At 50.2% G+C, this 53,909-nt stretch overlaps 5 protein-coding genes across 9 annotated transcripts; 3 read left to right on the top strand and 2 right to left on the bottom strand.

The window, feature by feature from the left end:
• Positions 1-1,356: 1,356 nt before the first annotated feature.
• LOC122379790 (mucin-5AC-like) lies at positions 1,357-9,824 on the top strand. Its single transcript, XM_043362272.1, has 7 exons — positions 1,357-1,689; positions 2,441-2,547; positions 3,568-3,759; positions 4,134-4,315; positions 4,853-4,991; positions 5,245-7,771; positions 8,036-9,824. The coding sequence occupies exons 1-7, from the start codon at positions 1,485-1,487 to the stop codon at positions 8,737-8,739; spliced, it is 4,056 nt and encodes a 1,351-aa protein (XP_043218207.1). The 5' UTR covers positions 1,357-1,484; the 3' UTR covers positions 8,740-9,824.
• An 8,423-nt stretch (positions 9,825-18,247) lies between these two features.
• Positions 18,248-41,617, top strand: LOC122379788 (tyrosine 3-monooxygenase-like). Its single transcript, XM_043362268.1, has 10 exons — positions 18,248-18,713; positions 30,124-30,235; positions 31,991-32,139; positions 32,814-33,000; positions 33,242-33,398; positions 33,713-33,909; positions 34,278-34,413; positions 39,651-39,777; positions 40,044-40,273; positions 40,517-41,617. Exons 1-10 carry the CDS (start codon positions 18,534-18,536, stop codon positions 40,680-40,682), a joined length of 1,641 nt encoding a protein of 546 aa, XP_043218203.1. The 5' UTR covers positions 18,248-18,533; the 3' UTR covers positions 40,683-41,617.
• On the bottom strand, positions 34,842-39,310 carry LOC122379787 (conserved oligomeric Golgi complex subunit 6-like). Of its 2 annotated transcripts, none has more exons than XM_043362267.1 (5): positions 39,257-39,310; positions 37,706-37,819; positions 37,058-37,552; positions 36,589-36,710; positions 34,842-36,296 (listed from the first exon to the last, which is right to left on the bottom strand). In XM_043362267.1, exons 2-5 carry the CDS (start codon positions 37,808-37,810, stop codon positions 35,132-35,134), a joined length of 1,887 nt encoding a protein of 628 aa, XP_043218202.1. In that variant the 5' UTR covers positions 37,811-37,819; positions 39,257-39,310; the 3' UTR covers positions 34,842-35,131. The 2 variants fall into 2 exon arrangements, with proteins under 2 accessions (XP_043218202.1, XP_043218200.1); XM_043362265.1 differs by lacking the exon at positions 39,257-39,310 and adding an exon at positions 39,091-39,173.
• On the bottom strand, positions 41,553-44,396 carry LOC122379789 (39S ribosomal protein L22, mitochondrial-like). Of its 3 annotated transcripts, XM_043362269.1 has the most exons (5): positions 44,304-44,396; positions 44,162-44,265; positions 43,214-43,416; positions 42,806-43,019; positions 41,553-42,094 (listed from the first exon to the last, which is right to left on the bottom strand). In XM_043362269.1, exons 2-5 carry the CDS (start codon positions 44,202-44,204, stop codon positions 41,874-41,876), a joined length of 681 nt encoding a protein of 226 aa, XP_043218204.1. In that variant the 5' UTR covers positions 44,205-44,265; positions 44,304-44,396; the 3' UTR covers positions 41,553-41,873. The 3 variants fall into 3 exon arrangements, with proteins under 3 accessions (XP_043218204.1, XP_043218205.1, XP_043218206.1); XM_043362270.1 differs by having other exon boundaries at positions 44,162-44,353; XM_043362271.1 differs by lacking the exons at positions 44,162-44,265; positions 44,304-44,396 and adding an exon at positions 43,753-43,812.
• A 210-nt stretch (positions 44,397-44,606) lies between these two features.
• On the top strand, positions 44,607-51,342 carry LOC122379786 (DNA-dependent metalloprotease SPRTN-like). Of its 2 annotated transcripts, none has more exons than XM_043362263.1 (5): positions 44,607-44,875; positions 47,963-48,323; positions 48,754-48,982; positions 49,333-49,564; positions 49,858-51,342. In XM_043362263.1, exons 2-5 carry the CDS (start codon positions 47,968-47,970, stop codon positions 51,213-51,215), a joined length of 2,175 nt encoding a protein of 724 aa, XP_043218198.1. In that variant the 5' UTR covers positions 44,607-44,875; positions 47,963-47,967; the 3' UTR covers positions 51,216-51,342. The 2 variants fall into 2 exon arrangements, with proteins under 2 accessions (XP_043218198.1, XP_043218199.1); XM_043362264.1 differs by lacking the exon at positions 44,607-44,875 and adding an exon at positions 47,666-47,744.
• Positions 51,343-53,909: the final 2,567 nt, after the last annotated feature.

Here is a 53,909-nt window from a genome sequence, read left to right as displayed (position 1 = left end):
TGGTGTTTTGGCGCGCGAGGGAAAGGGAAGAAGTCTTCTCCCCTATATGATGTATGACTAAAAATGGCGAAATTTAGCGTCATCCATTTTTTGCGCACTTGTAGCTCTGCCGTCAACAGTTTTGACTCCTGTCCGTCTGCTTTTGCGTACCTCGCCGAATCATCATGCAAGACATGCATGATGCTATCAAGCTAGCACGAACCAGGTCCCATGTCCAGTCAAGATCCAGCGTTTGTGTACCTCTTACACACCTGCCTGCCAGGTTTTGGCTCTTTTTAGCCCGACGATGTTCCCCATGACCCAAGGCAGTGGTGGCCCAAAGCCCTGGCCACCTGCCAGCAGTACCGACAGCCGCAGGTGGGCGGTTAACGGTCAGAGCGGAGGAGTGGGTGTGACAGCCACAGCACGTAAGTACATACTCGGCTGAACGCTCGGATGGCGCCCGGTTTGTGAATGGCTCGGTCAGCTCGCCGTCGACCGTCGCCGCCGACGGAGGAGGGGGGGGGGGGGGCGCCGGCCGCGCGCGCTCCAGTACCGTGACGTCAGCGACGTTCGATCGGTGACGGCGGCGGCGGCTGTACGTCCGCTACTGCGCGGACGACGCACGCCTCTGTGCAGCGACACCGGCCGCACGAACGGTAAGTAACCAAAACAGGGAACGCAATACCACTGGATATATCACAACTTGTCGGGGTATTCCATGTTTCAATTGCGAAAATATCGCTTTGTGGGCTCATTGTCATGTATAAATCGTCATTGCACAATGCACATGCATCGCTTACTTTTGTTATTTGCCTTCATTGATACTCGACAGGTCTGACATATCGTAAATTCTATTGGGAATAGTCATTGTCACTTATCTTGTACGTCATGCGTATGACGAATAACTTTGTAGATAGGGAAAACCATGAGGTATCAACAAAGAACAAAGTTGTGCCTGCGCCCACACGGCTTTCTTATGCGACTGTGCTACAACAAACAAAGGCCTTTAACGTCCACTTTATGTTCACTCACAAAAAAATACACTGGTGATTTGAGTACACTGAGATAAGATAATTTCTCGCTCTCAAAATGTCATAGCACTTCGAAAATGCCATGAGTTTCTATGAAGTCCTTAAACCTTTTTAATCCAGCCTGGATTTTTGACGATTTCCTCGGGGCAACCGACCTCCTAAAAACTATATTCCGTCGGATTGCACTCATTTTTGTAACCAATATTTCCATATTTTCCACAGGATGATGAGTCAGGTCAATGACCCCAGCATCCGATCTTTGTTATTGATTTTTAATTAACGCTGTTCCAATCATGGTCGCAATTTCACATCGGCGTTTCTCCTCTTAGGGTCATCTATCTAGATAAGCCGGCCAGCTGCCATCGAAGAGCTGACTCCAGTAACCGGACAACGGACACAGAGTCGCAGCATGTCCGCCCGTGTCCTCGCCAATGGTCCTGCGTCCGGACACTGAACGAACAGCGCGAAACCATGATCAGCGCGGCCGCCGGCGGCGCCATGCCCGCAGAGGAGGGCGGAGAGCGGGAGGCGCGCTCGGTAGCGCTGGAGCGCACCTATGTGCACGACGTGTACTGTCAGATGGCTCAGCAGCTGACCGACCTGCGGCATCGGCCCTGGCCACGGGTCCGACAGTTCCTCGCCGACCTGGAGCCCGGATCACTGGTCTGTGACGTCGGTAAGTCACTCTGTCTGCCACTGTTTGTCTGTCTGTCTGTCAGTCTGCCTGCCTGTCTGTCTGCCAGTAGGTATGTCTGACTGTCTGCCTTTCTTCCCCTTCCCTCTGTCTCTGTCTCTGTCTCTGTCTCTGTCTCTGTCTCTGTCTCTGTCTCTCTCTGTTTCTGTCTCTGTCTCTCTCTCTGTCTCTGTCTCTGTCTCTGTCTCTGTCTGTCTGTCTCTCTCTCTCTCTCTCTCTCTCTCTCTCTCTCTCTCTCTCTCTCTCTCTCTCTCTCTCTCTCTCTCACTCGCGCGCTCTTTCTTTCTCAAAATGTGTCCTGCAACATTGCATCGCTGACCCAACTCCCTCGTTTTGCCTTCTGCTTATTGCCTGATTTTCGTCATTGCCCCGTCGTTGTTATTGTCCCGTATAAATTATTGCACGCCCTGGTTGGATTATATTAATTAGGGGGGAAAAATTGAAAACGTTGACCCAGATGGCCCCTAGAGTCATCACGAGGTCGGTCGAACCCAATAGTCTGTGCCCATGACGCTCAATATTCCAATTTGGCCACGGAGGCACGTCCGTTGCCGCGGCCATCGATCTAGATCCTTCCACAAATGGGATAAATCCCAGTAAGTAATCTTACTGGACCTTAGTATGTGATAAATCAATCAGCGGCCACGGTAAATATACATAGGCACCCTCATTGAAAGCGTCTACTGAATAGATCAGCGATCGGCTGTCAATCTGGTTTTGACTTGCATTGCAGGCTGTGGCGATGGCAAGTACCTGAGTCTGAATGCGGACGCCTACTTTGTGGGCGGAGACCGGTGCAAGGGTCTTCTGGTGACCGCCGCCCGGCAGACCCGACAGCAGGTGAGATGACAGCTACAGAGACGCCGCAATTTTATCTACATACCCACTGGTAGACAGGGCCATACTTCGGCTGCCAATTGGGAAAACCAAATAGTCGACCTTTGCAAGGACAGACTCTTGGGTAAAATACTCAACGCAGTTCCCCCATTATAAGGTCATTTCTATGCTGCATGCTGATTGCTGAGCTCTGTTTTGTCGCTACTCTTGTATGGATGCTAAGCAGTGAAAACAGAACCCGTGCGGTGCTTCGTAGCGGTCGGGTGGGCCGCACTGGTGCGTGACTGAGTTGAGCATTGATCCAGCGGGGTGTAGCGTGCTCCCGACGCGGTCTGCTTCTGCTCCTCACCGAGCGCTGATAACTGTTCACCGACACCGACTGCTAGGCATTCCCTACCGACCGCTACACTGCTTACAAACCACTGATAACTCTTCGCCGACACCGACTGCTACACACTCCATAACAACGGTTATGCGCTCTCTGTCGACCGCTATACTCCTCACCGATCACTGCTAATTCTTCAAATCTTCACCGATGCTGACTGCTACACACTTCCACTGGCCGCTATACTACTTACAAACCTCTGATAACTCTTCACCGACGCTGACTGCTACACACTCCCTGATGACGGTTGCAAATCCAAACGACCGCAGCATGTACTAACACAGCACACAATCCCAGACGACCGTAACACATCCTCTACCAACTGTCTCTTACGTCCTACCAACCACTTACCGCTCCCACCAACCACAACGCACTCCCCACTGACTATTACACACAGTTCACTAGCGTTACAACGTGACGATGAGCGACGGTCATTTTGCACGCAAGGCTTTGCGACGTATCGTTACGGTATGTGACACTGTGTTACGTTATGTGACGGTACATCAGTGTGTGACACTGAGGATGTGATGCTTTCCCAGGTGGTGGTGTGTGACGCCGTGTGACGCACCTTCCCCCGGGTGATGGTGTATGACGCCTACCCACTGGTGTTATGTGACGCTGTAACACTGAACCCCCAGGTGGTGGTGTGTGACGCGCTCAGTTTACCATTCCGCGACGAGTCGGTGGACGCAGCCGTCTCTGTGGCCGTCATCCACCACCTGGCCACCACCGAGAGGCGGGTGCGCGCCCTGCGGGAGCTGGCCAGGGTGCTGCGTATCGGCGGCCGGCTCATCGTCACAGTCTGGGCCATGGAGCAGCGAGCCAGGAAGGTAATCGTGGCAGGTGGAAACGCATCGTGTACGTCTTATCCATAAGACATTCACAGGCCTCTTTAGTGCCCTCCGAGAGGAATGCAGGGATGTGAACGTCAGAGTAACGGAGGAGCTCCTGGGGGTAAAATAAAGCAGTTCTTGCAGGCCTACGAAACACATCAAAGCTTTGGGTTTAGGTTGGCGCAAATGGCAAATAACTGGACGTTTCAAGTCCGGGCTTTTCTATTACGTTAGCATTTTAAAAATCATAGAATTATTTCATTATGTCAATGGGGATTGATAGTATAGGAGCCGATGGTCCGCTGGAAATAGGACTCTGAGCAGATGACCTTCCAGGACTTCCCCCACTGAGTGGCGTTTCCTGTTTCCAGTTCGAGAGCCAGGACGTGCTGGTGCCGTGGAGCGCCGAGCCGGTGGGAGCCAGTGCCAGCGAGGAGCGCACCTCACTGGCCGAGCCGGAGGTGATCTCGACCACCTCGGACGACGAGCCGCTCAACTACAGCGCGTTCACGCACACGAGCGACAGCGACTCGTCCAGGTCACCGAGGTCCAGGTTAGTGGAACAGCGCCAGAAGGAGATGCAAAGGCAACGAGGGCATGTGCAACGGTTTGTCAATCTGAAAACCGGCCGATCCCCATCCAATGTTGTTGTCCCGAGGGTCCGAGCTGCCTCGATGCCATGGTATCGTACTGAAGTGAAGACATTCTTATGGAGACGGAGCAGAATTCTCTTCTCAAATCCGTCGGAGGCACAAGATGGTGTCGGTGTCTCTCGGATGGCGGTCGATCGTTCGATGATGGTTAACTCGTTAAACACTTTATACGACACTTGGTGGACTGCAATACTAAACTTAGAAAACCAACGAAATAATTTTAACTTTCGCACTCGAATTTAAGCTCGTAGGAAAAGTGTGGAGGAGTTGACAATATGCGAGGAATACCTAGGTCCTAGAAGCTGTTTCAAATTGCGCACGGACGAGGGGTAAATATCCACCCATTTGAGTTTTCCGTTAGCGTTCAAACAAGCCAGAATGAAAACGACCTTAGCCAGATAACCCAACCTGACGCCAACTGACCTCGTCTGTCGCAGGCTGCACGTGCGTCGTGCGGGTCGCCGCTCCCACCGGATCCCCTCCATCGACCCGACCATGCTTAGTTCGTCCCAGAGCTCGTCCGGACTGTCGTCCCCGAGCGAGTCGTGCTACAGCTTCGTGCGCCGAGCGCTCCAGGTGAGTGACGCGACGACCACCTGGCTACACCGTCCCAATGCCAGAACTTTCCGCAAGACGTGTTGCCACTTAAACGAAAACTGTGTTCCCTTAGTTCTGCACATGTTTAGTAAGCTATTTTGATAAGCCTTCCGCCTCCAAGAGCATCAGAGCTCCCATCATCATTCCTGATACATTTCTGCAAAAGCTATATCTGCTTAAGATCTATCAACACCATCTCATAAGCATTGATGTTGGTGGTGATGTTCCACAGAAATTGGCCCGGCGCGGCGAGGTGGACGGCTCGCGGCCATGGATCTTCTCGCCTTGGCCCAGCTACTCGGAGACCAAGCCGACCAAGGCGGGTGACGGCGCCACTGACGGCCAGCTGATCGAGATCCGGCTGGACGACGACGTCTCCGGTCTGGAGGAGGCACCTCGACGTCGCAACACGTTCGGGTGCGAGCAGTCGTCCAGCACCGGTGGAGGACCGCAGCTCACCGCGTTCAAGTCGCGCAGTGTCGGGGACATGTGGAGCCTTCTCTCGGCTTCCATTCTAGGACGTAAGGCTGACAGTGAGGGGGACCGGCCGCGTAGTTTCATGTTTGAAGATCCCGGAGAACAAGTCACCGTGAAGAAGGGTGGTGGAAAGACGGTAACGTTTTCCACACAGTCGCTTACACTGCCTCGTGAAAAACTCACCGTCGATGTTATTGGTAAGAAATCGAAAAGTGACAGTGTGCTGGATTCACGGGTTCGCGCATGTGAGCCGATGAAGGCCTCGCTCACCACGGTGCCCGAGAATGACGTTCGTGACGGTGTGGAAGGGGCTGAGGCTGGCGAGGAAACGGCAGAGCCCGGAGCAGAAACCACACAGGCCACATCCAAGCCTTCTCTGGTACGGCAGCGGCGCCTCGGTGACGAGCCAGCCGTGCCTCGCGTGTGCAGTGAAGAGCTGCCGCCAACAGCCAGACCTGTGCGCGGCATCCTGAAGCAGACCTCTCTAAACGAGAACCTGATGCGACGTGACTGGGCCGGCGAGAGACAGCAGATTCGCTCCAAGATCATCAAACAACAGAGCCTCAATGAGAACGTCATCTATGGTAAGCAGGCGAGCGCTCAAGAGGCTCCGAAGGCAGGCATTTTCGCCAACTACAGCCGGCTCAAGGCTCTGCGAGATAGCCTTGGTAAGCTAGGTGAGAGCTTGGAGAAGCTCACAGAGAGCGAACCACAGCCCTGTTCACTGAAGAACGGTCTTGTGAGAATGGTGCGCCAGTTGACGGACAGCTCCGCCATGCGTACCGACGCAGCCGAGCCGGAACAGAGCAGCGCAGCCGAGGCGGTACCTGAGCGACCATCGCCGGCGCCCGCTGCTGCCCCACAACCGTCAGTTGGTGCGCGATGTCCAGGCCCTCGCAGCTGCAGCTTGCCGGAGAGGGCGCAGCCGGAGCCGGTCACCAAGGGGTGCCTGATGTCAGGTCCAGGGTGTAACCGGCCGGACCGACGCGGTCTGTATCGGTACTGTCCCCGCGAGCGAAAGACGTCCCGGGAGGAGAGCTCGGATAGCTCCAAGGAGAATAGCTTCCAGAGTGACACGAGTCTAGACTCCGAGGATAGCTGCGTCTCAGTCATCTTTGTTCCCAAGGTGGAGGCAACAGAGACAGAGGCGAAAGAGCGGAGTAGATCTGCTTCCAGCGAGTCGTCAGACGGTTCCAATGGAAAGCTGTCGCCCAAGTCGCCACTAACTTCCGTTCAGCCCGTATCGCCCACCCGACTGACGGCTGTTCCCGGTCGGGGAGGTGGTTTTAAAGGTCCCCCAAATCTGGGTGCTCAGATACTACAAAGCAACCTTCACGGTCGCTTTCATCTGATGGAACCTCCAGCAGGAGCAGCGGGCTCAGCGGGCTCTGCGAGCTCAGTCACCGCACCTTCTTCGTCAGACGCCACCAAAACCTTCACAAAAGCGCCTCCTTCTCGAGCCACCTCTTTGCCTTCATCAGATCGGATAAGTGGGGGAACCGTCCTTACATCTTCTGCAGCGCCAACACCACCAGAGCCTTCAACGCACAACGCACCTCCATCTCATGCCAGCAGCAGCACCAGCAAGCATCCTGCGATGTCTGGCGAACCCCCTGTGGCGCCGCGTTCCCTACCAGACGTGGTAATGAGTAGTGGCGCAGGCGCCCTCCAACGACCGCCCTCCGGTCCAGCGGTACGGGATCGTGTCTCTGCGCTCATGGCTGGCTCTGTGCAACCGCCCTCACCATCACCCATGCAGCCACGTGCGGATTCTTCCAGCTTCAAGTTCCTCTCGGAGACCAGCAGCAGCGACAGTGGCAGTGGTGCCGTTGGTGGTAGCAGCGGTGGAGGGGCCAGCACACCCTATAGCAGTGGTAGCAGTGGTAGCAGTGGTGGCACCACTGGGAGCACCAGCGGCACCAGTGGCACCACCACCGGCGGGCTGAGGCCGTCTGGAGTCAGCAGCCAGGTCTCCTCCCTCATCATGGGTGAAAACATCGAGATCATCCGGCGCGCTGGCGTGCAGGGCTTCCGTAACGTGCAGGGCGTTCGGCGGGTCGCGCCTCACTACCTGACATTCGAGGTGTTTAACCCGGAGACGGACGATCTGGACTCGGAGAGCTCGTGCGCGAGCAGCACCAGCAGCAGCAGCGCCAGCAGTCCGAGCAGCGCGTGTAGCGTTATCAGCCTGGCCTCCGACTGGCCGTCGGCGCAGGAGATCCAGGAGCTGGACCGCCAGATCGAACAGCAGGAGCGGGAACGCACCGTGCACAGATCATCAGGTCAGTCGGGAGATAGCCTTTCTCGTGGAACTTGGACAGATGCATACACAGTTACACACAAACGGTAACTATATGCACACCTGCAATTATATTTCCTCGAACTAATTAAGTCTTCAATTAAGTTAGAAACTAAGCAGGAGTAGCTTTACAGTATCGTGTAGAGTGTAGACTCAAGACTGAACGGTATCAGTAAAATCCTTGAAAAGATAGTCACTTGAGACTACTTTGGACGGCCGTCTGACTCGTGATTTCTTCTCTCCTCAGCGGAACCATCTACATCAGGTGGTCTCTCTGAAACCGGAGGAACGTCCATACCTGGGAGCCACCTGTCGGCGCCGTGCGAAACTGACGACAGCCTGAGCAGCTCGCCAGAGCCACCAGTCCGCCTGAGCAGTCCGAGGGGTCGTCGAAAGGTAACTCTAGCTCGTCTGGACGCGCCGCCGCTCGAACAGGTGCTGGAGGAGGCCGAGCCGGAGGCGGCGCGTGTCGGCGCCTCAGCCCGTCGCCGTGCCACCGAGTCCGACGGCGCCGCTACCTCGCTTGCCTCCAGCGTCAGTTCAACGTCCAGTCTCTCGACGTCAGACGGCTACAGGTCGGCCGGGCCGCTCGAGTCGGCCCTGAAACTGGCTCAGACGCAGTGCGAGTCAGGCACTGCTGCCGCCTCGCCTCCCATCACCGCGAAGCAAATCTTCGACCGGGCGGAGGCTGCTGCGGCGGCAGCAGCAGCTGCGGGAGAGAATCCCGAAGGCGAAGAGGTTCCAGTGAGTCGCCAGGGCTCGTCGGAGGACTCTCTGCCGTCAGACCGCGGTGGTGAGCTCGGTCACCATCGCTACTACCACGTCTTCAGGGAGAAGGAGCTCGACCGACTCATCGAGAAGTACGTGGACAACCTGCACATCATCTCCTCCTACTACGACCACGCCAACTGGTGCGTGGTGGCCGAGAAGGTGCAGGTGTGGACCATCTAGCTGGAGACGCTGTGGACCATCGGGCCGGCGCCGACGGCCGGCACGTGGGGGCGCTAAGAGCGCGCCCAGCTCACACCCATCACTCCCGCTACCCCCGCGGCGGCGCCACCGTCGGCGGTGTGGAGCCATCTCTCTGTGATCCTCGCGCCTCTGCATGTCATGTGTGTATGTGTGTGTGTGTGTATACATGTACTAAATCGATCCTGTGGAACGCTCACCGTCAGGTCTTATTCCATCGATGCTCGCGTTTGAGTGAAGGTCTCTGTATTTGTGTGAGTGAGCGTGCAAAGATTTTAATCAGCCTCGTCTCCCGTCTCTCGTGGGTGATTCATAACGACATAGACACAGCTCGTTTATCTGTGTATTCCTTTACGAATACCTCAATTCCAAAGCAACGCTATTTCGACTAAGGTAGACATAACTAGAACATCGTCTCTCTTCCTTTTCTCATGTTTAAGATCAGCAGATGTAGAAGATACACCATCGGAGGATAGCCATTTTCACTTATTCTGTGCCACCAAGTGACAACAAACTACGAGCACGCTGTGATACTCGGATCGTGTGGTGTGGTTTGACAACAAGACCGATGGCCGCGTGTGAACTGACCATCTTTACTAGGTGCAATCTTAGCGACAGTCGTGCCTCAGAATCTGGCACACTTTCAAACACTTCATTCGATTTCGAGATGACGCATTCCTGAGCGAAAGACGCCTCCTATTACGGGACGCCATGACGGGGATCATTCTTATGCCCGACTCGCCTTTCAGAATTGATCCGTCATTACTGTTTAGTTGGCAACTACTGCGCATCAGATCTGTTCTGTTACCTATGCCAGACCAGCATTATACAGTGCTGGCAGATCCCAAAAAGCACGACTTTTGGGCTAAGATTGCACCTGGTGCATCAGCGTAGGACTGACACAATATACTCAGTGCTAACAATACTGCGGACTGCCAAGCGTGCTCCGTTGCGCAAAGAACAAGCCATAATGTCGCATTCTGAACATTAATCTGTTGTTTGTACCGCTCCCTACCGTCAGTCAATGTCGTTTGAATCTTCGAAGTACATATTTTATGTTTCACCTTATCACTGTGTTTATGGAAAAGAGCTCGTTGCACAAAATAAAGCATTACCGTTACCTCACTATTCAAAACAGTGGGGTGCAAGTGTTGTCAAGTCGCAAAGGCTGCTATTTGATCGCATTCCCGACATTGTCGAGATACATAAAATATGAGATTAATTGAAGCACTGCTAAAAAGGCGGCCCTTTCTCTTGACTAGCTTCAGTTAGAAAGGAAATAAGGGAGTGAGGAACAAGCTACAATATATTATCTTGCAACGAGGAACGCACACAGATACATGAAACATACATTTTATCGTCGTTTTCTCCTCTTACGCTTCTTTTTTCCCTTCCGCTTAGCCTTTCGCCTCTTCTTCTTCTTCCTTCTCTTGGGTTTCCTTCTATCGCGTCTGTCGCGCCGGGACGCGGCCGGCGCTGGCCGCTGGGCCTTTATCCTCTCCTCCGGCCTGGTGAGCTTGATGCCTCCCTCAGCCAGCTCGTCCTCCTCAGTGTAGATGGCGGCCACACTGTCGTCGGTGGCCTCAGGGGGCAGCACGGTGGCCTGGCCGAGCAGACAGCCATAGGCGGTCAGCCGCAGGTCGCCGTGACGAGCCGCCGACTCGTTGGCCGACTGCAGGTAGCGGGCCAGTACTGCCACCAGCAGCTGGAGCGTGGCCACGGCCAGCAGCAGGAACGGCAGCGGACCGAACACAGCCGCCGTCCGCGCACCGGCCGCCGCCAGACAGCCCGACTCGAAGAACGCGTCGGATGGATCCTGCTTCAGGCGACAGTAGAGTATATCATAGCGCATTTTCCACGGGTCGTCTACGCCATATTCCCTCATTATCTCAAACTCCTCTTTGACTTTGGCAATCTCACGCTTCAAACGCTGCTTCTTAAAATCGGTGAAGACAACAGCTTTGGTTCCGGTTCGTTCCATGTTGAGAAGCACCTCCATTTCGTTGTAGGTCGGTCGGAGTATTTCCGTCGTGTACTCATCATCGTCAAAGTTGGCCAGGTACCAGCCTGGCTCGGGTTCCCACGGTGGCGGACAGTCCCGCGATGGTCGCAGCGGAGGCCGAATGGTCTCTATGCACGGCTTGAAGTAGCGGATCACGCGCTCGGCAACCTCTTTTGGAGACGTGTTCTCGAAATCCTGACCCCTCCATCGATCGATGAGCCTCATAATATCTTTGGCGTAAGGCGTCGGATCCAGTGTGGTTGTAATGCCGTTGACCACATAGTAGAGAGTCCAGTAGCCACTGCTGTCTCGCACCCGGGCCTGCATAGCCTCTGGCAGACCAGGGACTTCCTCGATCTTCGCGAGAATCTTCTTTCCCTTTTCCAGGAGGGCGTCACAGTCATGATACTTGTTGCGGTACTCGGTCATAAATTCGTGTATCGCAGTGAAGAGGAAGTCCTTGTTGGGTCCATCCGGCAGGCTGTAGCGCGGGTCTGGAGGCACAGGGGCGCGAGGGTCCGGCTTCTTGTCGACGATCCAGTACGCCCGCCGGCGCTGGCGCGACGACTTGAATATACCGCTCGAACGGAGACTGGCCTCAGGGGCGACAGTGGTGATGTCTGTGGAAAGGAATATGATGGGCTCTGGTGTCGGCAGCAATTCACCATTTAAAGGGGTGACAGCAGTATCCAATCCTGTTGCAATAGTCATGTTTGATAGCTTGACCTTCGGCATAACTCTTCGGGAATCCAGTGTTTGTGCGAAAGAACTTCTTGTGGTCCCGGAAGCGTCGTTTGATTCGATGCTAGATGCATGTTGAACAGTTTGAAATTGGTAGCTTCTAAACTTTGCTCGGCCATCTGCGTCTTGATTTTGTGCGAACGGTATGTCTGTATGTTTTTCCTCTTCTTTCATGTGAAGTTCAAAGGGACTAGAAACCGGTTGCAGCGTGGCAACAGTTGCAGTCTTAGTTGTTAAATTTACCCTTATTTGTCGGTTCAAACTATCTTGTCTTCCTTCAACCTTCACGTCAGCCTTCGACTTCAAGTCGTGAAAGTTCAGAATGTCGGCGATTTCAAGGAGCAAGCGGTACTGAATAGACAGCAAGTCCTTATCATCCGCCAAGTGCTCATGTGGTCTGCGTCTGCTGTCAGCTGGACCTGCACCAAGCTTGATCATCTCTGTAGCCTTTGCTTGCAAGCTAGCGATATATTCATCTGAACCAAAACCGCCGCCATGACGGTACCCTTGTTTATGCTTGCCATGCTTCTTCTCTCGGTTTACCGCCTCTCCATTCTTCTTTTCAAGTGATTTTCTGGACAAGTTGGCCTGTTTATACCCATAGACATCTTGTTCGTGTTTTGAAATATAATGAGGCTCATTTTTGTCAACTTCCGTTCTTTCTGTTCCATTAATACCAATTATTGACTTAGTGGTGAGAGTTCCGGGATAGCTACTCTGAACAGAACTGAGCTCATTGGCAAAGTCCTGAGAAAACCGTTCCTTTGGCACATGATACTCGGTAGCTGATGGGTTAATTCCAGAAATAAGTTGCGATGTCTTTCCACTGCTGCTCCAAATAGGTAAGTTTTTCCTCATTCTTCTCGCTTCGACGCTTTTGTTTGCTTCTTTTTTCGCATCCAAGTATTGTGCGGTCCTATTTCGGTCTTGGTTAAAGTGATTTGCTCTAAAAACTGACTCAGTTGTAGGATCGTTTCTGGTGACCTCGGTTCTCAGGACAACAGCTGGGTTTCTATTCAAATTTGTAGGTAAGTGTCCATTAACTTGCATATCCATGCTCGGCGTTACAATTTTTACCTCTGTATCTGTTAGAACTGGATGTCTTTTCCATCTGCGTCCATTGTTTCGGGGCGGGGGACCAAAGCCGTTAAACGGCGGGGGAGCTTTGGCTCCACTTCCCGCAGAAGGCGGTCCCCAGCTCTTAGCAAAGGGAGGCGGTCCAAAGCCCATTCCTCCAGACATGAAAGTAGGTCTTTTCAAGCGAAACTCTGTGGTCGCCTGTCCTGGTCTCCTCGTTGGTTTTGGCTTTGGTGGGCCAAAACCAAAGAGCTGAGGAGGGAAGTCGGGAGGTGGTTTCCAGGGTGGTTTGGTGGGTTGGGTCTTTCGAGTGGTTTTCACGTGCGGTCGCCTTGTCACCTTCTTCCTGGAAGTCCTAGCTTTGTTTGATTTGGACTTGGCTTTTGGCTTCTTTTTCTTAGTAGGTTTTGGTTTCTTCTTACGTTTACGCGTCGCTCCCGGCTTCTTCTTTTTGGGACCAGGCGCTTTTTTGTGTTTTGAAGCAGGCTTCGGTTTTGAAGTTTTCTTCGACTTACCTGCTGGTTTTCGTTTTCCTTTACCTTTAGATTGTTTACCACCACCATGCGACTCTTCTGACGGAGCTCCTACCTGTTTGCCAGGCGCTGTGGTTGTTGGAGGAGAAGGAGGGATGTATGGTCGAATCGCTTCCAACTGCTCGTCTGATGGCAAGTCGGCCTGCAGCATACTGTTCTTCTGTCTCAGACTGGCGCAGTTGGAGGCTGGGTGGGGGAGCAGCTCGTACACCGAGTTGCAGAGGTCGCCGTACTCGGGGTCACAGCAGCTCCAGGGCGCCCACTTCACCAGCAGGCTGCCGTCCTCCTGCAGCATGTTGTCGTAGGCGGCGTTTAGCTCGTAGGATGGACCTCGACCCGGAATGTCCTCCCGTCTCAGCCAGGACGTGGTCGTCCAGTCCTGGTGTCCCCAGACGCCGCAGCAGCGGCCGCGCTGCTGCAGCCGGTCAAAGAAGGCCTTCTGGCTCGGGTTGTCGCGATAGCCCTCCATGGCCGCGGCCAGGCGGCCTTCCAGTCCGGCGGCGAGCCGGGCCGGCGCCGTGAAGGTCACGCCGGCCGCGGCGGCGGTCAGACCGGTGGACACCAGCACGGCCAGCACCCAGCGCAGTAGCGACGACTGGAAGCGGGCCCGGCTCCACCAGTAGCCGCAGTCGTGACACACCTTGGCGCCCACCAGGTGCAGCAGACCGGCGGTCAGCGATGTGGCCAGCAGCAGTCGGTACCACGAGTCGACTGCCTGTGAGCCGTACAGGTCCTGGTCGCGGCACCAGCGCGGAGTCGACATGAGCAGAAACACCAACACGGTCTCGGCCAGCACGGCAATCAGCAGGTTCAGGAAGCAAAGCGTGCGACCCAAAGAGGCGCGTCCGCTGTCGCGTAGAGCTACCTCACATACACCCATTGGATGTGCTCTCAGAGGCTAGCTGTCTGATGAAACCATTACATAGCATACCTAAGCAACTTCATCACTCGTTGACCGATAGATCAAATACAGTAAAATTAGGTTTTCACGACACATCTTCACTCTTGACAAAACTATATCTCCGTTAGAGCCACTGATGACACACAAGACCGTAACTTTTCACAGAAAGAAACTATTCAACATAAAGAACACACAATGCGTTACATTTAATACTAAAACTTCACACGATTCTGAAATACTGTGAGCGCACTGCGCACTAAACATGAGACCGAACCAGATATTCAGGTCTTTAGATGCTGATCTGGTGAACTATAGAACCACTGCTATATCGAGCACCGGGCAATGATCGGCGAGGCTGGCGGTGGCGCACCGAACAGTACTGCTTTCCCGAGGCAGTTTCAGACAAGCAAATAAGGCGACACTTCGGGTCCATGTCACCTTGCCTTTAGGATGCAACTTTAATCGAGTGAAACAATCGGATAATGTTATGAACCTATATTCTAGCTTTACATAGGTAGCGGAGAGCAATGAGAATAAGACCACGATCCGTAGATAACATGAGGAAACTGTATTTTTAGGACCTTTGGAAAACCAGCGAAGGAAAACAGCCAGCATAAAGATTCATTGAAATTGGACGACACGCGCTATAACTGTTATCGGTCCTACTCCCGGATGCAAAGACTCAAGTTAACGTGCATATACATAATGCGTAACATCCAACAAAGGTAGGTCGCAACATCCAAGGAAGATCCTAACAACATGGCAGGCCAACTAGAACTAAAATGCATTAACTGTCTGTCATATCAATGCGAATATGTAGGTATTTTCTTGCAGGATGTTAAAGCAAATCGAGCATCAGAGCATTGATCCATTTCTTTGAGGCGCTGCTGGCATTTTTATTTTTATCCTTCTGCAACACATGTTTATTGTAGACGGTGCGTAGCTCAGTTTTATGTGCCGCCAAATACGGTCTGGTGTGTGCTGCTCTATCCATCGTATGGATTTTCTCTTCAGAGCTGGGCAGTGGGCACATTAGTGGGTCGGGCACGCAGAGTCACGACCGGCACAGCGGCGGTAGCGATTGGATACGGAGCGAGGTTTATTAGATAGATGAAAAAAGCCGGCACTGTACCCCGGATAAAAAGAAATGGGGAATATTTGTTTCTGGTCCCTAAAAAGCTGTTTCTGGCACCTAATTGCTGATCAGCCCCAAAATGCTTATTCGACCCTAATATCTGAATCTGGCACCTAATTGCTTCCACACAGCCTAAAGTTGCCAGATCGTCTAGTTGAACTCCGTATTTGCTGTTTGCTGATTCAGCACCAAAACCAAAACATCCAGCACCTATTTTATTCCACGTTTGCTTACCTAATTCGCGTAATCTTCCTGATTTTATGTCTCCTAACAACATGAACGTTGCATTCGGTGATGTCAAGTGCCATTTTCGCCAGTGGAGATAATGATTAATGCCATTTCTAGCCAAAAGAGAATCACTAGCCAGCTATGGTGCAGCATAGCAAGACGCTCCTATACCAGCCCGCTATGTAGAGACTAGAGATTATTGCACCCTCAGCCATTTTAACGTGAAAAGTTTGGATCCGTCACTTCCAGCCAGGCTCTCAGGTCATAAACTGGAGTAAAGCAAAATGTCAACTCTGAACAGACATGCCACGCAACCGGCCCTCTTTTCAATATTATTAGCTTTCTGCAATCATCGTCTGACTCCGTCTCGATCAAACGCAGCATCCGGTTTCTATAGGGGCGTTTGACTGACCGGCCACACAATAACCAAAAACAAAATCAAAGCTTCATGCACACATATGACATAAGTAAGAAACGGATGAAAAAGGCACAACCACGCCACGGCACAACTCTGCGCGGCAAACAACGGACAATGTCCCACGCAAGATCCCGCGTTTCTTCAGCGGCCTTGAACGGAATGAAAACATTACATTTCTTTTTTGGAGCTATTTGATGACGTCAAAAAATACAATACCCGTTTTAATGGTCAAAATCGAGACAATTACTCACAAAAATGTTTCCCTTGAACCATTAAAAATAAATACTTTTAAATATTTAAATGACATTGTTTTTCAAACAAATCAATATTATTTGCTTACTTAAACGTCATATACAATGCTGAGATCACTACGGGGCTGTCTTAGAGTGTAGCTGCACTGGCAACCTTTAGGCTAGACTCCAGGGGTCATTATACCAGAACAACATGATTCTACCAGCCAGTAGTTCATTTTTCTACTAGATTGGTGCTACGCTCAGCATTTAGGTGCCAGATTCAGAAAAAAGAGTAAGGCGTACCGATGAATAGGTGCCAGAAACAGCTAATTAAGGTCATTTTCCATGATTGGTGCTGGTATCCACCAAATAGGTGCTGAGGACCAATTTTGGGGCGAGTCAGCTTTTAGGTGCCAGAAATAGCTTTTCTGGGACGCAATTAAATGGCGTCCAAAAGAAATTAATCTGAGCGTTGAATATGCACTAATCAATATTCTCATTTCTTACCCACCCTCGGATGCATGTATAACCAATGGCTAACCAATGGCTATAGTGGAAAAATCAAATTCGCCGATTCACGTCAAAGTAAAAATATAAATAGGTACTTAAAGGAAACAGTCCACTTTCCTGAAATCAGTATTTTGCTATTGATTTATCATTTTTTATGCTCAAAATAATCATGAAATAAAATAAAACCTTTTTGTAAAATCAATTATTTTCTATATTTTAATATAGGACGAACTATATTCTATGTAAAATAATGTTTGACGCGGAAGCTTATTACGCATTGACCAATCATATTGCGTAGCTCAAACCCACGCATACTGCATTGGCTGTAAGCAGCACGCTGATTGGCTGACGATGACGTGGCTGCATTCCTGTGCAAGGCACGCATTCCTCTACAAGGCACTCTCTTCGGAACGAGAAATGGAATATCTTCGTCTAGGGTGATCGTTGAGCCGTAAAAGCTCCTGATTTGTGCTAGTCTCAGCTCAAGCTACGAAACTGCTATTCCAGCTCAAAACCCCATGTTAAAAGTGAACTATTTCCTTTAATTAAGTGCACACTGCACAAATTGGCTTATCAGGTAAGTACACCTTTTTTCATTTAAATTCAATCAATCGCCATACCTCTTTCAGGAGCCATTTCGACCATCGGCATTGGGCACAACTAATCCGGCGTGATGTGTTCCATTTTAGCCATTCAGCAAAACCGATTGAACACCGAAGTGAGCGATCTGCAAAACAGCTTGACACTTCGCCAGACTTCGGCATTGAGCGAGCTAGCTCGGCATTAACGAATAGTTTCGACCATGGACGATTTATTTTGCACAATGTTGAACCATTCGCTCAATGTCGAGTTGTAGAGGAAGCCCGCCGAATAGTTTTGCACAATGGTGATTCTTGTGACCAACCGCCCATTTGTAGCGCCATCTATAAGGCGAATGTGCACAAATGTTTTGTCCAATGGTCAAAAGCTAACGCAAAAAGATGTAGGGTGCTCGGACACGAACGCTGAGAGGAGCCACCTCCGAAGTAAACGCGCCCGAACTCTATTTGTAAACGGTCACGTACTGGCTTTTCCGGTCATCCAGGGCACTTATCATGCTGGGCATCAGCTGCATGTGGGATGGTGGATGGTTTTGACATGTGGCGAATTGCCTTGTCAACGACTCGCTGAATCCTGATAACGCAGACTCTGTATCATGATAAAGTGTGCAAGATTCACACAGCATTTACAGTCCAGTTTTCTAGTACGGCCCAATCTTCAAAAAATCCGGCCATATACAAAATTCAGGTGAAAAGGATAAATTGGTTAAAGGAAAGAAAATGAAACTGAACTTCGTACAATAACCCGCAAGCCAAACGATTTCCAAGTCGTTTGTCTTCGGTATCAACATCTGTTATTCACGGGGTGAGGGGCAGAGTAAGTGCAGAAGTCCAGGAAACCGCCCAGAATCAGTGCCTGTGCACCAGTTCGACCCGATACAGCCATGGGCTGGTCTGACAGCGGCGACCGATCCGCTCCGATCATCTCCGACATGCCGGGCATGTTCGATACGGACACGGCGCACCTCAGGGGTCGATGGCGCTCCCCGCCCGTGTGACGCGCCTTCAGGTCGACAGGTCTCTCCCGACCCAGATATAATAGACATATGAGTCGCCTGTGGTCACTCGTGGATACGCTGTGGTCGCACCTGGACGATCACACCGCGGTGAGGGTCTGAACTACCTATACAAAAACGGGAGTGTTCAAACATTGTTTCGGAAAATCATTAGTGAATCATCAAATTAAGTGAGCGTGCGTTACTCTTCGGGACGTTTATCGCTCCTCTCGCCTTAGCCTCTGGACGGCGACTCCCGCGATCGGCCGGCTCTCCGGGGCGGTGTCTAGGCCGGTGCGTGTGCCGCCCCCTCAGCTCGGAGGAGTGGTCAGGGCGCGCGCGCGCGCGCGGCACGCCCGCGACCGTCCGCCGACTCGCCGTCCGCTATATAACGTTCGTGCGCGATGGACTTTGGGCGGCTGGGGGTGTTGAGGTGGGTGGCGGGCGGTGCCGCGGCGGTCATGGGCGGGTCACAGCCGGCGGCACCGGTGGGCTCGGAGGCCAGGTCCAGCGCCGCCGGCACACCCACCGTGGCCGACGCCAATCGAGAGAGGTTCGCCATCAAAAAGAGCTACAGCATCGAGGTGAGCACATACTGATAAAAATTGTGATGTTCCATACTAGAAAATGGAAATTTTCACGAAGCTCGGAGAAAATCACTAGAACAAACATTGAAATTAATCACTTATTTGATTTTAACCCGCGCCCCGCTGGGGCTCCTGGATTTCCACGCCCTACTGTTTTAACACCCCCTTCTTTAAACGTTCTTTTTTAGTGATCATCTCAGATTTGACCTAAGTCAACGGTTTAGCATGTAAAGGGCAATCAATTATGGTTAGGTCTGCCAAAATACTCTTATGTTTTTAGCTGAAACGGACTTTCTGCGATAACTTTTGACTCAGAACTTGCACGATATTTTTCTTACCGGCATTATCTTCCTCTCGTCGAGACGAGTCGAATGAACTATGATTTGACCTTAAAAGGTCAACTAGAAAATTTGACCTTAGGTCAAGGTAATGACCTAACGGGAAAAAGGTCGTGCTGAAATCGTCAAGCTGAACACATCTAAGGCATTTGCATCGCTCTAACATGCGTCTAGCAAAAGTTATCGGAGAGAAACTGTTGAATACCTTTTGTGACCTGAGATGACCTCAGGGGCATAAAGAGGGGTCACGAGCGCAAACATTCGATTCAATGCTTTATATTTAACTTTATCCAATATTTGATTGTTAAGTATGACGTTCGTCCAAAGAGGACCTTTTCAATTCTCTCCCATTGACTTATAATGGAGAGGTCGCAAAGTTGAGCTGACCTTGAGTCACCGATATCAAATTTCCGAGTGATTTTATACACACTGCTTCTCTTATCAATCGCTGAAAGTTTCAAGGCGATCGTTCTGTACGTGTAGCTATGATGAGCAATATAACTTTTCTGAATAAGGTTATTTGACGTGACCTGATGACCTGACCCTGAGCGACCTGCGTCTAAACTTTTTACATATGCAGAAAATATTTAATAATTTACACGGACAGGTCAGCATACCAAAAACGTCGACGCGGAAATATCTGCGGAAAAAAACACGGATGATATTCAAACACTCTTCGTTACACGCCGGGTGACTGAAGTTTTCTCGCCTACCTAACCAAGCCAACTAGCAGAACACGGTGGTCGAAAGATTAAAAGAAAATGATGGGAATCTACTCCACTTGGTTGCGGGTCAGATCAAAGCTAAGATTGTGACAGGTCACTAATCGTCAAATTTACCCGAATGATTTGTGGAAGAATCGTTTATCGTCTCATATATCAGTAAATGATAAAATGATTATGGCATCTTATATAGACCGAATGATGTTCCTTGGAACTAAGATAAAATCAGTTTTGAAATCTTACCTCTAGCTCAAGACATTTCCTAATGCGAAACGTCTTGTTACATATCAGGCGAGCGAATCGCACCTTTTGTTGAGATCGGAACATCTTAATTGTTACATGCCTTAGCAATAAGGATGTCTGTGTTAGAAGTTCTTGCCGATAAAAAAAAATATGCTTGACCCTACCGGACGTCACATGGCCTCAAAAGTTAAGTGTTGAGTCTGCGTAGGTACAATTTTCCAATGCCTTCATTAGCAGTTCAATTCAACAGTGTTTATAATTGTCTGCGTACAAAAAGACAGTTTTTCTCCTTCTATTTTCTGATAATGCCCGAATCGAGAGGTCGTAATTTTAACAGACATTAGTTCTAGGTCCTAGGAGTTAGGAATCAAAAAACGAAAATCCGGGAAACCTACTTTTTTAGTTTTGCTCATCTTGCTCAGCTTGTCATTTGAGTTTTGCCACAGTACCAATCGCTTGAAGCTTTCGAACGCTGTCAGATGTTGCTCATGGAGTAAATATTAACCATTTTGGTGAGACTGACATATAGGGATTAGGTATTAGCGCTAGTTACCTGGCCTAAATTAAGTCTCGGCACCAACTCTGAAAGAAGATGTTAAAAGTTGGACACAACAACCACTATACAAACCCGGCAATTGCTGGGGCATGGATGAGATAATAATGGATTGGTGTCTTCGCAGTTTTTGGCGACATTCAGCTCAGGCCTGCCATCTAGCGGGAGAATTATCGTAAGTAAGGAGCAAGCCGAGTGAACGCCGCTGATTAGCATTGTGACACACGGGAGTGTGGTGTAGTAGCGGGCTTGTTGTGCAATTTTTCAAAAGGTTATGTCTTTATATGTCAGTAAAAGTGAAGAAATTAATAGATTTATGTGCAGGGTCAGTAAGAAGATAAGCAGTTCCATGTTATTTCCTCATTAAATCGTGAAACAGGGAGTTATTGGAGACATCGCCAGCACGTGTCGTTTTCCCTATTTTTCACATGAGTCTTTACTTGACCTAAATCAAACAAATTGTCCGATCAAAGAACAAAACGAACGTTAAGCACTATCTATAAGTCTAATGAAAAAAGTTTAACGGAATTGCTAACGTCATTGCCGCTCAATATGTCATTCAAGACGCTCTATGAAAAGGACCCAACCAGTGCTGCGTAGTCGATGAAATTTCAGTGACTTTGGCTCCAACTCCGATTCCGGTATCCAAATATCGACTCCGACTCCTCCGGGCAGAACTGTCGATTCACACAGACTCCAACTCTGACTCCGACTCTGCAGCCCTGGTAAGTCTGTGGAGTCGATGACTTTTCGGTGACGTTCGACTCATATTCCGACTACAGCTTTTAAAAATCAACCGACTCCGAGTCGGAACTGAACCGCTGGCTCTGCGACTACAACTCCGCAGCCCTGGCCCAAGATAGCCGCCTAAAACAACTTTGATGTGTGATCTTCTTCGTACATTGTTATGTTATTTTAAACAAGGGGTGGAAAAGGGAGAAGAAGCCTTCACAAACAAGGATCTCCTGTTGCGGATCAATCAGCTGCTGGAACAGAAAAACATAAACACCACGCATCTCATTTCATCGTTTTCCTAACGACTCTGCACCAATGTAAGCACTGATCAATGCAGTGCGAGCATCGATGTGACATTTGTGTACCAAGTTTGAGTGTTATCCGCCCAGCCGTTCTTGAGATATGGAAGCGGCACCCCGCACGTGCGCACGTGCAGTAGCACCCTCATAGTGACAAATGGAAATGCATTGGCCACTGGGTGCCTAACTATTGACGAAGTTTTACTGTAATGGGCCCAGCCATTGCGGAGTTACTTTATGTGGAACAATTTCGACGCCCCTAAGTTGGCACGTGGCACGTGCCGTAACAATTAACTAAGATGAAGAAAATCGAGCAAAATTCGGAGAAGAAGGAATAAAGGTCAAGCTACACGGGACACTTTTTCGGTTTTTGATTTTTCGGTTTTTCGCTTTTTCGGTTCGATTTATCGCTTTTTCGCGTCGGTTTTTCGATTTTTCGATTTATCGCTTCGTGACTTGAGTTTTTCGAGTTTCATTGATTTTTGTTTAGTTGGAACGCGCTGTGCAGCCGCCAGCTCTTTTTATTTTGTTTGCAACCAGTGCAATGCGTTGGTCGCAGTTTTGCCTAGGGGCTTTAGGGGTCTGTTTTGTTGTCTGTTTTAACAGATGGAAATTACTTAAAATAGATCTCGTCTGTTTTGTAGTAGGATATTGGCTTGACTTCCAGCAGCTTTTAACCGGCGTCCCGCTGGGGCTCTTGGATTTCCATGCCCGCTGGGAGGGGGAACACCCCTTCTAACTTGGCTCCTGAGCCACGTAGCGACACGCCGTAGGCGACACTTGAAAAAGCTAAAAAATGAGGATCAAACTGCTGCGGCCATTTTTAGGTCAGGTGTAGGCCAAAAAGCAGGTCACCAAAGGTCATCGAAGGTAAAATGTCGCCAATATCTATAGGTCAAACTTCGACAATTTTCGACAAATCGGTCCATAGCTAAGGAATGGATAGAGCTATAGCGCCGCGGAGAGGTGCGATCAAACGTTCTTTTAACGTTCTTCCGCTAGCATGTCCTCAGATTTGACGTAAGGTCCACGGTTTATCTTGCAGGGGCATAAACGTCCAAAATAGACGACTCTGCAAAAACAGTTTTTCCGCAATAACTTTTGACTCTAAACTTGCACGAGCTTTCCTTCACCAGAAACGTGTTTTTCTGGTCGAGACGCATCGAATGAACCTTAGGCTGACTAGACTGGTCTAGGTCATGACCTGGCCGGAAACTTCGTGATGCATATCAGTCGATTGGTATCGTCCAGTGGAACACATCGAATGTGTTTTCATCACTCTATGTAGCATGCCTTTACCGAAATTTATTACCGAAAATTGTGCATACCTTTCGCGACCTGATGTGACCTCAGGGCATAACAAGGGGTCACGGGTGCCATATTCCGGTTCATTGTGTCATGTGTACCTACTTGATTGGCGTAGGAACAGCTGGAACATTCTGGGTGCAGAAATCCAACCATCGCCCGTGGAGCGGGGGGGGGGAAGGGGGTTAGGGAGCGGCACCGAGTATCTTATTCTCTCTATTTTGGACTGTATATCGCCACCGATATTAGAAAACGGTTTCATCCGGGAGGCTCATTGCGATCTTCGAGGGGTGTACGCAGTACCGGCGGAACACCTTCAATTAAGAGGGATGAATTGACCACATCTGGATGAATTTCAGGTCGAAGTCAGGTCAAGGTCAGGTCAAGTGAGGTCAAATTTTGAAGTTGGTTGTTAAGACCTAAAAAGGTGTCTATCTGATGCAGTTTTTCACGGCGAATCGAATGGTGCTGTTTTGTTACCGTGCGAGGTCTAGAACTTCCAGAAAATTCATTTGTCAAAAATTTTGTGTGTCGGGACATCATAAAATTTTGAATAACTCTCACATTTTCGGACCGATTCATCTAAAAATTGGTAAGTTGATGCACCTAGATCACTTTTCTGAGATATATTCCGTTTTTTCGATACACTAAAAGTTTTGGATTTATAATTATTTTCCCAAAAGTCAGTTTTCTTAAGAAAAAAGTTTTGGGCCAAAATCCAAAATTTTCAAAAACCGAGATAGCCATTTGATAGACGAAGTGGAATCACATATAGCCTTTTTGTTACGTCTTGATTCCTTTAAAAATGGAGATGTTAGCGGCGTCTAAAATGTTGCCGGTTTTAGGCGAAAATGGCGGACATGACGTCACTTAAACGTCATATTCTCAAAAAATTCCGATGGATTTCACTCAAATTTTCAGGCAACGTGTTAAATTGATGTATGATAAGGTACTGAAAGTTTGTCACTGGTGTGTTTACGCGTTTCACACGCGTTTAGAAGTTATTGTCGAAAAACGGGAGGGGGCAGATTCTGCCCCCCCCCCCCCCAGCGGGGCGCGGGCTAGCAGGGCGCGGCTAGAAGCATGATGAACAGGTTTTTACAAAAGATGAAATAAATACGTGCATATATCTCGCATAATTAACCGCTATTCAATCCTTTCACGTGGATAATATGTGCATACCTACACTGAAATCCTATTGAGCGATTACATTCCTTCCTTTCCATTAGGAGTACCGAAATGTGAATCGTCGGAAACATGCATCAGTACACCTTTTTGCGTTGTTCGATGGCCAATCAGCAAAACCCATTCGTCCGAACAGCACATAGGTGGCGCCAGTGAGAGGCATTCTGGCAAAACCTTCAGCATATGGGCAAAACGGAATGCTGATCCCACTCCACAGCTCGTCAGTTGGTATTACCTTCGCTATTCGCCATAACTGATTGAGTTCCGGCAAAACCTTTGACAATTTTGATAAATGCTTCGTCATTCGTTAATATCCCTTCGTCGTTCACCAAAACATCCCCATGCTAATTTCGGCATTCCTCATAACATTTTGTCAAAACTAAAAACAGATCGCCCCTTTACAGAGAAGTATAAATATGACCGCGTTTATACAGTGCAGTGCGAGGCATAGGTGGCGAAACTCGTAGACCATTGATCCACATAAAAATCGGTAGCGTTCATGAGCGCCATAGGTACAACTTGTAGATGGACGTAGCTGACATGTTATCGGCTGATTGAAAAATGGACAGGCAACAGAGCAACAGGCTGGATAAATTAACCCCGCCTCAAACACCAATGAACAGGCAACAGGCTGGATAAGTCAGCCCCGCCCCAAAACCAAGGTGTCCGGCCGGCAGGGCCCGGCTTGCCATCTGTCAGCCATTCCCTCGCGAGTCCGACCGGCGCGGCCGCCCGAGGCGTTGTCCCATGACATCGCAAGGGTGTCATGCGATAATGACGGCCGACTTCGTGGTTTGTATCGAAGCGTTTAGGAGTCCGACGCTCAAGAATCTACATGCCTACTCGGTATGGCGCCGGCAGTCTCCTCGTAGCTATGGTATAACTGCCTTTTTTCGGAATCCAATGGTTAATTGGCTGCAAATTGCGCTGGAACTGTCATAAGCCTCATCCCTGAATGCGTGATTATCGTTAAGCATTGAATATGGCTAGATAAGCACTACATCATTGACATTTTGATCATTGACGAAAGTTTTAAATAAACAGTCATTGTTTACGCACAGTACCGATGAATTTTGCACATCGACTAACCATTTTGTGAAATGTCGAAGCATTATGACAATCTGACAAAGTGTTTTGCCTATGACGAACATTGTGCTCAATGACAAAGAGTTATGCAGAATGGTTAAATGGAGTCAAGCCTGTTTTGCCGACCGTCAAACAGTGATGCACACCGCCGATGGGTTATTCTGAATGACGCTTGTCCAAACTGATGCCGAAATGGTTATGACGATTGGCCATCGAACAACGCAAAAAGGTGTATTACCACATCGTCACGTGCTGAAGCCGAAAAACTCAAGATTACTTGGAAAAGCTCAGGGGGTGTCGAAGTCTAGTAGGAAAATCTGGCAAATTCCCTGCGTGACGTCACGTCGGGGATGACCGACGGCACCTTGCACTGAAAGATACGGCAGAACGGCTATTTTTGAAAAATGATTAAAAATACTTTTGTGCTGTTATGACGCATAAAACGCTTATCAGCATGTTCCTCATCATGTGATAAAGGCATATCCGTGGTCGAAAATAGCTGAGCCCCTCCCAATTTCCAACCACCGACCTCATAAGCAAAGGATGTAAGCGTAATCCTTAAGGGCGACTTTCCTATGCATATCCGTACATATGCGTCCTTATGGAAATCGGTAGTGTGGCGATTGGCGACGCGCGCGACATCTGTGTGGCGACCAAGTGGCGACTGTGGCGACACCTGGTGGCTGCTTTTCTGCTGTATGTAGGCATTGGGGTTTTGCCAGATGTGGTTCCTACTGCTACACCACTATGTTGACCCAATACTAGAAAAGTTATTTTGCTAGTAAAAGGCAAGCAAATTAAAAGTTGATTTATAAAATTGCTTATAAATGATTACGAGATAATAATAAAGAAATTTTGATTGAATAATTATTTAAATAATCAACCGGGAAACTATATTCTGGTAGGTTTAGTAGAAATAAGTCCGTGCAACCTTGTATTTAGGGCCTTGGAAAAGCTGATTGTCGATCCAAACTTTTGGGTTGGACGGTCGCTTCGTTTTTTCGCTTTTTCGCTTTTTAGAGTCGCTTTTTCGCTTTTTAGAGTCGTTTTTTTCGATTTTTCGCGTCGCTTTTTCGAGTTGCTGATTTCGTTTTTTCGGTTTCGCTGCCGTGGAGCTACACCAATGTTATCAAGTGAAGCTGATCGTCTACTGAAGCCGAAAAAGCGAAAAAACGAAACGAAAAACCGAAAAAGTGTGCCGTGGAGCCTGTACTTAAGCCTACCAAATATGTATGACATATTGTCAAACTGCTGTACTATTGTGAGTAAATGACCATTGAAAAGGTCGTACAAGCCGATGGGACTGGGCGTTTCAATACACACCGTCTTACGCATTTTATTTTCGTTATTACCTAAATGCTGCATGACATTTTTTGCTTTCAAGCATTTAAGACATTTTTTATCGTCTCAAGTCCAGTAAGATTACCTCCAACTCGTGGGAATATGCACTTCAAGCCAACTAACACATCACACCCACGTGTGTCATAATGCTGAGAGATGGCGTTCACTCGGCTTGCTCCTAACTTACGATAATTCTCTCGCTAGATGGCAGGCCTGATCCCAATGTCGCGGATCCCAATGTTAATTTCCACGAGACACCAATCCAGTGTTATATCATCCATGGCTGGGGTATTTCGCCACCCGCCGTTGTTGGGGGGGGGGGGGGCGTTAAACGCCCCCAGCCGATAACTCGAGAACCAATAGGCGCAGCGAAACGCACGAGGCGGGAAACGAAAGAACGCGACGAGACGCTTCAGATGAGTACTTTGAAGTTGAATTTTGAGGTCACAGGTCGGGTCAAGGTCAGGTCAAACACCTGAAATCGGGCTTTCAGTAGCATGGACTTCAGGACTTTGCAATTGGTGCCTCTCGCCATAAACTCTGTCAAAACGGTGCAAATCCTTCATATATGGCCTACAAGAGTGTCAGCGGGGTCAGTCAAGCATAGGTCAGGGTCAAGGTCAGGTCAACCGGGTAGGCACATATCCCCGAAAATCAAAACTGACATTCGCAACCTGTGACACATGTTTTATGGGTAATTTTGGGCGTAGAACACGATGGTGACATTCATTTTATCATATGTGCACGTGTTTGGTTCAAAAAGTTCAATTTAAGAAATGTATGTATCATGGTCGTGAAGTAGTCACGAGAAATTGCCAAGATATAGTTCAAGATTTTGGAAAAAGCGGAACGATAATCAATAATCGAAGATAGCCATTGGATTGTTCATGGTATTGGCAGTCTAATGGCGTTTACGGCATATCTTTATGTCTATTCTGTGATTTTATATGATTTTTTGAACGTATGCCGTTTTTAGTCGAAAACTCAGAAATCATGACGTCACAAAAACCTCGATATCTCAAAAATTTTCTAACCAACTTTTTTGAAACTTTGTCACAATAAACCTCAATCAATTCCCTATAGGTACCCAAATTTTGGCGCGCCGCACGGCGCGCCGTTTTTATGCTATGGCGCGGCGAAAAAAGTGGGGGCGTTTAACGCCGCCCCCCCCCCCCCCAGCAACTCGCGGGTTAATAAAAATCGGGCGTTTTGTTTCAATTCTAACTAAAATTCGTCAGACGCTTCGACGAAGTACGAGCATGCGAATTGTGAAACCATACATCCCCAACTAGTACATAGCGTGGAACTAGCATAGTATACCGCCATACACATAATAGCTAGCACCTGGCAACATTGGTCAGTGCGCACCTTATACGAGCATGTGCTCACGGGCGTAACTCCGCGTCGGCAGGTGGTATGAACCTCGGTATTGACAGACAGGATCAAAGCAGACGGAATCGATCCTGGGATATCTCGGGAGCACGCTGATTGGATATACGACAGTCGGGCCAGGCCATAATCAGCCGTGTCACATCAGCGCACAGCCGAACCGGGATGAGCCCACTCCTGTCAGCAGTGACCTGGCTAGCGAACTGACCAGTGACCTGACCAGTGACTGACCTTGGCCAGCGAGTCACCCGGGAGGAGCCCACACCCGTCAGCAATGACCTGACCGAGTGAGCTGGTCAGTGAACTGACCTGCCCAGTGACCTGACCATTCACCCTGCTAGTGACATGACCAGTGCCTACTGCCTAACCAGTAACCGACCTTGCCAGTGACTATCTTAGGCATCCGGTCATCCGTCAGCAGTGAAATGTCCATCAATTCCGCTCTCGGCAAGCTATGTCCATCCTGACCACTACACTGGCCAGTGATGATCAAAATCCAATGGTTGCCCTCCTCTACCTAGTCCGATCTTGTGTCTTCAGCGACACTAGTCCCCTCCTCATATTGCTCATCCATTCACCAATTCATTCCCTTGAATACACAATGTAAATGCTTTGCAAGATAACTGCCTCGCCGATATACTTTCCCGGACAGAACCGGGGCAGACGGCATTCTGATCGGCTATCTGTTGGAGTTGTTTACCCAGTTACCAGCAATGTTGACTTGGTCGCCCCCAGAGATTAATACCGCGGCCACGTCCGGCCAGTGCGCCGCGCCGTATTGTCTCGGGCAGAATTGACGTAGGGAGTAGTGAGACGTCAATATATCTATTGTAAACCAGACAATTGCGAATAAACACGCGGCATCAAAATATAATATGAACTCAATTTATGAGCTAGATCATTTGGTGACAATAACTATATGAATAAGATCGGTTACACGGGTTACGCCCTTGAAAATGCTGTCATTGTCTTCTGTGGTATGACAGCTAGAACAAAACGGACAAAATAACCTGTCCCGTGTAAAATGCAACACTGTTGAAATGCATGTAGCCACGTAATTTTTTACCTACTATGCCCTTTTTGTTGGTCATGCACGGAAACTAATGTAAGGAAAATAATGTTTTCATAGTAATGACCATTAGCTCTAGCGCTGCTGTTCGGTTCTACACTCCTCCAATGATTTGCACCCGGGTCATGTCGTGCGAAATGGCAGAATTACTCCAGAAACGGTCGCAGCTAATGCAGTCTTAGCGAAAACGTCCTAGCTGGAGTAGTGTGACATATTTTGCTGACGGTGCCTGACGTAGAGCGACTCACACACCAACAAAGGTCCTTCGGTGCCAACAGGGAAACGCCATAACCGAGCCTGACTTATAGTTCGTGCCGCGGGAGCTAATGGCCGATAATACCGGCAGGCGGCGGACGGTAACACATTGCCGGCGATTACCATAGAGGTGCGTCCGCCGCCCTCCGAATACGCCCCTTTCAGGCGTCGCCTGCGCGCCATTATTGTTGCCTCCGACTAAGAAGAAGCCCGTCTTTCGAGTGAGGCACAAAAAGGCAGACGACGGAGTGATGATGGAATTATTCGAAGATGAAGATAAAGTAGGAGTGATTTCGATACAAGTTGAAAATCTTTAATATGAAGTCTTCATAAAATTGTAAAAGATGTAGCCTTCCAAATTTCAGCGGAGCATCCTCCCATCGCATACTTCGTCAACACATGTTTTGCTGTTCCGTGTTAAACCTTTCTATCCACGCAATTTTAAATCGTAAAATGAAAATCCCATTTTCATATTTTTCCTCACATCAATGATCTTATGCAACGACCGAAACGTAACACGGGTCCTTATAACACCAGTAGACATCAAACTTTTTTTCTTCTTCTTCATGATGTTAGTGTTTTAAACGGTTTGTATGCACAGACAACGGAAAAGCTCCGGCAAAATTGTCAGAACTTCAAGACATCCATCCAGATGCCCCTACAAATGGTTGAAAGCTTCAGTCACAGCGTTTTGTGACGGGGAATCTGGATCGTAAGGGGGGTCGAACGTATGCCTAAACTAAGGTTCTAATCATAACACATGCATTTCTAATCCCCTTCAGTCTTCACTGCCCAGTGTAAAACTAACGGTAAGTGTCACAGACGAGCCAACCGGCGACCTATCCCAGAGCGTGTATAAAGCGTACGTACGTTTTCCGCCGTTTCAGAACGGGTACCCGGCACGGCGGCGTTCGCTGGTCGATGATGCCAAGTTTGAGACCAACGTCAACAAGGAGAGTCGCCAGGAGTGGCTCAGCCACATCCGTCAGAGTCTCGACGGTAAGCTCCTTCTGACCTGATGGACAGTGCTGACCTCGTAAACCGAGGCGTGTCCTGGTTTCTGCGCAGAGCTGAGTGCTTGTTGTTTTCTGCATGTGTGAATGAGGTGAGTCTTGTTACTATATAGAACCATGTCATTCTGAAGTCTGAAATACGACTCGAAAGTGGAAAGTGGAAACATAACACATATTAAGCAGACGAGAAAACCTAGAACATCACAACTCTCTCTCTCTCTCTCTCTCTCTCTCTCTCTCTCTCTCTCTCTCTCTCTCTCTCTCTCTCTCTCTCTCTCTCTCTCTCTCTCTCTCTCTCTCTCTCTCTCTCTCTCTCTCTCTCTCTCTCTCTCTCTCCTCTCACCCCTCCCCCTAGCGGACCATTCATTTCCTTTTTCGCTACTTCCGGGAGTGTTTTGTCAAGGCGGACGACTTTGAAGCAGCATTTTACCGCCTTCTTTCAGTTGAGTGCACCACAATGGTTGCGACTCGGCTCCCTCCACAGTGAGGGAGGGACGTCCCAGTGACGCAGTCGGCTGGACGGTCTTGCTCGCGACACCAACTTCTTCACACCCGATGTGTAATTGACATTGATCGGGAACAGCGCTGTGACTGTCGAGGGCTGCCACGGCAGGGAAGCGGCCACAGGGGGAGAGCCTCCGTGGCTCACAGTCACAGAAAGACACCCATGTCGGGTATTCGTCCATAGGTGACTAATCAAAAACGTCTTCAGGTAGCCACCCATCGAAATCGACAGCCATACAAACGTACCCGAGACGACCCCAATGGCCGGAGGTGGCCGTCCAGCCGACAGCCATTAGTTCACAGGTGGCCACCCACCCTACCCTTCCTCAGTCCATGGCCAGTGCTGGTCACCTGAGCTGAATACCGCCCACAGAGAGCACACAGGGCGGCCATTAGTGATTATTTGAGTCGCCCATCTAGCAATTGGTCTGATGGAAGTGTGTGGCGAACGTGAGGTCACAGCGGTGGCTCCGAGAGTGCTACTGGAAGGGAAAATTGCTAGGCACACCATGAGTTGGATGGCTACTTGCGACACGCTACCACTTATCTATGATACAATTAAATTCCAACACTATTAGGTAAATTTCATCCAGCCATTGAAAATATATTTCAAATTAGAAAAATCAACGTCTCTCCACGTGAATTCAGTGTAAATAATAAATATGTCAGCATCATTGTTTGCGACTGTCATTCCTATAAAATGTTTTTGTGGACGTCTCATCCTCCCACACTCGACATGTAAGTCCCGAAGGTCCGTGTCAATAATGTTGTCGTTTCCACAAACGCCTCACGCTGGAAAGGTCGACGGTGGCCAATGGGACGAAAAGTCATCAATATCGCGATCATTAGGTCGGTCGTAGTCATTACGGAACACTTCTTAGAATGGTCGTGAAGGTAATGATCCGTGCATAGGGTCCGCCTCATCCGACGGAAGGATCTTCTGAGTCCGGTCCTGCATCCGTCTCCGCATGCATTTCATATGGGAATCAGACCGAATCCGAATATAAACGCTGCATATGCCTCGGAGTTCATACGTGATACGGGAAGAGGACAAAGAAAAAACAGCAAGCTTTTCACGACACTCACTTCTGACATTTTACAAGCTCGCTCGCGTCTCTCTCTCTCTCTCTCTCTCTCTCTCTCTCTCTCTCTCTCTCTCTCTCTCTCTCTCTCTCTCTCTCTCTCTCTCTTCCACTACATATACGCCTTACATAACCTCCTTTATCGACCACTACAGATGACACGCTGTCTGAGGAGGAGGTTCTATTGGCGGCCTCGACCCCCAGCGAGGAGACCGCCGCCACCACCGGCCCGCTCCAGGTTACGCTCGTTATATCCATGAAATCGGGCATGAACAGCCTGGGCCGCATCATCAAAACCATCGAGGTGAGTCGTGATTAGTACAGAGGACTGGAATGGATGTCAATGAAAAAAATAAGCGATCGGGAAACGGGGGAAGCCTTACGGCTTCGAAGAGATTCCTATAGATTTTTCACACAATTAGTGACTTCTGCAGCCGTTCCCGAAAGGTTGCAGGTAGATGGCATTGAAATGATTAAAGGAAACAGTCCACTTTCCTGAAATCAGTATTTTGCTATTGATTTATCATTTTTTATGCTCAAAATAATCATGAAATAAAATAAAACCTTTTTGTAAAATCAATTATTTTCTATATTTTAATATAGGACGAACTATATTCTATGTAAAATAATGTTTGACGCGGAAGCTTATTACGCATTGACCAATCATATTGCGTAGCTCAAACCCACGCATACTGCATTGGCTGTAAGCAGCACGCTGATTGGCTGACGATGACGTGGCTGCATTCCTGTGCAAGGCACGCATTCCTCTACAAGGCACTCTCTTCGGAACGAGAAATGGAATATCTTCGTCTAGGGTGATCGTTGAGCCGTAAAAGCTCCTGATTTGTGCTAGTCTCAGCTCAAGCTACGAAACTGCTATTCCAGCTCAAAACCCCATGTTAAAAGTGAACTATTTCCTTTAATGAAACACGGTCATAGAAAGGGACAAACCCCTCTGACGGGTTTCTGCGTTCTCAGAGTCACCACGGCCTGCTGCAGCACGTGGAGTCTCGCTCGTCCCGTCGTCCGGACGCCTCCCATCAGGTGCTTCTGAGACTGACACTGGGCTCAGACGATCTGCGCCAGTTACTGCGCTCACTGCGCCAGAGCGGGGCAGTGGCGGGCCTCGAGATACTCGGAGAGGGTTCCGTCAGCGCCGTAAAAGGTACGAATTGAGGGCGTAAGTACAATCTCGGGTGGTGCACGGACGACCATTGCATGTCTGCGACCTGCGCTCTCGAGCGATGCTTTGGTAGACGGTGATCCGTTCATCGGCAGTGTGCGCAGTGCGCATCCCGTTGCGCACACATCCTGTATGATCACGCAGGACGAACGGGAAATCTGGCGCCGTCTCATGTCTTGGAGATCGAGTTTGGTCTCCTGTCTGACAATGTCTCCGGCGGCAGAGCCGTGGTACCCGAGTCACATCAGCGAGCTGGACCTCTGCAACCACCTGATGACCAAGTACGAGCCAGACCTTGACATGGAGCACCCGGGGTTCGCCGATAAGGAGTACCGCGCCCGACGCCACGCCATCGCCAACATCGCATTCACCTACAAACAGTGAGAGCACAACACAGCTAACATCAGAGCTAAGCGACATTTATTCGGTGGTTCGAGCGATATGAAAAGAAAGGGAACGGAACTAAGTAAGGCCAGGGAAAGGAAAGGCCAGGGAAAATATCGCCCTGTAGCTAGCACTCAGTATACCTGAGCAGCCTGCATAAATGCTCATTTTCCAACCTTACGCACTTATTTTTCGCCGATAAATGCAAGATATACGACCTCACGCCTCCAGGCTGATACCAGTTTGCACGCCGGCTCCATGTGGCCGAGGTATTGCTATTGCAACGATCTTAAATTCCACCTGCCCCCAGGGGCGAGCCGATCCCGCGCGTCGAGTACACGCCGCAGGAGGTGGACACATGGCGTCAGGTCTTCACCGAGCTGATGCGCTGTGTGCCGACTGGGGCGTGCGCTGCCTACCGCCGCGTCATGGAGCTGCTGCAGCGCGAGTGCGGCTACTCGCCCGATTCCATCCCACAGCTGGAGGACGTCTCCCGCTTCATGCACCGTGAGTAGCCGGGGTATGGAGAGGTAGGGAGGAATAATACAAGGGTAAAGGAGGTGAAGAATACTTGGATAATTTAAGAGAGGGGGCAAAGTTGGAAAGGGGGAGGGCAAAGGAGGGCAACCGATCATTAACTAGAACTGAGCGATTTCCGAAGTTTGTGAATAGTTCGCGATCACGCAGGTAGATATTCCATGGCTTGCATATCCAGTAGGTTGTTGTTGTTGAAGAGTTAGGGCGGCATATCCAGTAGGGCTTCTGTAAGAAGTGTCAAAGTGACTAAGAGTTCAGAGCGGATTGAACGGAGGCGTATTATCTCACACCATTCCCGACCATAAGCCGACCAGCAGCCATCCCTCGTGGACCCTCAGGTCGTACAGGGTTCATTCTGCGTCCAGTGGCCGGCCTGCTGACAGCGCGCGACTTCCTGGCCTCGCTGGCGTACCGTGTGTTCCAGTGCACTCAGTATGTGCGTCACCACAGCTCCCCGCATCACTCTCCAGAGCCGTGAGTACATAGGGGTGGGAGGAGAGGGACGAGGCAGCGACCGGAGCGTCGCCTGTTCGCTGTGTGAAGTCGAACAGCACGTGGTTGTGGGTGTTTGGTGTACGCAATGTGAAATAAAATGAAGGTGTGGGCGACAGAGGAGCGACATCAGCAAAGAAAATCAGCCGTCTGTCTGTTCAGTCAGGCTCTGATGTTCTTCCTAAAGGTAAGTACCTTGTAGATAGCCGGTTATTTGTCGTTTGCTATAGCGGAGTATGTTGAAATCGCTTAGCATCCGAAGATCAGCGAATGGTTGCAAGACTTTGCCCCATTGCGATGATTCGGGCTTTGCGCTTGCCATCGACACTTTTTTTCGTGATTTGCGGAGGAATTGGTCAATGTTGGCTCATTAGTCATTGTGACGGGTATTACGATAGACTACTGCAATATAGAATAACAGCAATATATTGTAGGCGACAGCAAAATAACAACATCTTAGTGACAATGCTTTAAACTTAAAATCAAAGACGGCAGACGCACAGGATGGCCTCTAAAAAATAATTGACCTTCAATGCCAACCCACGTCAATCATACTCCACCAAACCCACCTCCCATGTGACATGCAATATTGCAGTAAAACAATAAATGCTGCACATCCGAACATAAACCAGCTGGATATTAGCAGCGCACTGTCAGTAGCCATTGTCCATCACATACCACCCAGCACTTGCCGTCACCCTTACACAACCAACAGCGCCTTGAGCTGGTCCGGCGTACGGGGCATCAGCTTATCGGGATCCGCGTAGCCGTTGCTCGGCTCGTGAACGGCCGTGTAGAGTTTCTCGTAGATGACGCCAACCACCTCCGCCGATCGGCGCTGCACGGTCAGCCTGTGTGCCGAGCTGGCCAGCAGGCGCAGCTGCGGCAGCGTCAGCATGTCCGGGCTGGCCAGGAACACGTCCAGCCGCTGCAGAAACTGACCCACGGCCGCCTCGCCCAGGCCCGGCTGCTGACTGAGCGGACCCGGCGGCGGCGACTGCAGGCCAGCGTAGATGTGTGTCAGTCCCAGCGACTGGACCACACTGCTGGCCTGTTCGGACGTCAGCGCCTCCAGCTGGGCGTCCAGCTGCGCCTGCAGCGACTCCAGCCGCGGTTCCATGTACTCGTACAGCGACAGCGTCGAGTGCAATCGGTACAGGCAGTTGAGCAGGTAGACGGCGCAGTCTCGCGCTGGTAAGGCAGCCGCCGACTCAAGTACGGCCGACATTAGCGGCTCCAGCAGACAGGCGGCTGTCTGCTCCACCTGGGCGCGGCGTGACTCCACCACACCGCCTCCATCCAGTGCCTCACGCAGTAGTGACAGTGCACTGAGCACGGCTGGCGCGGGAGCTAAGTCGGCGGCTGGAGGAGTCACCCGCTCACAGAGGCGCGCCGCCTGCGCCTGGAGTGCCTGCAGCGCGGCCCGCTGGCTAAGCGCCTGCAATTCGTCGAGCGTGGCCGGCAGCGGGCCGTCGGGTACCACCTGACCGATAGTGGAGCGGTAGAACTGAATCAGTCCGCTGACTTTGTGCAGCACCACGGCGCCAGGTGAGCCCAGCAGCACCTGTTCCAGGCGCGCGCGCAGCGGTCGGCACACCGCCTCACACACGGACGCCAGGGCCGTATCAATGCGTGTCGGTGTCTCGGCCGGACGACAGTCACGCAGTAGAGACTGGAGAGCCTCGCGCTCGGAGGGTGTCGCCTGGTGCAGCCAGGCCAGCATGTCGCCCACGTAACGGAGCGGATCATGGGCGTGTAGTTCGATGGGCCGCGGGGTGCCGCCGCGCCCGCCTGCCGTCAGGGCGTCGATGAAGGCCCGCACCAGGAGCTGGCGACGCACGGCGCAGTATTCGTCCATGACGTACCTGCAAGCACGTAGCTCGTCTGTCAGAGGAGTCACGGGTAGGGTCCCAGTCACAAGCCTCCATATTGCCACATATTCTCGCCTAGTCAGTCTGTAAAAACAAACACTAAACAGGACACTAGTCACGTCTTCCAAGTTCACCAACAACGTGTGCACGAGACGACCCATTGTTAGGTAACGACTATTGAAACCTTCCACAATGTACAACCAAGCCCGAGAGCATGCACAAGCAACTATATAAGCGATTATAGACGATATAGTGTCTTGCAACAAATAAAGACCCGATCACTCACTGGAAGAGAACCGGTCTGTCTTGGAGGCAGGCCATCGCCTTGGCGAGGCATATGTTGCTGTCAGCGTCGGAGGAGCGGACACAGGACTGTGCCCACTTGTACAGACGCTCGTAAGCGCCCTCCTGGAAGACACGATCAGGTGAGCGGATAAGTACCTAACATGTCGGCAATGGTGAGATAAACGGCCAGCACAAGGGGATCAGCACAAAAGACTCAGCACATAGGACTCAAGCATTGGGTAAAATGGCAATTGAACAATAGTGTTACCACCTTAAGAATCTAGTTCATTTAGTATAGCCCCCTCCCCCCCCTTTAAAGATATATGAGTAGTTGATATTACTGAGTAGATGGCTCCATGGGACAAACGCCTACTGAGCAGATTTTCTCGCTGATCTCCCATGAGCTGTATCCCAAAAGGCAGTCATATCTGCTTTATGTTAGGCATTGCCCGAACTCGCTATGTGCCCACCTGGTAGATGGACATCTGTTCCATGACCTCGAGCGCCGTCTGCTGGTGGCCCGACTGCAGCAGCAGCTGCACGTCGCCGTGGATGCGTGCCGCCCGCTCCAGGGCCGGGAAGAAGGCCGGCGTTACCTCTGGCGCGCGCAGAGCCGCCAGCTCGGCCGGCGTCAGCTGGAAGGCGGCCGTGAAGGCCGAGAGCAGCCGGCGCTGGCCGCCGAGCCGCGTGGCCTCGGCGCGCAGCTGGGCCGTCTCGTCCAGCAGGCTGCGCGCCTGGCGCCGGGTGGCGGCCAGCCGGGCAGCCAGCCGTCCGCAGTCAGCGGCCATGCCAGAGACGTCGGCGTGCACGGCCGCCAGCGAGTCGCGCACGCGCCCGAACGACGCCAGGAACTCCGAGTTGACGGCCAAAGAGCGGCGCTCGATGGCGCCGCGCAGGTTACGGCGCGACAGCAGCGTGTTCTCCTTGACAAAGGAGGAGACGTCCTTCAGTGCCTCCAATAATTCCTGGAAGAGAGAAGAAACAATGACACATGCTGAGGGTCAATGGATGATGGCTTATGTAGATTTATTTAATCCATGCATAAAACATCAGCAAGGGGGAAGCTAGCCTAACATAAGCACAAAATTAAGTGAAATATATCATGAAATTGACCATACCTTGTCATCTTCCAGCTGCTTGCCCAGAATCTTTTGTATTTTATTAGACAGTGGATTGGCCACTGCCTTTTCATTTTGATCACCATCTCCCTGTGCAGGAGCCATGACTGAGGTCTGAAACAGTGTCACAGGAAGCTCAGACACTTGTGTTCACACCAAGACCTAAAGCATTTCAGCAACAGCAGCAGCACTGCTTATCTCACATTATTGTAATTGAATCACCCAAAGCTGTATTTTTAATGTTGCTAGCAATAGATACCAAAGGGTAAATGAAGAATTTTTGGCTACTTGCTCCACCATAATGTTCTAACAAAAAAGAAGCACCCAATATGGCTCTCACATGGGTCTGATAGCAGTTCCTTCCCAGCTACCCCACCATACCTACAACAGTAAAAAATTACTCCAATCATTCTCATTGCACAACTTGATTGGAATTTGGAAGGGATGGCTTCATTGAAACTAGAAAATAAAATATAAAATACAGAAGGCTGATGCATGAAAATATTTATTGGAGCAGCTTTTAACGCAAAAATTACTTAGGCTTTATTTGATTTATCTGAATGGGTTTGTTCCCGTCGCTCCTCTAACCTCCTCCAAGCTCCTCTAACCTCCTCTCCTTTCAAAACATCGTTCCCGTCGCTCCTCCAAGCTCCTCCAAGCTCATCTTGATTTCACATCTCACCACCACTATTTGCCTCCTCCCTCATCCCAAAAGAAAGTTGTTTTTTTGGAGGAGGCTCTTGCGTAGACATATTTGGCACACGTAATACAAATGTGAATTGTTTATAAATGAGATTTGAGGGAAGTGGAAATGATTTTAGTGATTGATGACGATTGGATATCTTTAAATAGTAATGTTTGATATTAATCTAAAGGTTATTTTATTAGAAAGCGATTATTATCTCTTGATTTATGTTTGCGCGCCATAAATAGCCGACCGTTACAGCCCGCAAACAGCTGATTTCCTCGCGAAAATGTTCCCGTGGCTCCTCTGAAATGGCTCTCCTCCAAGCTCATCCAACCTCATCCGAGATTTTTTGGGAGGAGCGACGGGAACAGACCCAATGAGATAAATGCCTTCTTATGCAGTTATTTATTTGAAGCTTGTTGATACATGAACATCTAATAGGTACTATCAATCACAATTTGATGAATAAAAAGGATCAGCATGAATAAACAAATTATAAAAGATCAAGCCACCACAGAGCCTACAAAAATGGACAACTTCTCCAAACTAATCCAAAATGCAATGTCAAGGCCCAAAATGTAGGCATGATCTAAGTCTGAAAAGCCAGCTCAACCACAGATGACTAGGACAAATGGTAGGTATATTTAACCAGAAAACAACTGGCCTTCAATGCAATGCAAAAGAACATCCAGCATACCTTCACCTCCCCATGCACTTGCCATGCAATCTATAAATTGCTAATGCACTCTGCACTCATGTTTTGCCTAAAAACAGAAATAAGTGAAATGCTGTTCAGGATGGCAAGCTCACGGCTGCTAGCGATAACTGTCGAATGGTTTCCATGGCTACCAGCATTCACTTACCTTGCCTTTCACGCTACAATCCAATCAACAGTGAATTTTAATGCGAACCGAACACGACTGCCACGGCTACAATATGTCTCAAGAGCGTCAAGTTTCCATTGCTACCATATCGATGAAAGCATCCATCTCCCTTCACTCTTCTCACTTTTGCATTTTCCTTCACTCTTCACAACACTATCTTCTCGTAATGAGAAGTAGCCAATTGATGAGTCATTGCTAACTAAACAAATAACATTATGTGGTTTGGAACGGTCAGTGCGGAACGATCTGCAAACGATAGCAATAGCAGCCAGGTTGCTTATCATGCCCGTGTTATTGGCAATCGAATTACGAATCGAATCGCTATGCATTCAATTTTCAAATGGCATATTCATTCCGACTCTTCCCGTTTCAGAGACTGTATCCACGAACTGTTGGGACACGCACCTCTGCTAGCGGACCCGTTTTTTGCGGAGTTTTCCCAGGAGCTGGGTCTGGCGTCGCTCGGGGCTACTGACGAGGAAATCGAAAAATTCGCCACGGTAAGCAGTAAGCCCAGCAAACACTTAGTGATACAGTGACTATGAAATGTGGACTGTGGAGTCACGAAGAAAGGTCACTAGCTGTCGACAGACCTACAGACTCACGGTGGTGTGCTAACAGACGCAGCACTGGTTCACGGCCAGGTGCTGAGTGCTGACAGATGCACTGGGCTTACGGTGGGCCACTCGGTTCACAGGTGTTTCGTGTTGACAGATGCACTAGATTACGATGGAATTGACGGTGTTTCCCGGTGGGATGTTGACAGATGTACTGGTTCACGGTCGAGTTCGGCCTCTGCCGGGAGAACGGCCAGCTGCGCGCGTACGGCGCCGGTCTGCTCTCCTCGTACGGAGAGCTGGAGCACGCGCTCTCCGACCGGCCGCAGCTGCTGCCCTATGAGCCGAGCACCACGTGCATCCAGCCCTACCAGGACCAGGACTACCAGGACACCTACTTCGTGGCCGAGAGCCTCATCGACGCGCAGGAAAAGTTCAGGTAAACCCGAACTGTCATATGCTATCACATACACAAGATCCTATCTGTGCTACGGGTTCAAGGAAAGCGATCAGAGAACGTGGAGGCATATGACTATTGGCTATTCTAAGTGCAGCGACTGATGAGCTTTTGGCTGGCTCTAACACGCCTCAAGCCCAACAACCACCACCTGTGTGCTGTGCCGCCGTGTGCCGAGCTGTGTACTATCGCGTGCCGTGCTGAGACGCCGACTGTTTGCCGCAGACGCTGGGTGGCCACCTCGCTGAGCCGGCCGTACGAAGTGTGGTACAACCCGCACACCCAGTCCATCGAGAGGGTGACCTCGGTGGACCAGGTCGGCTCCATCGTCTCCAGCCTGCAGGGACAGCTCATCCGGCTCAACAGCGCCGTGCAGAAGATGAAGTTCTGAGGTCCGAGTCGCAGCGAGAAACGGAGAGGAGGGCCAGTTTAGTCCAGGGGGAGGATGCAGACAGAGCAGCTGGAGACCAACAGCATGATGAAGAAAGAAGTATTGTTTCAGCCGAATAGGTACTGGGCGCCTCAGAGGAATGGAAAATATGCCAGCAGGCGATTCCCTGTAAGACATGGGACGGTAGGCACAAACACAACGCTGAGAGTTTAACTCAGCGGCAAACGAGAGAAATTATCTCGCAAAATGTAATCTCACTGACGGAACGGAAACGTCAATGTTCATCACAATTGATGTCAGCGTATAACCGTCGGGAGATGAAGCAGTCGGTATGACATAACTAAGAATGCTTCAAATGCATTTTGAGACTTTGAAACTGAATGTGCATTCAGTACTTAATCACTTTGCCTAAACTGCGAATGGGCATTATTTGTCGATTTATTTGATCGGGATCGGGCGTTAACTTTTGACCAATTCAGTTACATATAAAAGAAAACAATTTCCCAGTAAGATAATCGCGTTACCATGATAACACTCGTTGATAAGTAATACAGCCGATCTCAATATTACGGAAAACTAAATAGACCAAGGAAAATTAGCCCAGCATATTGCTGAGAATATCTACAAAATTACCGAGCCCGTGTGGTACGGTCTTCCGACCGAAAAAAAAACTCTGTTCACGATCCGTGCCATGCCTCGGCGCGCGCTCGCGACTCCGGCTCGCCGCCCGCCCCGCCGGCACACAGGGGCCAGCCCGGCGGGCTCGGCGGCGACTCGACACGCGGCGCTCCGCCCGCGACTGTTATCGTGACTATTGATGTGTGTAGGGACCAAGAACAGCTGGTGAAACCGGGACCAAACGATGATAGATGTTGTTTGTCGCTCGCTGTATTGCTGTTACGTGTTCTATGCAAATATACATATACTCGTAGTTGGCAACTGACTTTCTAGATGCTATTTCACCAAAGCAACACATATTGGGAAAGCAAAAATGTGTTGTCCTGCATTCCGGACAACGACTAAAGTGTATCGACTCACTTCACTTACGACACCTAAAAAAAACGGTCATCTCTGTTCGTAGAGTACCTAGAACTTCCTCATCATCACACACGTCACAAAATGTTCACTCGCACAAAATATGCGACCGCTGGGCACGTCAACACTCTCACAATCAGTTCGGGGGCCGGTTTCTCACAGCGAGTGGGTAATGGTCCTCTGCCGGCGCTGCTCCAGCCACCTTTTGAGCATTTCCTCGGGTGGCAGCGGTGCATCTGCGTAGTACTGCTCAGGTGGAGCGCCCTCCTCCAGGCGAACAAAGTAGTGTGTGTACCGGTAGTGGACGATACCCGGACGGGCCCGCGCGTGCCGCCGCAGACCCTTCAGCACACGACCCTTGGTGGCAAACGACTCAGCTGTGCGGAGGAGAGAATCACCCGTCAAAGTTCTCATCCGTCGATAAAAAAGGCTTAATTAGCGAGGATAGATAGGTGCGACCTATTTGATTTATCGACAGAATCAAGGATGCGACCAGTGCCTCGAGTCTGACCGGGTGGAGTAGAAACATCCCACAGGCAACGAGATGCAGACGGACAATTATGGATGCGACCGAACAGCAAGGATAACCATAATCAGCTTCTCAGGATGGCGGAATCTCTGTGAATATGCCGAAAAACTCAATGAACGCTTGATAGAAAATAATAATAATGTAGCCAAGCTTCCTGTCCAAGTAGGTATACGGGTTTCTATTCCGATCAATAGATATGTTTACTTTTTCTTTGTTAGGGGATAGGCCGATCTAAACAGCGAAAGGGAAATAAATAGAACGACCTGCAAATGTCAAATCCCAACTAGATACAAAGAATGTGACAGGAAATCGCTGTCCGTTTGGTCGGAATATAACGATTTTAACAGCTGGAATAGGAAAAAGTATTAAGAACCCAACCAGTCCGGGTAGGCGTGTATTCCAGTAAGGCCGAGGACAGTACTGGATCGGAGCCTTTCCAACTCGTCAGGAAAGAAGGGCGAACCGATATACAAAGAAGAAGGAGCTGGATGCACAAGTATGCTCAAATGAGTTTTCTGGGCACATCAAACATTCACGACAGCAGTTTCATTGTACTCACCGACCCAGAGGTTGTTCTTGAACTCGACGTTATGGTCGCGGACGGCCATCTCCTGTGCCTCCTTCAGTGCCTCAGACACGATCTGGGCGCCCTTCTTGTTGACAAACTGCAGCTGCTTCAGCGCCTCCTCGATACTCATCCCGCGGATCATTGAGGCGATGTACCACATCTTCTTGGTGCTGTATTTCACGTTCGTTTTGACGTGGCAGACGAACTGAAACAGTAACAGGGAAAAGCGGATGTTGAGCATCGTACACATTCAACAAGTAGGCCACGTATCACCTTTTTGGGGGCAACACCACCAGTATACCACCTCCAGAAACAGCTCCCCTTCATGCGATCAACACTTCTAGAGATCCCTGCACCACCGTTTACCCACCCTGGTTCGGGCCCACTCAGACTACTCACGGCTGGTCGGGGCGCCTCGTCGGCTCCGGTCGGCGGAAACACCTGCTCGTTGTACAGCGGCCATCGGCGCGGTCCGGTCGGGGGCAGGAACGACATGGCCCTCACACCGGCCGGCCGGGTCGGGCCGAGCTCGGGTACGCTGGATGGGCTGCGGCTGGGGAGAAGAATGGCTGCCGCGGCCGTGATCCCACCTGGCCAGGTGGCTGTGGGACAGACAACATATCAACATGAGACAGAACCAGTGCCAGCGCCAGGGTTGGCATGTCTCCGATGGAGTGACACATGGCCCAAGTTTTGTTGTTGGTTTGTTAGGTTAGGATCTCTTGGTCTCATGAGACCATTTCCGAGCTGCAAAGATGATGGAAATCAGGCAGAAACATTGGTCAATATGGCCATTCTGGTGTGTGACCAGGCCTGATTCTGGCACTATGGACAGGCCTGCCAGCCAGCTAATGGTCACAATGCTACATTCAGGCACATCACTGGACCTGTATAGACAGAATAGTAACTCATGTCAGATGAATCATGAAGGTAAATACCTAGTACCCACCTATCCTGCCAGGGCCCAGGACAGAGTTTTAGGCTTGGTTGAGGATTTGAGCATTCTGGGTCGCTGCTACCTGCTTCACACTGCAGGTAGCAGCGAATTGGGTTTCCATGGAATCGTCAATTATCTCAGATGCTCACAACACTGGAGCGACAAGCCAAATTTGTTTCGAACACCGCACCAATACAACAGCACAGCACGCTGCAGCATCGGGCAGTGAAACAGGGCTCTGAGGATGGTGCTGAGGATTTTTCAGACTAAAGTAGGGATTACATATGCTACAACCACCGAATTTGGATGTAACAGGCTTCATAAATGGGCCATGTTGATATTGTGATTGGTTGGTAGGTATGGCACAAAGTCATTTGACAAATGTTACATGCAATGTGACTACTACTTACCATTAGTGGCGATAATCCTCTGAAGTATTCTCGCTGAAAGCATTGTATATCACAGCAACTTTTGACAAGATCTAGCAAGTCAACTCAACAAACGCAAACCAAACCAAGGCCATCTATAGATGGCCTTGGTTTGGAACCAAACAAAACCACTGCACGCACGTGAAACTTGCGTGAAAACCCCGACGAGACACCGTGTTTGTCACTTATGCGTCAAGTATGGTGTCTTAAGATAAAAATTGAAACTTTGATGACGTCAACTTTTTTGAAAGCCAAAAACCTTGCAAATACTGTAAAAAATGTACTTATTTTAGTCAAAATCTTTAAAAAAAATTGATGCAATAAGAAAATTTGTAGAATTTTAGTTAACTTTTTTTTTCAAAACATTTACATCCAAAAGTAATACGTCATATAATTAATTTCGAGTAGCGCCAGATATTCGAAATATGTTGGGGGTTCGTGGGGTTTCCGCTGGTTTTCCGTGAGGTTTCCTTGGGTTTCCCCGAGTTGGCCCCGAGTTTTCTCAAAGTTGGCAAAGCGGTCGAAGCAACTTATATGGCCTTGCTTATATGGCCTTGGTCGAAGCCTTGTTGCACTTTCCTATCATTCGTTCCCGCTTTCGCATCATGGTCCTGGTCCTGGGAGGTTGAGGTCGTAAATCTTATTGAAGATCTGAATGCTACTTGCCAGAGACTGAAGTCGCTGAAGTCCCAGTAGGTAAGTCAAAATTATTTTTTAGCACTCTCACTCTGGCTGACTCTGGCTTGCTGAATTTGAAGTTTTCAGTAAGGTAGGGCTTACGATTACTGGAATTGGGATAGTTAATTTGAATGCCTGCAGCCCATCAGAGGTCATTTTTATATCTCTGCATAATGCATAGGTATGATAGGCAAGGAGAGGTGGGTAACTTCGTGAAAAATACGAATCTTACTCCTTACCTTACCTTACCTTACCTACACTTATCAGGATTTAGAAAGGCACAACGCCTGAAGGTCCCGATCTCGTCGAGTAGGTTCTGGATACACTAGGTTAAATCTTGGGTTGGCACTGAGTAATGGATGGTCTGCCAGTGCTGGTCGAGTCGGGATTTGAACTGGGTTAGGGTCTCAGCGAGGACCACATGACGAGGAAGGGCGTTCCAGTCATTGATGGCTCGTACGCAGAGTGCGTTCCTCCGCACACGAGACGCTGCTTGAGGTTTCGCCAGCTTCCAGCCGTGCCCTCGAGTTGCAGTCATTGAGCTCCTCGCCAAAAAGTCATCAGGGTCCAGGTCGACTCCCGCGTGTAGCAGCTGGTAGATCGTTAGCATGTCTCCGCGCCGTCTTCTGTAGTAGAGTGAAGGTAGCTTGAGTTTCTGGAGACGCTGAGGATATGGCAGGTTCCTGATACCTGACACCAGCTTGGTTGCTCGTCTCTGGATGCGTTCTAACAGCCTCTGATCGTGTCTGTTGAACGGTCCCCATGAAACGTTGCCATACTCGAGGAGTGGACGTACAAGAGACTTGTAGAGCAGCGTCAGTGTCTGTTCATCAAGGTGAGCGAACGACCTCCGAATCACGGCCAGGACCTGGGTGGCCTTGGAAGCTGCAGATGCTGCCTGTTTTCTAAACTTGAGGGATGAGTCGATAAAGACACCCAGATCTTTCTCTTCACTGGCAGATTCGAGACGGTTACCTCTGATTGTGTAGTGGTGCTCCTGGTTATTTGGGCCGTTGTGCAAACTCTTGCATTTTGCTTCGTTGAATGGCAGTTGCCATCTGTCGGACCATTCAACTACTGAGTTGATATCCTGTTGGAGGTCCTGAATCTGGGATGGCTTAGATACACTGCGATAAACTTTTGTATCATCAGCGAATATCTTGATTGATGAGGTCACCACATCTGGAATGTCGTTGATGTACACCAGGAATAACAGTGGGCCAAGGACAGAGCCCTGCGGCACCCCACTAGTGACCGGTGACCACTGTGAGTGGCAGCCCCCCACCAAAACCTGTTGTTTGCGTCCAGAAAGAAAGGCTGCAATCCACCTCAGCAGGTTTCCTTCAACACCGTAGGCCCGGAGCTTTCTAAGCAGGCGCTGGTGAGGCACTGTGTCAAACGCCTTCCTGAAATCCAGGTAAATGGTGTCAAGGGGCTCACCATCCTCAATAAGTCGGCTCCACTCGTCAATCGTCTCCAGTAGCTGGGTGGAACAGGATCGCCTAGGGCGGAAGCCATGCTGGTGTCTGGATATTTGATCAGTCTCATTTAGAAAGTTCATCATCTGGTCGCGCACAATGGATTCCAGCACCTTGCAGATTATTGATGTCAGGCTGATGGGCCTGTAGTTTTCAGGTAGACTCTTGCATCCTTTCTTGTAGATTGGAATGACTGTCCCGAGCCTCCAGTCCTCAGGGAGACAGCCTGAATCCAGTGACTGCTGGAACAGTGTGGCTAGTGGGGCAGCAATAGCACCAGCAGTCTCAACCAGCACCCGGCTGGGGACACCATCTGGGCCAGGAGAACTGGTTATTTTCAGCTGCTTCAGCTTCTGGTGGACAACGTCAGCTGATATTACAATGTCCTCCAGCTTGGAGCCCTCATACTGCCATGTAGGCTCGGGGATGTGACTGGTGTTCTCCGTGGTGAAAACGCTACTGAAAAATTGGTTCAGTACCGCAGCCTTTTCACTGTCGTCACTCCTCAAGGTCCCATGTGAGTCCTGCAGGTCGTCTACACCCGACCGAGTCTTCAACCTGGACTTCGAGTAATTCCAGAAAGCTTTCGGATTGGTCTTTATGTCTGCCGCAAGCTGGCGTTCAAAGTTCTGTCGAAGGTCCCTCGTGAATGCTCGCAGCTCATTCCGGCAACGTTCTCCAGAGCCAACATTTTGCGTTCATATGTAAATGCTCAAGCATGTTCTGTCGAAGGTCCCTCGTGAATGCTCGCAGCTCATTCCGGCAACGTACTCCAGAGCCAACATTTTGCGTTCATATGTAAATGCTCAAGCATGTCTAGCACAACCATTTCGTTGAATACTCACCTGTTTAACTCATCTGTTGGGGGTTCCCTGCCTTCCAGAGAACAGCATAGTGATAGAGGATGGGTATAGATGGGTGTAGTAATGAGGAACTGAAGTCTGAAGGAACGCGCGAACGTAGGGCTCGCCAAGCTGGGAACAAGAGCGTGCACTGTGACAAACACAAATTTTTCTTTAGTTTCATGATACATACAATAACAGATTGTATACAATATTAGAAACACGAATTAGGGTAACAGAGTCAATGCAGAAGCCATTAGCCATCACATATGATAAGAGAACAAGGCATCACCCATTTAGTCAGCGAACATGGCCTTGAACCTGCTCAGATCGGATTAACCTATGATCTGGTCAGGGAGTGCATTCCGAGCAGCGATACAACGCTTGCTGAAGGACCTTCAGCAAGGGTTGTCTCACTGGCAGCCCATTGAATAAGCCCATTGAGGACTGATCACTGAACTGTCATCTAACTAATGCATTAACAAGGGCATCACTCCAAGGAAATGCATTAAGAAAGTGAAATTAGCACTGAATGCTTCCACAAAGCTCTGGCACAAGATAACACAGGTACCCTAGCAATACAATAACAAAAGTCTATGAAGATATTCCTTGATTACCTACATCACCAGATTGGTAGGTAGGTACTAGGTACAAGAAAAACAGCATTGACGAATTTGAAATAGTAATAAAGCTAGTAATATAGTAGGTAATAAAGTTACTTTTTGATCTTGCAAGTGTAAGTATTCTTTCACTTCTCAGTCAAGCTGATATTTTCTGGTTTACAGGAAGCATGAGCCACACCGAGGATCTTGACTTTGCCCTGGCCCTACGACTCCAAGAAGAAGAGAATCTGCTGGCCAACATCCCATGTGATGCAGCTGATCGGCCAGGCGTTGAATTAACTGCGACTGGTGGAGCAGTCGGCGGAGCTGTAGGAGGCTCAAATAGCCAGGAGTCTCAGCGACACTGTAAAAGTGCCTCTTCACCCCAGTCTGTGCCTCCACCTGGGACATCCCTGGTAGACGAGGCCTATGAGCTGATCGACCCGACTCCAGACATCTACCAGCTGTTCCGCGACTTTGACAAGCACTTCTTCTGGGGAAAACTCGGTGGCGTCGAGCTCAAATGGAGTCCCCGGATGACACGGTGAGAACAACTGATTGGGGCGTGACGAATATCGTCAAAATAATCGGAATTGTCGAAATTTCGATAACCACATCAGGTTTTGTCGGGATATTTGTCACGGTAAACACTTCGGTTTCAAATTGCTGCCACGATAAAGCAAAATATCCGGTTGAAGGTATTTGTGCTCCGGGAATTTCCCGAGCTAACGTGACAGGACGGAGATCTCGCGACAAATTCTGTCACATTTGCTAGATTTTATCCCCTTGATTATCTGGTGGATCTGTAAAATTATCTAGGAGCAGGCGGATGCTCTGGTTGGCCTTCTGAAGTCCGAACACTTAAAAACAACAGAATGTTCAGCAATGTGTAGGGTAAGATCCATGGCCCGAAGCTCGCTCGCCAGACGGCCTCCGGTGTGTGCTCCGTGTCTGAGGTGTTCCGCTGTGTCCAGGTGCGCCGGCGTGTGCTCCTACCAGCCGGCCTCAGGCCTATGCTCGGTGCGCCTCAGCCGGCCGCTGCTGATGCTGCGGCCGCGCAGTGACCTGGTCGAGACCCTCCTGCACGAGATGATTCACGCGCTGCTGTTTGTCACCCACCACAACGACAACCGGGAGGAGCACGGTCCAGAATTCCACCGGCACATGCACCGTATCAACAAGATCGCCGGCACCAACATCACGGTACGGCGCGGGACGGCGCGATAATGAAATGGGACACTTTATTTGCTTTTAGTTGTGGTTTTTTTTTTGCGGACGCCAAGTAGGTGCCAAATCTCATTGGCATAACGGTTGCTTTAGTTTCATGCTAGTTATTCGTAAATACAGTTCATTCGTTCGCTCATTCATTTCCTCCTTAATTCATTTGTACGCTCATTCATTCATTCATTCATTCATTCATTCATTCATTCATTCATTCATTCATTCATCCATTCGTACACCGAATCATTCTTCTGACGGTTCCTGCAGGGTTTATCCCCGTTGCCTGTCTGACCCGTCTGCCGGTCCCGGTGGCGCCATCTGTCCCCCGCCAGGTGTACCACACGTTCCACGCCGAGGTGAAGCACATGCTGACGCACTGGTGGCGCTGCACGGGGCCGTGCCGCTCCCGACCGCCCCATTTTGGCTACGTCAAACGCTCCATGAACCGTGCGCCGAGCAAGAACGACTTCTGGTGGCGCGACCACCAGGCCTCCTGCGGTGGCCTTTTCGAGAAAATCAAGGAACCGGAGGGGTATGGCAAGAAGAAGACCAAGAAGGACACAGGTGAGTTAGGTGAATGGTGATTGTTGTAATAAATGGGGTCGGAGTGGGTAGTGGTTTCACTGCATTGACCTATGCAGTAATTAAGGCATGGGTGTTCCAGTCTAAATTTGCAGAAATGTTTCGGGGTCTAGACAGTATCCACAGGCCTCAGTCATTACAGTGCCTGTGATTTCTGGGGATAATAAACGCTAGGGTGCTGGCTGGGTTTTCATCACCTATGCCACCAATGATGTGATTTGTTTTAGAAGTTGTGTGCTTATCGTTTTAATTGGGGCATATTTTATCTGTTTCAGCATCTGGAACAAAGCTGCAAGACATCCGCAACTTCGGCGTCACTGGTAAGGCCGTGCCCGTCTCCCAGAAGCCGCCCTGGAGACCGGCGGGGCGGGCCACTGCTGTGGGCGGAGTGGCGGCCCCGGTCGGCCGCGGCCGTCCCGGACGGGGCCGGGGTCGGGGCGGGCGGGGCGCCGCCGCCGGAGCGCCCTCAGAGAGGCCCGGCAAGCGGCCGCCGCCCGAGGGCGCCGGTCCGCCGCCTCAGAGACGACCCGGCAACCCGACCGGCGTGCGAGCCGACATCGGCACAGTGAACAACGACGGCAACCAGAGGGTCAACGCCATCGCCGGCAACGTGCACGGCTTCCAGAAGAGGGGCGGCGCGGTGGCGACGGCCGGAGGAAGCCGTACGGTGACGGTGCCGGTCCGGCGCGGCGGAGCGGCCGGCGAGGACGACCGAACGGACGGCCGGCCCGGTGACACGACGTTCGATGGTCGAGGGAATAGGCTGGGCGGTACGCCAGGTGTTCCCTGGTACAAACGCGACCCGCCTCGGGGTGCGTCCGGTGCTGGTTCCGCGGTCGGTCCGACCCCTCCGTCAGTGCCATCAGCTTCGAGAACCTCGTCAGCGACGTCTACGACTCGAACCCCGACCGGCATCTTCTCAAGTCCAGAGAGGAAGAAACCCACCCCAACCACATCCCCCACAACGGATAACTGTAGCGGGCTCAGTGCCGGCTCGAGTCTGGTTACTTGTCCTGTGTGCAACGAGCAGGTGCCCCAGCAGGGTATCAACGACCACGTAGACCAGTGTCTGGCGGATCCGAACGAACAGCTGTTGGGGGCTGTTGGCGGTGAAACCCGGCCGGAGAACTCGGGAGAGACAGTGTGGTACGACGACGATGACGACGATGAACAGATGCTGTCGCTCGCTGCCGACGAGCTGGAGCGATCGCTCGAAGTCTCCGTCTGGTCGGAGGACAGGGACGACGATCGCCTGCTCGCCGACGCTGCAGATGAGCTGGAAACTTCCCTGGTGGAGCAGGAGACGGGTGGTGACGATCTGGAAGAGATCACGGCATCGTCACCCCAGCGGGGCGGATCGACAAGCAGCGCGCCGGCCGGGGGTCGCTCCGGCGCCGCCAGGACCTTCAGTGAGGCCAGCACGCCGAATGTGCCTGTGGACGGAGCGCGAGGGCCGGCGGCCCGTACCCTGAGTGAGGCGAGCACCGTCTACGATCGAATCCTGGACGAGCCGATTGTGATCGACAGTAGCGATGATGAGGATTATGCCAGCCAGAGGGCCAACCTGTCCAATGTCATCATGGATTTTATCAAGGTGGAAGAGAGTGACGATGAACTGTTTGAAGAGTTATGAACACGCGTCGAGCTGTGATGCAAGTGATATTTATGCTCAGGCTGTTAATACCGTTTTAGCATAGCCCAGTATTTGTTTACAGATTTTAAAAGCGTTTATCGTATCCAATAAACGATCGTTTTAAGTACATTTCATAAGAGTCGACTTGCTGCCAAAGTAGCATTGGACTTTAAGTCTGTGTGGGAAATCCTCAAGAGTTAACAGCGAGTGACATGCTTAGAAGTGTGCAAGCTCTCTTCTGAATTACATAAACGATGCCATTAGGATGATGCAGTATCACCATATTGATCGGTGAGGATTTAATTAACGAAATCCATAGTGCCTGCATATGAGGATATCATGGAACCTGGGTGAGCGGAGGCTATCCAGATATTACTTTTCTTGGAAGCTGATCACCCACTTCTGGTTAGAGGTCGGACGCCGTTCAACGTTGAGGTAGTTTCATTAGTTGTAGTGTGACCCCTAGGGTTTCTTACCGTCGAACGAGATTTGATTACCCATGCTGGAGTGACATTTGACGTTCTGACTATCGATCAATATTTTCCGCTGCCTAGTGATTTACGTAGGCCCGCCGCCCATTTTCTTGTCAATGGCGTTAGGAGGGGTGGATGCGAGGACGGAGCGGTCTACTCTGTCGTGCTCTGTCCGTAGGACAAATACTTGTGAACACAGTTTTCTACTTCTAGTCTGATTTTGTCCCACAAGTCTATTCAAAAAGTTTTGAGGGTATCAAATGCCCCTCCCTTCTCCCTCGATTCTCGATTTTATACATGATATTGGAGTAGTACTGCTACTTACGTTGCAAGCTACGTGATGAAAAGCTGTTAATAATTCTCCTCTGTCTAATGAAGGCTTCATGGTGATTACTAAAAAGCTAAAAAATAGCACTTGAATGCCTCATGAAGTCTGCTTTTCATTTTCATCTTGAGAAGATGTGCGCAAATTGCGTTTTTACTGAATTGATTAAAGTGAACACTTAATATCATCAGTAAAATGGCCATTGTATTTTATTGGATAGGCTCAGCCCCTTTGGTGGCCCGGCGACTGCTGCTGTTGACTCTTTCGTATAGGCACGAGGTTAACTATTCCTTATCACACTTGAATATAACGCAAGCAAACTGACCGTGAGACAGTTATGGCGGGACTGAGCCGGGTCGATAAAGGACCTTACACCAGCACGGCACCGCGCGGGCTCGCTGGAAACAGGGATCAGATTCGGGCCAGAGGGAAGCCGTCGGCTGTTTGTTTAGCCCGGTTATATACACAGGTACCTACGGGTGTTTACCAAACCAAACGTGATCAGTCTGATTAGCCGGGATCGACTCCTGCCCGGAGTTGAGGTGGCAGAAACAGCCGACGGCAGTGCAACAGCCACACCAACTGGGTCGCGATGAGCTGTTGATGCTGATAAATATTAACATTAATTATGGAAAACAGCAATCTTATTTGCATTAAAACATTTTCGTTTGCATGTGCCTTCGGTGCGCTTGTGGAGCGCGACCACCCATCCATTGTCACTGATTTTCTTACGAGTGGCAGCCTCGATATAGGTATGCAATCGTAATTATCGGGGGACTTTAATGCCGGCTAACATTAACAAGGACGTTTACATCGTCGTGTTATACCGTGGTGTATTCGGTCCCGAGTCCGTGGCATTCCGCAGTGTTATTTCTCTTCCAGCTTGCGGTTTTGTAGCTAGAGAAGGCCAGAGACGACGTTAATTTCGATCTCCTGCATATCAGATACCACTTATTCCAGTGTGCCGACTGCCGACCACCACCCCATGGCTATAAAGTTACTTCTCCCCGTACAAATGCATGTCACAGAGTCAGTAAATAATCAGGGCTGCTATGTGGCGGCGGCGGCTGGGAGTGGGACCGTGCCCATCAGTCGCAGTGGCCGACCTGACCGGAGTCTACAAACGAGTGGTGGCTGGCCGGTCGATGATCGAACACAGGGGCGGAGCGGCGCAATCGAGCGCGCCGGTAACTGAGGAATCCAGCACGAGCTGCTGTCACGCGGCGGCCGGCCGCTCATTACGCCGAGAGTGGCGGCGCCGCGGGGCTTTACACTGCCGCGGCCGTGCATGGCCCGGCACGACACCCTGTCAGTGCGCCGCCCGTGTCACCGGCGGCGCGTCACGCCACCGGCCTGGACAGCCGGGATTAGGTACACTTCAGCGCGTTATTTCGCGCCCTGCTGCAGGATATTTGCAGCGTCGCTTATTGGTTACTAAGGGGAACATTCTTGCTCATTTCTCTACCGGACGTCGACGTGGGTTTCTCCGACACCCGAGCTCAGTCGGGCGCGTATACAATACCCGTGAGTTACACCGTGAACTCTCCGACCTCGGCCGTCGGTATCGGCGTGTATTGACGCCTGGGAACGCGACCGCTGCCGACAGCTGCGAGCAAAGTGTTCAGTTTACTGTCCAGTCGCACGGGTCTCTGGAAATATCGGTCGCACGCAGCTGTGCACGGTCGGCTGGCGTGTCACCGTGCGGAGAAAGGTCTCAAGTCTCCGCATCTCGGTACGGAACACGGATGCGCAACGTTCCGGAGATTTGTTGTTATAGAATCTTAGCGTATCCGGAGAAAATTCGGCGCCAGTACCTAGCTAATACTTCTACTTAGAACTGAACGATCCCGTGGATCATGGCTTCAGCTCTGGGTCCGCGTAGCAATGATCAAATGG

This window comes from Amphibalanus amphitrite, unplaced genomic scaffold, assembly GCF_019059575.1.
Source record: "Amphibalanus amphitrite isolate SeventyFive unplaced genomic scaffold, NRLGWU_Aamphi_draft 000084F_arrow, whole genome shotgun sequence".
Taxonomy (NCBI): Eukaryota; Metazoa; Arthropoda; class Thecostraca; order Balanomorpha; family Balanidae; genus Amphibalanus; species Amphibalanus amphitrite.
Note: the sequence above shows the minus strand (reverse complement) of the source record. Positions and strands in the feature narration are given on the sequence as shown.

What these genes read in the sequence shown, in the direction of transcription:
- LOC122379790 (XM_043362272.1), top strand. Translation starts at nt 1,485, where the DNA reads ATGATCAGCGCGGCCGCCGGCGGCGCCATGCCCGCAGAGGAGGGCGGA. An exon ending in TCCAGGTCACCGAGGTCCAG is followed by an intron (nt 4,316 to 4,852) that starts GTTAGTGGAACA and finishes CGTCTGTCGCAG; the next exon opens with GCTGCACGTGCGTCGTGCGG. An exon ending in TCGTGCGCCGAGCGCTCCAG is followed by an intron (nt 4,992 to 5,244) that starts GTGAGTGACGCG and finishes GATGTTCCACAG; the next exon opens with AAATTGGCCCGGCGCGGCGA.
- LOC122379788 (XM_043362268.1), top strand. Translation starts at nt 18,534, where the DNA reads ATGGACTTTGGGCGGCTGGGGGTGTTGAGGTGGGTGGCGGGCGGTGCC. An exon ending in CATCCGTCAGAGTCTCGACG is followed by an intron (nt 30,236 to 31,990) that starts GTAAGCTCCTTC and finishes CGACCACTACAG; the next exon opens with ATGACACGCTGTCTGAGGAG. An exon ending in GACGCGCAGGAAAAGTTCAG is followed by an intron (nt 40,274 to 40,516) that starts GTAAACCCGAAC and finishes TGTTTGCCGCAG; the next exon opens with ACGCTGGGTGGCCACCTCGC.
- LOC122379787 (XM_043362267.1), bottom strand. Translation starts at nt 37,810, where the DNA reads ATGGCTCCTGCACAGGGAGATGGTGATCAAAATGAAAAGGCAGTGGCC. An exon ending in AACAGATGTCCATCTACCAG is followed by an intron (nt 36,711 to 37,057) that starts GTGGGCACATAG and finishes CGTGTCTTCCAG; the next exon opens with GAGGGCGCTTACGAGCGTCT. An exon ending in GACAGACCGGTTCTCTTCCA is followed by an intron (nt 36,297 to 36,588) that starts GTGAGTGATCGG and finishes ACGTGCTTGCAG; the next exon opens with GTACGTCATGGACGAATACT.
- LOC122379789 (XM_043362269.1), bottom strand. Translation starts at nt 44,204, where the DNA reads ATGCTTTCAGCGAGAATACTTCAGAGGATTATCGCCACTAATG. An exon ending in ACGAGGCGCCCCGACCAGCC is followed by an intron (nt 43,020 to 43,213) that starts GTGAGTAGTCTG and finishes TTACTGTTTCAG; the next exon opens with TTCGTCTGCCACGTCAAAAC. An exon ending in CAAGAACAACCTCTGGGTCG is followed by an intron (nt 42,095 to 42,805) that starts GTGAGTACAATG and finishes TCCTCCGCACAG; the next exon opens with CTGAGTCGTTTGCCACCAAG.
- LOC122379786 (XM_043362263.1), top strand. Translation starts at nt 47,968, where the DNA reads ATGAGCCACACCGAGGATCTTGACTTTGCCCTGGCCCTACGACTCCAA. An exon ending in TGGAGTCCCCGGATGACACG is followed by an intron (nt 48,324 to 48,753) that starts GTGAGAACAACT and finishes CGCTGTGTCCAG; the next exon opens with GTGCGCCGGCGTGTGCTCCT. An exon ending in TCGCCGGCACCAACATCACG is followed by an intron (nt 48,983 to 49,332) that starts GTACGGCGCGGG and finishes GTCCCCCGCCAG; the next exon opens with GTGTACCACACGTTCCACGC.